At 39.0% G+C, this 72,089-nt stretch overlaps 1 protein-coding gene across 6 annotated transcripts; it reads right to left on the bottom strand.

Moving 5' to 3' along the window:
- Window positions 1-41,763: 41,763 nt before the first annotated feature.
- On the bottom strand, window positions 41,764-67,140 carry NEDD1 (NEDD1 gamma-tubulin ring complex targeting factor). Of its 6 annotated transcripts, none has more exons than XM_084506301.1 (15): window positions 66,936-67,140; window positions 66,168-66,311; window positions 64,311-64,401; window positions 62,647-62,763; window positions 61,268-61,408; window positions 55,932-56,161; window positions 54,758-54,959; window positions 53,633-53,819; window positions 50,632-50,763; window positions 50,415-50,462; window positions 49,663-49,886; window positions 47,364-47,520; window positions 46,922-47,078; window positions 44,771-44,837; window positions 41,764-44,063 (listed from the first exon to the last, which is right to left on the bottom strand). In XM_084506301.1, exons 2-15 carry the CDS (start codon window positions 66,254-66,256, stop codon window positions 43,959-43,961), a joined length of 1,947 nt encoding a protein of 648 aa, XP_084362427.1. In that variant the 5' UTR covers window positions 66,257-66,311; window positions 66,936-67,140; the 3' UTR covers window positions 41,764-43,958. The 6 variants fall into 6 exon arrangements, with proteins under 6 accessions (XP_084362427.1, XP_084362424.1, XP_084362425.1 ...); XM_084506298.1 differs by having other exon boundaries at window positions 64,311-64,405; window positions 66,936-67,134; XM_084506299.1 differs by lacking the exon at window positions 66,936-67,140 and adding an exon at window positions 66,664-66,855 and having other exon boundaries at window positions 64,311-64,405.
- Between the last annotated feature and the right edge of the window lie 4,949 nt (window positions 67,141-72,089).

Below are 72,089 nucleotides of genomic sequence, written 5' to 3'. Positions count from 1 at the left end.
GATTCCTTAAAAAAAAAAAAAAATTAAAAAAAATGCACCACTAACATTGTATACACTTTCTTATTTTATACAGTTTTCTGCAAGACTAGAGTGAAACGCTATATGACATACTGTGGGGAAAGGCCAAGAAAAGGACTCAGCAATTAAATTTCACAAATGAATGATATTTTTTACATTTCCTTACCATTAAGAAATCTTCTTGATTTAGGGTGTTTTTCTGTTCTGTTTTTCCCTGTTGGAGGTGTGGGGGGGAGGAAGAAGACATCAAGATATTGATAGTACTGATAGAACTTGGTAAAAAGATGAGTGAGAAATCCCAGAAATGATCTCTCATTAAAAGGCAGCACTGGGTATTACTAAGGAAAACTACTCTATAACATTTTTGGTGACTCATTTTTATTTTGCCTTTTAAAACAACAATAACAACAAAAAAAAGATTCTATAAAACCAGCACATCAAGGTGATCCAAAAAGGTCATTTAATCTACCCTTGTCCAAAGATAGGATCCATCTCTCTGGCTACACACAGAGTAAATTCTGCTACTAAGATTTCCAGCAGCAGAGGTCCTAGAGATGTCTCAGACTTTGGATGATGTTTCTTCACTTGTTTACTATCAGAAGAGTCCTTTCAAAACGTCTGACCTCAATCTCTCTTACTGCAGTTTAGCCCACTACTTCTCCCAGTCTACTAGATGGAGCAATTTTAATGTCAATTACATTTTGCATCTGCAATACCTTCTTACAGATTTAGCAGGTTCCCTGTCACATCCCTTTTTATCTCAGCTGAAAAAAACAAAAACAAAAACAAAAAAAAAAAAAAAAAAACCAAGAGCTGTCTCCTATTTGAATCTCTTCCATTATGTCATGTTTTCTAGCACTAATATTAACTTCCTGATTCTGCTGTTTATGCTATCTTTCTTGAATTCCAGTGCCTCAAGCTTGATACTTCAATCCAGCCAACATCCTTTTATGAATAATCTAATGCTGTTGATACAATTCTTTCGTATTTTATTTTTTACAGCAGAATAGCAATGATTCACATTTAGTGTGTTATCCAATACAGCTATCAAGCTTTTCTTCCGTTCTGTCTAAGCAGGTGTTCCTCCATCTTGTATTTTTGCAGTTAATTATTCCAAAGCGTATTGCACAGTGCAATAGTTCTTACTAAATTTAATCCAACTTTTTACAGACTATTTCTCCAGCATGTTCATCCTAATCCTGTCCTCCAAACAGCTTTTGCTGTTTATGCCTTGTTATCACCTGCAAAGGAAGCAAGTACTCTAAGCAGACCCAAACTAAACCCTCCAGAAATATCCTTATTCAACTGCAGATGCTTCACACAATTACCATTCAAAGTTTCCTAACTACCAGTTGATTCACCTTGCAGCTGTCTCATCTGCCATGTATTTCTTCTGCTGGTTAATTAATGCAATATCATCTACACTTCTCTGCCATCTACAAGGCCTTCAACTTTAAAAAAAAAAAAAAAAAAAAAAATAGAAAGCTTTGAGTTTCTCTCAAACAAGATGCTCAGATGCCCTAGATGTTATTTCTCACATTTTTTTTTATGGAATTGCCAGATCCAGAACTTTTCTTTAAGTTGTCTATAATTCACCAATTCTCCTTTCACATCCATACTTTTATCTTTTTCCATCTTCCTGAAAATTTACTCTTCCTCAATGTTTTCTCAAAAACAAATGTTTCACCCATTTCCTTATATGCTAAAGGGTGACATTCATCAGTATCATCCAATACAACAACATTTGTTCTTTTTCTCTTTCTACATGTCATTTACAGTAATTGTGCTCACAAAGTGCACCATTTGAAGGAAGATAACCATTAAATCCATTTTTTCCTCCTTTTAATCATTACTCATGGGACTCCATGATTGTCTTCTACTGCAATTTAGACATCAGAGCAAGGTTGTACAACTTTGATAAACCAGTGTCATTCCTATCAATAAGGCAATAAAAATATTCAAGCCTCTGAATCATCTCACCACATTTGTTATAGCATACAATTTTGACTACCTATTAAGGAATTCATTTTTTTATTTCTTACACATCTTGTATAGTACTTTGGAACTTTAAGATGAGCTGCAGACTGGTGCGTTTTCCTTCTCTCTCTCCTACAAGCCTATCCTATCAATCATGAACTACACCTCCACAATATCCTGAGGTCACCAATGATATATACTTCTCTAACATCATTATGCCTTTTTTACAACACTTCATTGCCTCTCAGATCAAGTTTTCCAGATGAGATAAAAGATAAATTTACAACCTAACAACCACTAATTCAAGGCTATCCATAATCAGTGTCATTCTTGCTCACCTATCAAACTAAATTTTAATGACAGCAACCCCAGAAACAAAAGGCAGCTGGACAATGCAAGTATGAACCTAGCTATTAGGAGACTAAGGAGAGTCCATCCACAGCATGACCTACTTCTGATAACTAAAGGAGGTTATCATCTCCAAGAATGGTCACAGGCACACCATAGCTACTGACACTTTTACTCAGCTTCAGCTCACCCACATACAAGAACCCCTCTTTTTCTTTAATGCTCCCAGTCAAACAAACTACATTTAGTGCACTCTCTCAAACATAAATGGACAGAAATATTTTTCACGTAAAGTATATATTGCCAATAGTCATTTTTCAAAGCATTCAGAGGTCTCCTAAACTCCAAATAGAATTCTAAAGTAAATCTCTCTCAAATCAAGAAAGGAAAAATATAGATTTGATTATATTATATAAGTCCTACAATTTTATATTACCTTGGAAAACCTAAAATATCTGTCTTCTATTATTGCTGTTAGAAGAGATACAAGGAAGGTAGAGCTTTGGGTTTTTAACCTTGATACTTCAAAGAGTTAGATTCCAAGGAACCTTGCTCAAATTGCTTTAAATCTGACTGAAAATAAATAAATAAATAAATAAATTTGCCAGCTCTAGACTTTACTACTGACTTCTAGAGACATCTAGACCTTGTTAGAGCTGTAGTTAATTCTGACTTGGCATTATTTTCCTACAATACTTCGCAAACTATATTTGCAGAATAAACTGCTAGCACTAGTAGCAGCCAATTCTTCTAAGATCTAAAACCGATGTATACACAGTGACAACAGGTATTTCTAATAGAAAAAACATATATACAGTCTAGAATTATCCACAAAAACTACTGTTTCATGTTAACTCCACCAAATACATAAAATGCCATCAGAACTAAGAACGGAAAAAAAAAGGTGCAATTCACAGCAAGCAGCGTAACTTCACTGTTGATACACTTTTCCATTCCCCAAATCCCACAGCAAGGTAAAAGGTGACCTTGTTCTGGATTTCTTTTTTTTTTTTTTTTTTTTTTGGTCACAGCCTTAGTATTACCTCAGCGTAGTTATTTTGCTGGGTCGATTGGAAAGAAATCTATTTATTTTTTTCATAAAAGATATTTGGCAAAGTCCAATATACAAAAAAAAATAAATTACAAATAAAAAGCTAAATTATACAAAATATTCTCTACTATCAGCAAGCCTCTTCCTTCTTGCTGTGTAGACTTTTATTAAAAAGTAATAGTAGTACTGGGTTAATGTGACTGTCAGGAGATACAAACCAAGTTATAAAAGAAAAAAGCTTTTTTTATTTTTCCAAAGATACAACTAGCTTAAAAGTAACAGAGGAATGACGAAAATTGCTGGGGGAAGCGGGGGGGGGGGGGGGGGGGGGGGGGGATATTACAAATATTTCTGGGAAAAAAAAAATATTCAAATTGTTGAATAGTTAATTGGATTGTCAGTGTTACAGTTAATAAAACAATCCTTACAGAGGAAATCTTTACGTCAGCTGTATATTTTGTGTATTTCCCCCTATTTAGACCAAGTTCATGAGCATGTAAATAAAACTTTTCTTTAGCATTCAATATGTTTCTGTTCTCATGCTGGAGCTATGCACTAGCACACAGCACTAACACAGACACACACCAATAACAAGAAATTGAACTGGATTAGTCAGAAGCCAAAAATATGCATAACAAACTGCCCCAAAATAGGCTTTGTCCTGCTGGAATTCTCCCGGAGTGTTATGACTTCAAATGCAACAGTTGCAGAGCTCCAGCTGGAGGATAACTTCTTAAAAAGTCGTTAGACATCAGAGAGTGAGTCATTCTTTAGTGAACATTAATGATAAAAAGTTTCAGTGCCATTAGTGAAGTCGAACGTTAAACTTCTTCTAAACCATTAAACAGATGTTCCAGCCTTTATGTTAGCATGACTTTTTTCCTAATTGCCTCAATTATGTCCTACCAGGAGCTTGTCGTTCCTGCAACTCTGCACAGGACTCAACCTTTAGCCAAACTTCAGCCTAAACTTTTCTCAGCTCCTTCCACCTCAGCAGTTCCTTTTGTCAATTCCCTACCTCTGTTGCTCTCTAACAGCTACACTGTTAATGAAGGAACATCACTGGAGGCAGCAGGGTCTTGCAAGAAGATGAGGAGGCAAGGCTACAGAAGCCATGGCGACAGGGGAAGGAATGGGTTGCTCTGGAGGGTCTGAGTACCAGAGCACAAAGTGGTGGGATGGGAAGAAACGCATTGTAGAAGGGACCTGATAGAACTCCACTTACCTTGCTTATAGAACTCCTTATAGAACTCCTTATAGAACTCCTTATAGAACTCCTTATAGAACTCCTTATAGAACTCCTTATAGAACTCCACTTACCTAGCCAACAAATATAGATATATATAGATATATAAAATATATGTATATGTATAATAAGTATAAAGACATATACATGTATATATATGTATAAAATATATGTATATATTTTATATATATATAATATTATAATATAATATAATTATAATTATATTATAATTATATATTGTATAATATATAGTATATATAATATTATTATATTGTATACATATATATATACACATATAATGCTCTAGGAAGGAATTATTCATCAGCACAGGTTAATGACTTGTCAGTTACTGAACAGGTCTTAGAAATGAACTGCAATTAAGTCTTTTCTTCCCTTTACCCTTAAAGACCATTTGCTGTGCATCTTCCTGCCCCTTAAGAGGCCCACAAGGCCGCAGGTGAAACTAGCAGAGCTCTTTATTTTTAGCAGACGTGACTGCAAATGGCTTCCAGCTGAAATGTTAGAAATGTTTCCAAGTAAAGTGACTTGATATGACTCATTTGCTAATGTCATAAGCCTGTGGCACAGAACATTTTAAAAAAGATAGTTTTGTCTAACTGCTTATTAAACAGAGTCAATTTTTATATTACAATGTTTTTGTTTTTCTTCTACATCTCAAATTATCTAATTTCTCAACAATTAAGCAGTTTGTTTTAATATGCTCCTGCTGATTTAAACAGGAAACAATACAAGTAAAAGGGTATAATCTTTATTAGGTCAATGATAGTTTCAGTAGGTTGCAGTAAATTAAAAATTTCATTATACACAATTAAGCAACTTCATTAATATAATTGCAATTTTCCTCACTCTTCTGGCTTAGTATATTTAGCATATGCAAATAATTACATTGAGATATACAAGCATGCATGCACATACATAGACTTTCCACTTACTATCCCTACATTGCTTGTAGGTAGAAATCAGTAAATGGCTTCTGAAAGCCAACTAAGAAACGAGAGATAAAAAACAGCTTTCCACCAATAAAAGCTGCCCATCATGAGCAATAGCTAAGAACTACCCTTATAGCTGTGTTAAGTACAACATATGGGCACATATAAGCACCATACTGGTTCATTACCTGTTCACTCACTTAAGGCAGAGCATATTTGTTTTCTAGCTACAGAGCCTGGACAAGGGTCATAACCTGGAACAAAAGCTTCAACACCACACAACAGTACAACATTGCTCAAGTAGTTGATAGAATGTTCCTCTCTTCTTTGAACCATGGAGTTTTACTTTGCCAAACATGGAGTGATGTTAGGAAACTGGCAAAATAAATAAATAATGTCCCAAAATGTTATGATTGTCTATCTTGCAGAAGGGAAGCAATTTTCAGCCAAGTAATTGGTACATTTTCTTAGTGTGTTATGTTTCTCAAAACATGTTACTGTAGGTGGAGATTAGCATCCCTTTTCTTCAAGAGGAAAATTACTTGTCTTCCATAGTGACTGGAGCTGTCATTCCAAGAGCTGACAAATGTTAACAGTCTCTGAAGATGTTCTTTACAAACATCTCAAAAATAAATAATATATTCAAATCAAGGATTCAGTGACCAAATGAAGGTTATAAATAGAAGGAAAATACCACAGTTCAAATATTAATATGCATCATATATCAATCCATTCCAACATACTAAAAACTATTATCACATTAACAATGGACACTGAACTTTGGCAGAGGAAGGACATAGAAATATTCCTTATCAACAAGAAGTTTTCTGTACTTCCCCTTTTGGGGATAAAATCAAAGTAGAAATGAAACTAGACAATTCGTTTCCAACCATTAAATCTATTAGCCTCTGCAGGCAAATTAACAAACTCTTATATCTGCATTTAGAAAACCGTACAGATCTTTTTCTGTACATTATATTTTTGCTGTTCTTTATCACATTCTCACAGTTCTTGAAAGTGTTTCCAGTTCTTGCAAATAACAAAGAATACTGCTGAACTGCATTATCCCACAGGCTGAAAGCAAATCCAAAAAGGCCAAACAAATCAGTTTGCTCAAATTAATTTTGTAAACCACGGTAACTGCAGTAACCTGTTCGAACTACAACGACAACAGCCCAAGACACCATCAATATGTGTAACACAACATTTAGAATTTCAACAATAAAATTATCCTTATTCAAAAACGTTACAGCACTACAACAACGCACAGAATATGAACATATACACAAACACTTTCCATTCTTCCTTTGGAAAAAAAAAAATATATATTAATTCACAAAACAAGGTGCTTTACTGCAATTTTGACAGAGAAATTCTTTCTTTTATCCTTTCCATAGTATTTCAGAGTATCTGCTATTAAATTCATAACTAACGCAAATGGTAAAGGGTCTCTCCTCCAGATGAGACTTTTGCTAAAACACAACTACCAACGTGTCACAAAACCTGTGTTAAAATTACAGTTATGCATTATATAGGATCATCTTCAGAAAACAATACTCAGCACCACCAAATAATATTAAAAAATAAAAATAAAAATCAGTCAATATAACTGCAATGTAAAACCCAAGAAAAAGCAGGAAAGAAGGGAACAGACTAGGAGATTCTCACTACATTTCTAAGAATTTTAATTTCTCACTCTCTCTTGAAAGTAAATGCTGACATAAACAAAGAACAACATTTTAATATTAAATAGACAAATAACAGAAACATGAATAAATCAGCCTTTCAACCATTTTAACCAAAGGACTATAATTAGCTCTTTCAAATGAACTAAGAAGCATATTACAGACTCGTCAATGCAATTAAAAAATCTCCTTCTTGGAAGAGATGAACCTTCTTTGTCCTGCTCAGAGTTTGAACCATACGTTATGTTCATCATTTGATGGGCTCTGCCTGACATGTAGCTCCACGTCTATAAACTCTAAACAAGCGGATTTAGGAGCAATTAGCAGAAAAACAAACTGTGGGAAAGAGGGGATGGAGGACTTAAAATATAGTGACTTCAGTCTTGTTACCAAGTTAGTATCTCAACAAAATAGAGGACAAAGTAAGAGTACTGAGGGTGAACAGAAAAGCAATGCTTTTCAGGGTCTAAGTATACCTGTTTTGTGTTAGTTAAAGAACAAGATAATAGCTTCAAATCAAGAGCTGCAGAATACATTTATTGGACATAAAACACAAATTCATGTTTCTTTTGCACTTGCTTATCTTCTCCATTAGGAAACTTGAATTTCCCCCACCCTATTCAGTGCCTTATTTCAGAATTTGCTTTCAGTTACTGTGGAGACAGATGTGAATCAGAGCTCCTCATGCCACAGGTGGAAGAGACTTAAGGCAGGCTTTTATGAGTGAGCTGCACCTGCACCACCTTGGAAGCACATCTCGTGTTTTACTTAGCCACAGAATAATTCAATGGGATCAGATTTTTTTTCCTAGCAAAAAAAGTAGGACATCAAAATTTTCTTCAGTTGATTGGATGAAACTAGAACAACCTAGGCCATTTAAGACTCTGAAAGGTTTAAATGAAAGACTAATTATCATTTACTTCAGTTCATTACATAAAAGTTCATGGAATGGAGAAAGGAAGGAAGCATAGATACCTTCTCAATCAATGAAAGGTCATTATTTTCAGAGGGAAAAGTAATTCATGAAAAGATTAATACATATTGTAGAGAGTAATTACTTAACATAATATTCAATATTATACATAGAATATATTCTGACATTATACGGGTACTGAAACCAGGGAAAATTCTGGCTGACTCTCTTAGAGACAAAATGTCACCTCCATACAGCCAAAAGTATTTGATATTTTATTTATTTATGAATTATTACTTTAACCAGGAGTGGGATTATTTGTTAGCTGAATGTGGTAGCATTACCCTGCTGGGCAGCTGTGCTCCCCCACAGCTATGCTCTCACTCCCCCTCCTGAAAGGAAAGGGGGAGAAAATACAATGGAAAGGGCTCAAGGGTTGAGTTACGGACAGGGAGATCACTCAACAACTAACATCATGGGCAAAACTGACACAGCATAGGCAGATTAATATATTTTTTTTGCCTATGACTAGCAGACTAGAACAGTGAGAAACCCCCTCTTCTAACCTCCCCCCTCTCCCCCAGCATTGCAAGGGAATGGGGGCTTCTAGCTAGCCCCCCCGCTACCAAGCCCTTACCACATAAACACAATACGCTGACTGAAGTCTGCATGATCGCATGCACTGATTTGGTGCAATGCTTGTTATTAATGACTCTTTTTTTGAGCATACAACTTGTTTGCAAATTGGAACAGCTTTTTGCCATTACTGGTGGTGAGGTGCCAATTTAATTTATATTGGAACAAGGAAGATGTGGGAGTAAGACAAAGTTAAAACTTTCTGATACTAAACAGCAGGTTGCCTGATGTCTTTAGCATTAGCATTTAAGTTCACTGCAGCTTAACTCATTTTATATCAGCTGGGATTTATGTCAAGCAGTAGGAAGGCAGGTCATCGTCTGGTTCTGTCTTAAAGAATTACCATCAAAAACACAGATTATTATAAGCAACTAATAAAAGCATAGTTAGGGGAATATTTCCAGAGCTATCAAAACCCGTAATGGTCACTGTGATGCTAGAAATATTTTCTAAATGCTTCTATCATCAAGGTATACCTTCTTGAAAATAAATATTTTCTTTTTCTCTCTTCTAATTGAACTGTACAATGCAGCACGATTTTATATACATACAAGCAGTATCAAGCCATGTGATTTGTTTTCTGTTAATACCATTCTGAAGTAAAATTTACAGTCCATTTATCTTTTTGTTCCCACCTTAGGCCAAGATGCTAAGAGTTATAAGAGGGCACCAACTGAAAATATTCACAAGGCCATTTTGTTAATTTAAGCAGAAGCTTTGTATGTACCATGTCCTCACATGGTGGTATTCAGAAGAAGGCACCATTTTTCATTCACAGTTTACCTCCCTAAAAACAGGCAATTCTGCTTTACGGAAACTGTAATTTATGTTTGAAAGACCAAGCCTGCTTCTTTCTTTGATACTATAAGCAACACAAAATACTATCTTACAACAAATTTTCACCACCATTTGATCAACTTGAGCAGTTTCTAGGATTTCTGGCCAGATCTCCCTTTCCATTTCATCTTCATTTTAGGGAGACTGGAAAGTTTCTTAAATGTTTAGTACAGGCAATAAATTTGAGCTCAATTTCACAATAACTAGTCTATGCCTTTATCCAAAGAACTTATGCCACATTTTAGATATTTCTACCTCACACAGGGTCCTAGAAACTAAAACCACATTCCTACTTCCTATCCAGGAATACAGGTTGGAACAAAGGTGGCAGAAAACATGCAGCCATTTCCTTGATAACCATTTTAAGTCTGGCTCCATGTGTGAGAAAGTCTGAGCACTAAGAATGTTCTCTGACATTTTAGACCAGACAGTCTAGCTTGCTGACAAATAAAACCTTTGTACTAAGGTATATTAAAAGTTTTTCAAACAATATCTTAAGTGTTTAAATGACAGAAGCATGAGATGAAAGATGACAACTCCCCAGACAACAACAACAAATATTTTTCTAACAGAATTAGGTTTAAAAAAAAATGCCTCAGCACGACAGAAGCAAGGATTTCATTCTTTACAAAATGGCAAAGTCCTATATGGAATTTCAATATATATAATCAGTATATCTACAGTTTATGCTCTGACAGTTTACATTACCGTAGCAACTCAGGAAATAATTAGGGTTCCTTCACTTAGCCAATTAAAAAACAATGCAGGATTTAAAGGACTAGCTAGCAAGTCAGGGGAGAAAGGCTGGAAACTTACTTGTTGCATATAAGACTTATACAAGCTTTCTTTAGAAACTACCGTAGGTCCTAGTCTTGCTTAGCAATTTTTGTATTATAGTATTTACATCCCTTACCTTTATTCAAAATGATCCCTGTTATGAGCTTTTCCTGGTTTTGAAAATGATAGCATTAGACTATTTCAAACGAGAAAAAAAAACACCTTGAGACTGAAACCTGGGTAATTTAAATCCTGAAGAAGAATATAACATTTTCTAACTGGGAAACAACAAAGAAAAATAAAGCTATTTCCTTTCAGAATACATACTTATTTAATAGGAACTCTTATGAAACACTGATTCATGTTTCACTGATTCATATGCAAAATAAATCAAGAAATAAATTTTAAAGTTAAAAATTTAACAGCATTGAAATATTTAAATATGTGATTAAAAAAAAAAAAAAAAAAAAAAAAAAAAAAGAGGACAATATCTCCAAATTTCTTCTTGGTTCAAATATATAGCAGTGAGCATACAAAAATTATGCAAAGCACAATTACTTAAAGCAAGGAATTTTCACTGTGTTTAGAGAACTTCTCTATTGGTAAATGTTTGGCATCACCAAGTCAAACAGAGCCTACGTCCAAAAAAAAATCCCTCCCTATTGTTCTTCTGCATTCTGTTCCTGTTACCTCGACCTAATATTTGTGACAAATTAACTCTGCCCTGCAGGCCAGTGAATTTCTATTAATGACTTCCTATGGAAGAAAGCAAAAAATCGCACAGTCAAGAACTCTACCCATCAGACAAAGCAAGCTGTCATTCTGCTTAACTTCTACAACAGATGTCCTCAGACCCACATGAGAGAAAAGAAACACCATTTGGCATTTAAACTTTAGGTGCCAGTGTGCATTAAAGCAGCAAACAAGCCTGGATTGATTACCCCGATTTTAAAAGGTCAAGAATCGCTAAGGTTTTTTTGTTTGTTTTAATGCATATTTAGTTGATTTACAAGGCAATTGTTTTAAATTGTAAATTATAACCCTGTATAATGGGTACTGCTTAATTAGATTTTAACTATACGCTAATCTGAAAGTGGGTTATTTTTTTTCATGCTTTCTCAAAGTCTGCTAATAAAGACTGCATATCCCATAAAATACTAAATTATATCAATATAACTAACATTTATAATAGAGTATATCCTTTTACTCTTGAATGGAGAGCTTCAACAAACTATGAACATTTTGAAACATTTAAATTTAATTTGAAAATGCCATTCCTGTTTCCTTCATATGACCTTATACCGACTATTTTCCAAATGGACATAGAGAAGGGAGAAATAGACACACAGAAAAACATAACTACAGTAAAATAAGCAGACAAACACAGAAAGACTTTGTCTGTGCTCTCTGTTTTCAATATGATTTTTTTTTAATCTAAAATCTAAGTCTAGCTTTGTCTTAAAATCAGCCTGAAGATCTTCTAGAATTAATCATAAAGTCTGATTCACCTTCATTTTACTCATGTTTTGCTCAAAGATTCGCACCAACCTATTGTTGTCTTTACTTTTTTAACAGCCTATTTCATTTTTAATCCTAATACATTTACCACAGTGATGACCAAGGAGGAACAGATAGCTTATCGGTATAATCATTGGAAAAATAACTGCAGCGTATTTTGTTTTATCAGTTACGATCTCAACTTTGAAAAATAAAACTATGTTTTCCAAAGCACTTCTCCTCAAAGAAAATAAGCACTCTTCAGGCAGTAATGTCAAATTTAAGTCACTAGCCTTATGCATAAATCCTTATGCAATAATCCTTTAACTAGGACACTTTTAGCATCATCAGCTGGTCAAGAGAAGTGATTCTGCCTTCCTCTCTACCCAGCATTGTTGAGGCTGCACCTGGAGCACTGTGTCTGGTTCTAGGTCCACCATTACAAGAGTCATGAACATACTGGAGAGAGTCCAAGAAAGGACCACCAAGGGACTGGAGCACCTCTCCTGTGACGAGAGGCTGGGAGATGGGGCTGTTCAGCCTCAGAGGAGGCTCAGGGAGATCTCATCAATGTCTATAAATATCTGAAGGGAGGGTGAAAAGAAGATGGAGCCAGGCGCTTGTCAGTGGTGCCCACTGCGAGGACAAGAGGCAATGGGCACAAACAAGAGTTTCTGTCTGAACATCACGAAAAACTTCTTTACTGTCATGGAGCACTGAAAAAGGTTGCCCAGAGAGGCTGTCGAGTCTCCCTCCTTGAAGATCTTCAAAAGCCACCTGGACGTGGTCCTTGGCAACCTGCTCTAGGGGACCCTGCTTGAGGCAGAGAGGTTGAATCAGATGACTGCCAGAGGTTCCTTCCAACCGCAGCCATTCTGTGGTTCTATGATTTGGTGATCCAAACCACCTTCACCCTCACTTACCTGGATCTGGGGTGGGAGTTCCCAAGGCCAGAAGACCATTCAGTCACAAGGGAGAAGACCATGGCTGCACACCAAGGGAACATGTTGTTCCAGCACCCAAACCCAGTGCAGGAATCAATTGATGTGCAGGCACCACAGAGAAGCTGTTTTGATTTCCTAGTTACCACCAACCTTTCCAATGTCTTGGTAATGGAAAGAAACATAAATGTGTGTTTCTATCTGTTCCTCCCCTTCCTGTATCTCAGTTTTCCATGTACAACCACCAAATTTCATCTTCAGAGTTTTAAGAGAAATATTATCACATGGATTAAGATAAATTTAAGGCAGTTTAGCCTTACTTAACTGATTCAAGAAGTCTTTATGTTAGAGCATGATTAGAAATTTCTTTACAGGTAAAGCTTTCCGTACAAAGATACATGAAACCTACCAGAAATTTCCAACACATCCAACACACTAAGTCAGGTACAACCACAGAACAAAGATGTAATCAGAAGCAGAAGTAATGCTGATACATCTACATCACACATCACCTCAGAAGTTCTCTTCTGGGGCAACATGCATCTGCAGTTACTTCTAGATCAAAAGTTCAGAAATGGATCAAGTAAAATGCTCAAATAATCACAACACATTCTAAAATCCGAGCAAAACCACACAGGATATCATCCTCAGCAATGCAATGAGATGCGTGAAACAAGTTAATCTTGATTTGCCAAAAGTGACAACTTGGAGCTCTTAGTCATCTCTACATTTAACCTGGTACTTCAAAAACTACTTTAGTGAATATAATATTTCCTCTTAATGTTGGACATCTGACTTCCATCTCACTACACAACTACTTAATTTTTGTCATAAGCAGCATTTTAGACAGTGTAATTCTGATTTGACTTAGGTTTTGTTGTTGCTTTTTTTTGTGCATTTGCCTTTCTTTTTTTTATTTTTTTAATTTGAAGGCACTTTATTCTACCATTACACAAGCAAATTGCTCCTTTTCATAGTGCACTGTCAACAATAATCCTGCATAATAAACTGGTGCTAAGATTTCACAATGAGATTTTCTGCTTGTGCCCAGAAACACATCTGCAAGAAAGTGTTTATTCAGAACTAAGTTTGTACATTAAAATAATAATGTTCGTATCCCCTCTTCCTCACAGATGATGATGATTACTGGTTCAAGATGAAACAGAGGCTGGTACTGAAAATACAGCTCTTAAATACTTCCTTTTATCTTTTCATCTGACTTTTACAAGCTTTCACAATTGAATTAAAGGTACTGGGGGGGGGGGGGGGAGAGAGAGAGGGGTGAAGAAAGAAAGAAAGAAAGAGAAAAAAAAGAGAGAAGAACATGATAAAAAAAAAAAAAAAAAAAACTTCAGACCATCTCCTCCCATCCTCCGGCTGGCTGGCTGGCTGAAAACCTGCCTACCTACTTCATGCATCAGACAGGCAGAGTGCTGGTGGAAGGGAATTTATAATGTCTTCTAATGTCCTTTTTAATGTCCTCTAATGAAAACAACTAGACTTTTCCAAGACTGAGGGAGTTAGACACACCTGTTCCCAAAGTAGCCACATGCTACACTGCTGGGCTTTTTGTGTGCCGTAGATGTGCATGTGGAGGAATTCATTTCAGCATGCCAAAAAAATTGTTTTTGAGGCCCATACCTTGCAGTGAAGCAGGTATGTGTTCATCTTTTAAGAATGAAACAATCTTGGAGACTAGGAGCATCATCCAGATACATTTTGGAAATAGTCATTTGCTAAATGTACATGCATGTCTTTAAACATAACCTTTGACACCACTGTTATATTAACAGTGACTGCCATCGGTTCATTAACTGCTTGTTAACTTAACAAGCAATAAACTGCTTACACTTTGACAAGATGAAGGAGTAAACAGAATTCCTACAAATATTTACCAGTGCCTCTCTGGCTAATTTCACAGAACCACTGATGCTGGAAGGGACTATGGAGGTCACACAGTCCAATAAACCTGCTCAAACTAGGGTCAACTACAGCATTTTGCTCAGGGCTGCCTCCAGTTGTGTTTTGAGCATCTCCAAGGATAGAGGTATCACAAGTTCTCTCAGCAGCCCCGACTGATGTTCAATTACCCTTGCAAAACAAATTTGTCTTGCATTCCAACAGAATTTCCCGTATTTTAGTTAGTGCCCATTGCTTCTCATGCTGCCATTGGGCCCCGCTGAGAAGAGCCTGGCTCCATCTTCTTTAATCCCCCCATCAGATATTTACACACATTTACACAAGAGCCCCCGAGCTTCTCTTCTCCAGGCTGAACAGTCCCAGCCTTTCTGTGCGTGTCAGATGTTGCAAGCCCTTCACCATCTTTGTAGCCCTTTCCAGGACTCAGTCCTGTATGTCCATGCCTCTGGTGCACTGGGGAGCCCCAGCCCTGTGGCTGCGCCTCAGCAGGGCTGAGCAGAGGGGAACCTGCCTCTAGGCCCTGCTCTCACCTTAGCAGGCATCAGCCCTGCCTGCTGCTCCTCCTGGTTTATACTTTAAACAATCCAAAATAATTCTTATTTTAGAATCCACAGCTTTAATCATTTTGAAGTCATAAGAAACAGAATTAAATTTCTCAAGACTCGCAGAGATTTTATTTAGCATTTGACACACTAACTCCATTATTCCAGCATCCCCAACGGAATAAGAGGTAAGATGACAGAGCACAATGAGTAAGCACGTCGCATTAACTAAATTCACTGCTGCACGTACCTTCCCCACGTGGCTGAGATGGTATAGCCAATCTAAAAGCAAGAGCAACGCTTTCTCATACTTCTGAACTACAGGGTTTGAGTTTATATGTCAAAATATTGTCATTTTATTAAGTTCACATTCCTTGTGAAAGCAAGAAGCACTTCAATCCGATTATCCTGAGGTATAAAACCTAATATTTAACAGAATCCTTGTGCTTGTTACCACAAAACCCATAAAGCAAAACACAATCAAAACTGTCCTTTCAATTGTCTGAACCTATCAAACTAATGCCAAAAGCAGTGCATCTTAACAAGTACATTTCTACAGTGTAAAAGAATTACAAAAGGAAAGAAATTCACAATTCACATACAACTATTATAACCCCCAGCCTTCTGTCATGCCAGTACAATAACATTAGATTCACCCTTTGAGACTTGCGTTAATAGCAAGTCTTTGTAATATCAAATCTACAGGACTCAGCTTTTGTATTTGTTTATAAATTACAATCCTAAAAAAAGATCCAGCTCATCTTAGATCACAGATCCTGTAAAAACTTCTGAGCAGGCACAGGAGTAAATATAAAGTTTGAAACTCTTTTTTGGTGATTCATTTGCACAAGATACATGGCAAAAACAATGGGACCTATACATTAGCGCAATGGAACTGTCTTCCTCTGCGTGGGCAGTATCTAGCATGCTGTCAAGGCTACTGAAATATGAACAGAAACAATAATACCAAAACAAGCTTTGAATGCAAGATGTTTGCACATAATTTAGAAAATAAATATCCTGCCTTTTTTTGGAAGCTGAATTCCAGTTTACAGATCACACAGTTCAATTCTTTGTACCAGAAACTTACGCAAGACCCTGCATTACAAAAGCAAATGACGTAAAGGGCATTTTTCAAGCCACCTGCAGACTTGCACCTTAACATAAATACAGGTTTAGTCTGCCTTTTTAAAAAAAAACAGTGTTCTAACTGCATGTAATTTTTCATTTCATGATTAATATTTTAGACCAAAACTGAAACAATAAACACAGGCATGAATGCATCCCATTTTTGTACCATGAGGCAAAATTGTTCTAAAGTAACGCGGTGCTGTGCATCAAAATCTTTCCCAGGTGTCCTCTCTAGCTTCAGAACTACATATAATAAATACCATAGCAATGGATATCTAGAGTATCCTCAGCTTAGGAAATACTGGAGTGCTATGCATTGCCATAGCCAGTTGATGGTACATAATCTAAATAAGCATTCTCATTAACTTCAAGTAGTTGCCCTTTTAAGCATCTTGATAACACTTAATTTGTCATCTGTAGCTACAGACGTGTACGTATATAGGTTTACAGCCACAGCAGTCAGTAAGTGCAAGTTCACTCTGTCCATGTTCTAGGAAGAAATTTCTTATAATGGTATAGTCAGTTTGCAGATAGCACCATACATACCACAATCCCATCATTTCTCTGGCTTAATTCTGTCTGCTATTGTGCACCAGGTCCTTCTGTGCTGAAAGACTTTAATATCTAAAAAATACCTATTCTGACCTGTTTAGGTATCCTACTCACCTTTTTGTTTTGTTTAGATTTTTCTAGATCTAATTATGAAATACTGGTCAGTCAAAAATCACATTTTTCTAGTAATTATTCATAAAGTTGAGATTTAAAGAACAAGCCACCTCCTTTACCACCTCCTGAAGTCCCAGAATTCTTGGAATTCAGGAAAGCATAGTATTTGCACCAGGAGAAATTATTTCAAGTTAAGGGAAAGATCTGTCAGTGAAGTTCAGCCAAAGCAGAAGGCATTTCCTGGGTCAGACCTACCAGAGTTTTTCCTTCTTCCCCTAAACCCAGTCCTCCCATTTCCAATTCTCAGGTCAATACCTTTATGGAACTGACCTATACCTCAGTTTAGCAACAAGCAGGAATTGTTTTGAAAAGGGACCAATTCCACAACAGTTATTAATTGATCCAAAATATTCATTCAGCAGCCTGCCACTAGCATAGCACACTACTACGTTAGTACACACACTGCTGCTATTCTTCCTTTGTGTTATAGGATCTTTAGATGGGAATTTGACTTCTCCCTACTTTGCAGAAAGAAGTAACACGAATGATGTCAAATCTCTTTTTGTTCAAATATAAAACTTGCTGCTAGAGACTAAACACTAAAGTTAGAAGGCACAGCCTTATTAAATATTAATACTGCGCTAGATTTTTATATTCCATTTCAATATATTTGTGGCCAATAACCATCCATTTTCTCTTACTTGCAGAAGCTGAGCAGGTGTGCAGGTAACTGGTTACCAAGACAACATGCTGGCGAGGGATTAGAGCAGACACTTGTATGTGTATAACTCTGAATAATGCAAACACTGTTAAGTGATACATTTTTCATTATCTGAACATCACATGATGTTTTATACCATTTAATATTTTTTGCCTGTTGAACATGCTTCTGTTAAGAACCCAATTCAAACCTCACAAGCAAATGTAATGATAGTTTCATTATAACAATGAAAATACCACTTTATGCATTTCTTCCCTGAGATAGGTAAGTAGTTCTCCAAACATCTGTTCAATTTCCTACATCTTACATTTAGAAAACCTAACCAGCAAGGAACAGACATTTATAAAAACAAAAGTAAGGTGAAGGAATGTATAATTTTATCAAATATATCCTCACTTCAGTAAGTCTGGGTATCTGGAAGAGATACATCTATGCAGCAATTCTCACCTACTTGCTCTAGAGTCAGATTCCAGTCCTTTAGCAATATATTTTCTTCTGTTAAACCATGCAAAGCACTGCAGAACATTTGATGGTGTTGTATAAATGAAGTATGAATTATGGTGTTAAGCAACAACCTGTTAATAAAAATCAACACAGGTGAATAGAAACCACATATTAAAAGCTTTTCTATTCTTAGAGATTATTTGAACTGCACCTATTCAAAACAAAACCTTTACATCAACTAGAATATATACCACCACAGGCTAATTTTAATGGTTTGTTTTTATTAACACATACTGCAAGAGGAAAGAAAACACATGGTTTTCCTCATACTTTTCTGAGCAATGCCACACAACCTACATCACAATATCTTTTCTACAAAAGCACACAACAATGAAAAATGGCCCTATTTTGATCCACTACAACTGAGACCAACAAACTCATGCAAGCTATGTTTTATAATTCAGCAAACTTCAACCTCCACTTCATTCATTACAATCATCCATGATACGAGGGACAGAAATACTGGTCTCCTCATATAGATGGAAAATGTTAAGTGTTACTGTCATTCTGTCCTTCTCAGAAACATGAAGGAGAAAGAGGCACAAGTACGTGGTCCTTCAAACAAGTATTTCTAGAACCGAAACTAGGAGCAAAAGGTTTAAGTGCCACTACTTTAAATTCATAGGTTTCAAAACGAGGAAGATAAAACCTGAGGTATTTTAATAGCTACACCTACACTTTTCAAAGGCAAAGGAGAACAGTAAACACAAGTTCATGTCATTTCATTCTTCTATACCATAACTGCTTCCTTCTATGAACAAAACACCTTCTCCCGCCCAAAATTGAAGCAACATATCTGACTCAACAAACAATTTCAGGTTTGTTTCAAAATCTTTGTCAAACATCCTAAAATGCTGAATGTTACCTAGGCTTTTTTCTCATTTCAAATTTTCAGCTGAACTCACAAGATGCAGAGGCACCTTGTGGATATTATGAGCATTTTTAGTAATTGAAATGCCTATCCTCTTATCAAACACCTAGTGGTAAAATAACTGACACGTCCTGGTGCCTGGAAGTCCTGCTAAAAGCAGAACTATCTTTGAAAAACCTGTATATGCAGCTAGTCAGGACAGAACCACAGGAGCTGCCTACTGACTACCCTCTGTGGTGCATAGATACTGGTATCAAAGTGGGCTTGAACTGACAAAGCTTGGGGAGGGAAGGGGGTTAAGTAAGCGTCAATATCTCTCTGAGGACTAGTTTTGACATGCCTGAGCTTCAAACACCTTACACAAGATCTTTACAGATTACAGATGCAAAACCTGGAAACACTTCAGCACAAGTGAATGCTTATTGGAGAAATCCCATTTGGTTCAATGAAGCAACCTGCGTGGCCAAAATGATGCTTATAATTAACTATTTCCAGGATTAAGGTTTTAAATTTTGCTGCAGACTGCTCAGAAAAGATGAGAGACTCAACCTGTCAACTGCTTAATTAGACTGAGTTGCAGTTCTCTGACTAGCTTCTTCCAAAGCAACAGCCATCTGTTTCGTGTTGCAAACATCCCTAATGTCTCATCCTGCTTTATACTGAAACTATGAGAAACAGCACTTAAAATCAAAGTCCAAATCATGCAAACAGACACTTGTACATTTAATGCCATCCATAAGCTCACTGACGGCAGTGCAATGTTAGAAAAGATATTTTTAACTACTAGAGGTCCTTTGTCACAAACCAACAAAATCTACCAATTACAAGCAAGACAGGCTGGACTCAGAGAAAATTCATTCAATTTATTGCCAAGAGAAGCAAACATTAAAGTAACACCTTCCCTGCCTCCTTCTCCAGTCCCCACTTCACTTCAGGCTCCTCTGCCCCACCAGGCCCGAGCACTGCAGGGGGAGCAGCGGAGCACTGCAGGCAGTATGGTGCAGTTCCTCCCCATGGCTCCTTCCCTCTCGCACTTTCTCTGCTCTGCCCATGGGCTGCAGGCCTTCAGAAACCATTTTGGCTCCAGCATGGGCTCCTCCATCAGCTGCAGGAAGTATCAGCTAGGTACCATGAAGCAGCTCCTCCTTCCCCAACCTCAGTTTTCCATGCTGTTTCTCACTCTTTCTCCTTCCTCCAGTCTGTCTGGCATTTTTTGATCTTTTTTAATGTGCTTTTACAGGAGAACTACACCTGTAGCTGAGGGCCCAGCCGTGCCCTGCAGTGGGACCACTGGAGCTGGCTGGATCCAGCTGTGCCCAACAATACCCAGCCTCTCCTCAAAGGCCACCACTGCAGCCCCCCACAATCAAACCCTTGCTGTGGACACTCACTGCAATGCTGAGCAGTATTCAAGTGCAAAAACACAGACTTTTGAAAAGAAAAGGAAAAAAATAAACAACAGGCTGAAAAGTATCCAGACTCTCAAATCTTGGGCAGAAGTTAAATGGTATGGGCATCACCCATGAGGAATTAGACCAGGAAAAGAAAGAAAAATGGCTCAAACAATAGCAACACAGAGCTTTGGGCATGTTAAGGAGCAGCAGAACAGAATCAGCTCTCTTAAATTAGTGCCAGAAATAAAACCCATGTTTTTAGCTCATAGGGATGGGCAGAGGGTGAACTTGCACTTGATGAACTTATAACCTGGTCACCTTTGCAATGTAACCGTAAATTTCTCAAGTGTTTGCAGCACTGAGACTGTAAAAGGCTAAGCAATGTTAACCTCAGTGGCAGCACAAACCAAAGTTTGTGCTGGAGAGATCACAAATGTCTGAATAATGATTCACTCTGCGCCACACAATATCCCTTTTCCCTCCAACCATTTCAGAACATTTGGTTGATGAGATTTTGCAATTCTTCACCTTTATTTTATTGTGCTTATGCCATGAACAATTGTACAGTTTTTAGGTTAGTGCACTTGCCTAGAAATTGTAATTTCAGTTCTCTCTGCTGTTGTCAAACTTTGGTCTATACGCTTTCTTCATTAAAAAACATGTTCTTGTATCATTATATGCTACATCTGCCTACAGCATATCCCTTGCTGAAGGGGGCTCTCTTGCATGCTTTCAAAAGACAATCTTTCAAAGACGTAACATAAACATGTCCCTATTCAATTTTAATTACAACAGAAAAAGATATTTCCCATGGTCTCTGGCAATCTAAACATTACAGAGCAGAGACTTAACTAAGAGCAAAGCAGATTTAAAAAAAAAAAAAAAAAAAAAAGTTTGCAAGTTTCAGTCTAAGCATACAAAAGATACCACCACATTGTAAAAAAAGTTATTTCCTTGAGGTTATGTTTATCTATTTAAGCAAAAATGTAATTCTACGTTTTTAATAATAAACCCAAATCATTGAAATTAAGAGATTCCATACACATATACCAATAACAGCCACCCTATTAGTCATTATCTCACACACACGGAACTGCTTATATAAACTGTGATGGCCTCCAGTAAACATAACTGGAAGCAAAATGAAATTCTCACACTAACATAAATACAGCTCGGCAACTTTTCATTCATAAATTATACCATTTATATATCAAAGTGATATTTTCAAACAAACAACATTATAATATCCTACATTACCATATTTTCTTAGTTGGTTTGTGGTGTTTGTTTGTTGTTTTTTTTTTTAATCAAAGTACTCCTGTAATTTAATCTTCTAATTTGTTAACATAGCCTAAAACTTCTAAATTGCAAAACACTAAGTTCTGCATCCTGCTGTTGATTCTTTTTTAATGAAAGAGAACAAACATTGCTGCCCATCCTTTCCAGCCTGTTAAATATCTTTTACACAATCAGCTTCTGAGTACTATTGAATCCTGCAGATAACTGTGGGATTTCTCAAGGGTTTTATCAAATCCAGGGCCACTCCAGAAACTGAGCCATAGTAGTGTTCACAAAACTGCTCCACCATTTCCCCCAACCAACAAGTAAAAAAAAAAAAAAAAAGGCACCTATACAGGCTTCAAAATCAAGTAGTTGTCATCCATTTCCATATTTTAAGTCTCTAGAATTGACAGCATTGCAGATGTCTCATATCCCTTTCTTCACAGCAAGTGATAGTTACAGGCACCTGTAAAAGAAACATTTCAGCTGAGAGCTCCTACAGGGAGATTTCTTCCTGGACATCCATTTCTGTCAATGCATACATGAAGAAGATGTGTGCTACAGCACTCTCGGTGGCAATTTCTCATCATGTTCTCCCTTACACGTCTGACTGAATCATCCAGGAGAACAGCTAATTGCTAAGCTGGGTGGCTGAGATTCAGTCCACGTGACACTGAGTAAACATTGACAGAATAAAAGAAAACAAACACAAAAATTTAGCAATGACTTCAATTCGTGTTTCGAGGGGTATGCTTCAAGTGTGTATTACATGCTGAGATCATGTTTTAATGATCAAATAGAAAACAAGTAGCTGTATTCTTTTTGCAATCACAAATCACCCATTCTTCATGCTCACATTTACCACAGATGCAAACCTTCCTGCCATCGCACAACAATCTTCAGATGTAGAGCAGAACAATGAGATATAAACCTAGTGCGAAACAGGAAGAGTCAGAGATCAAGGGTACTGTCAATGGGTACAGGGTACCTGCAAGAGCAGGGAGCTGGCTAGATTTGCTTTCTCAGACAACCCTGAAAATAAGAAAAAAGTAGATTGCATCTTACAGTCTAAAAATGAGAAATTCCATTAAGTTCTGCTGGCTCCCCATAAGTATGCAGCAGAATGCTTGAAGATTACCTTGCATTTGTATAACATGATCATGGTACAAACACACATAATCAAACTATTCCTTTCCTGAATCCTAAGAAAACAGACAGGTAAAAACATGCATCTTTAAGTTCTTGCTGTCAGAAACTTCTTCCATAAAAAATACTGAATGTCATCTCAAAAAAAAATAAAATGAAACCCCACATACGCTGAATCTTGGTAAGACAAAACAGCCATCTACTACAGATGCAGCTCCAGCTAATTCAACTTGCCTTTATGATACATCATGTGTTGTTTGATCTGGGAACAATGCTTTTCCCAGCCAGTTACTTTTGTAACTAAACTCCATTTTCTACAATAAAACTGAGGTTAAGATACATGAACCTTCATAAGGTATTCCGGAAAATGGTGTAACTTTCTATGCAAAACTGCAATACATGTGGAGGCAGTTCAGTTCACATGGACTAGCCTCCTGCCCTGATTTCATGCTGTCAGACCTGTACCAATGCTTGCAAAGACATGGGTGGATCTGCACTAAATTCTCCAGCACTCCACTCCAGGAAGAGCATGAAAATCTGGACTTGTTCCAACCAAAGAAGCTCCCCACAAGCTCAAGCAGCACTTCATAGACACAACTTGGCACCTCCAGGGCTCACAAGATCAGGCCACATCTGGAAACAGCAGCACCACTGAGGTGACTTGGGAACAGCACAGCTGAGTCTGAAGCACAGAGCCGAGGAGCTACCAAACCCCACCAGAATGGAGCAGTTCACAAAGCCAGCCCTCCCATCCTGCCTTGTAGTCTGGACAAATCACACACCGATAGTTGAAACCAAATTGTATTTCCATGCCAGGACAGGAGACCGTCACCTTCCTCCCGTGGCTCAGTGCTGCCTCCTCTTTTCCCAGCCTCCTCTCACAACAAGCAGTAGCTGCTCACATCTAGTTATTACCTTCTTCTGTCCCTCTCTGGAGGAGAAGAAAGACCAATTGGCATACCCTGCAGGATGCTGGCAACACCAAACCAGGCTGGAGAGCTGACTCATGACCAGGCAGGTACCATAAAGCCCTCAGCCTCTTCCTCAAGGCACAAGTTTTTTTTTTGCGTGTATGGCTCACAGCGAACGCATCCTACAGACAGCGACAGACACAGACCTACAGTAAAGCTACCAACTGCAGCATCCCACTTGCAATTGTTTCTGTGTCCTTTTAAGCAAGGCACCCTTTCTTAATTTCTGTGTTTCCACAGAAACACCACATGGAAACTAAAAACTGCTGCTTTGTTGCTTTAATTTGCTCACAGAAGGTAACAAAAGGTCCGTGAGTTGTCCACAAAGAATTAGACAGCTGCAGTTAGGAGTAATTCAGCTCTCGCTGTACAGCTAGGGCCTTGGCATAGAGCAATTAGAGCCAGCTAACATTTTTGAAAAGGCATGCTTCTTCTGCACCCACTCCAAGATCAGATCATTCTTTGCATATGAAGTTTCCTCAGAAAGAAAAACTGACATTAAAAGTCTGCAAAGCCTCTAATTGCTGGTCTTCTAAAAAAAAGTCTGGAAAGGTAGATCAATGCATTCACATTCTTCCACAGAAACACTCTAAAATTCTGGTTTTACTTTGTGATCTGCTCCAAAACAAGCTGCTTTGGAATATTTCTGAAATATTGGGCCTCTACCTCCATAGGTAACAAAAGGGCAACGCTTACAGAAGTACATAGCTTCAGGATAATGAAAAGCTCTGTCCATGGTCCACAGTACTTGTACAGAGGTGCATGCACTTTCTTTTTTATTTGCAAGACAGTCCACATCATCAGTCTGCTGTCCCACAATCACTTCCTTTACTGCCACGAACTCATTAAAAAAGTGGAGAGACTCCATGAAGTATGTGAAGTCAAGTCGAATTTCTTGAAGAAAGAAGCGCTAAAGCTGCTGAATACAAGGGAAGAAGGCTTCAGAAGAGAACTTTTCCATGGAAAAAGGTAACTGCTGATTTCATCCTGATGTCAAGATGAAACCTCACAAGCACCTATGTCCTCAGAGTTCAAGAGACATAGAGATGAAGGTAGTATTGCTGAAAATGAACCAGAAAGACTGAAGAAAGAATTCAGAGTATGAGACGGTCCTTTAGCCCTATGTTTAAAAAATAAAATAAAAATAATAAAAATAAAAATAAAAATAAAAATAAAAATAAATAAAAAGCATGAAGTATTTAACCACAGTAGGGTAGAATTCACATGAAATGTAGCTATACCTCCCAGAATAACTCAGTATTTACATTAATTAAAAAAAAAAAAACAAAAACAAAACTGATACTGAACAGTGGACCAGACATGTGACAGTTAATAAGAATGAGTTCTGAGACAGAAATTACTGAGATGGAAGTAAAATCCAAAAAGCTTATTGCTGTCAAGTCTAGGTAGCAGAATAATCTTAATCACAGAACACCAAAAGAACTGGTACATGAAATTGCAAGTCTGATAGCATGGATATTAAATAAATCCATCAAATGAGGGAGTACCACATGACTGAAGAAAACCAAATATGGTGCCTACACTTGAGAAGAAAGACGGAGGGAAGAAACTCATTTTGGTAGTATTGACCCATCAGTCATCTACAGATAACACACAAAACTTTCACACAAATCTTGAAGAAAACTGAAAAACAAAAGGAGATCAAATGAATTACAAAAGACAGATTATGTCTAAGAGTCCAAAATATTTCTTATCTATTTTATTCCCATGAAAAATGCTTTAAGTATAATCCATCTCAATTTTAATAAACCATTTGCCAAAAAACTACATATGCTACTCTGGAAAAAGTGGAAAAAGTCAGCAAAAGCATAGAAAGTATAAATCAGATAAACTACCTAAAGGGGAAACAAGAGTAAGCGGAAATTAACAGGCAGAAAGCTACCTACTGAAGACGTTGCTTCAAACTGGGCTTCAAGAACATGGAGTTGAGAATCATAAAGGACAAAGAGCATGACAATGTACATGAGACAAGGTTTAACTGCAGGAGATGCAGTGTCTCTAACAACTGCTACAGTGCAGGGTGTTTCCAAACTATCCGCACGGTACAGTCACAAGACCAGGAAAGTGTAGTCATGAGAATAAGCAAGATTTGGGGTAGGGAAGACAATCGAAAGGGCCCATACCCTAGGCTCCCCTTGCCCACTGAACCACTCTCTCCAAGGGCAAGTATCTTCTTCTGGACTTGATTCTTCAGTGACTTTCTGGACTGCAACAAACCCTAGAGTCCCTCTCAGGGACAGTCTCCATGCCCCCTGTAGGGTGTCCTCCTGTTTCAGCTCCTTACTGCCCGCTCACAGAGCAGCTTCTCTGCCTGGCCATGACCACAGCTCCCAGTGAAGGCGCATCCTGTCCCCTCTCTTCAGCAGGCTGGGATCCCTGTCCCTGCTTCTCAAAGCCACTGATGGAGGCAAGCAGATGAAAACCAAACACTATACATCACAGGCAGCGACAGGATGGCATCGGCAACATCATCCAGGCACGTGGCGTGCTTTAATTATGGACAGTGTGAATCATGATGGTCAACCCACTCAGACAACTGCAGGGAAACACTAAGATGCTCACATGACCGTGGGGGCTGTTTGGAAGTATAAAGCTAAAATAGGGATTCTTCAGCCTCCTCTACACCCTGGGTGCAGCTGGCAGTGCAGCTAGGCAAGCACAGCACAAACAGTAAATTCCACCCAAAAAACTACTTGGGTATTACACTGGTTGCCTTGCACTAATCTTTACACTGTGGTTACTGTGCTGCTAAAATCCTGCCAGCTAGCAAGCTCAGCGGTATGTCAGGTATGTCTACAGAGGCACGCTTGCAACAACTTCACTGTAAAACACGCTCAAGAGGTAAATGCTTTGTTTATTCATGTAAGAACACCAGGAGCTGTCTAAGCCAAAATGAGGGGAGAAAAGAGTCCTTTAAACTGGAGAACAAAGAGGAATACGTGAGCATTTGTTAATCATTGAATCACTGAGTGGTTTGGGTTGGAAGGGACCTTAAAGACCACCCAGTTCCAACCTGCTATGGGCAGGGACACCTTCCACTAGACCAGGCTGCCCAAAGCCCCATCCAGCCTGGCCTTGAGCACCTCCAGGGATGGGGCATCCACAGCTTCTCTGGGCAGCCTGTGCCAGGGCCTCACCACCCTCTGAGGAAAGAATTTCTTCCTTATACATTATTTAAATCCACCTTCCTTCCATGTAAAACCACTGGCCCTTGTCCTGTCACTAAAAAGGGCATGAATAAATATAAAATCAAAATTACAGGGGTTTAACTGCTAAAGAGTTTGGTTCTTGAGCAGCTTTCCAGTAAACGTTACCAGAGAAAATCATCTAACTGATGCTGGGGTGAAGCTAGGTTTGTTTTTGCAAGAAGCTTTACCTGCAAGGGAATATGTGGCACACCTATTGGTGTTAGCAGAAGACTGAACTCAGTGACAAGGCAGCCCTGCCCCAAAAATTCAAGACTAAACCACCACACCCTGTTCTCTTCTTTTCCCCCTCATTCACCTGTGTTGTTACTTGCTGTGCCTGCTTCAGTTCTGACGGCAAATCTCCAGGACCATGAATTTTTAGGCGTATGTATAGTTCCTAAGAAAAGTCCCGACAAAACCTTGAGGCTTTACCAAAGTAAGTCTGAAATGATGCTGCAGTAAATAAAGCAGTGGAGTTTAAGAGGTCGGCAGGATCCACATGTGAGATCAATGAAACTGTTGTCTCGTGGTAGTTCAACTGGAATTTCAACTGGCTGAGCTTTTGCATCACATAATTTGTATTTGTTGCCTTCTGTATGGAACAAGGAAAACTCACACTATAAAATCCATAAAATAAAATTTTAATCAAAACCCTTTGAAGAAATACAAGAAAAAAACCCTCAAGACTAATCTGTACCCTAAGCATTCTTGTTTTGGATTACTTTGATCCCAATTAAATCGTGTCTAAGGTGCACGTCTGCTAATAATAACGTTTTCCCAAAACTACAAGAACAGAGCAAGAAAATACATATAATCACAGCTCAAATAAGGTACACATGAGCATTTTACCAGACAAAAAGTATAAACACTCTCTCCACTTCAGTGCCAACAGACACTTATCTCTGCGTGAAGGAACTCAGAAGTGCAAATGCAGTAGCAGCACTCCTGTTATGCAGACAAGTAGAAATCGAAGTGCAAAACCTGGTACTCAGCCCCTGCTCCCAAGACAGAATTTAGGGTCTCCCAGGGATTCCTCTGTCACACTTGTGTAGCTCCTTGTGGAAACCAGAGAGGGATGAGGGTTGTGCATCTAAAAACCAGGAAATGCAGAAACCTCCCACGGCCAAAGCAAACACTAAGAAGCAGGGGCACTCAACCTCAAACCTTAGACTGCAATAACAGAAAGGCATCTGCTCAGGGGTCTTGGTTCTGGCCTCTCACCAGGGGAAATGATGGGAGAGGGAGACGAGCACCCACACAACACTACCCCAGTCCCCACCACCTCACCCCTCTCTATCCCACCTTCTAAGGCAGCCTGTCTGCATTTCACCAGCATTTAAGCAATGCTCCCTCAGCCATGCTGCAGGAGCAGCGGTAGTCACTTCAGAAGGAGAAGCTCCTGTTTGTGTTTCGGGGTGCAACTCAAAAGCAGTCTGCAGCAGGAAGGAACTGCTCCGGAAAGTCTGTCTGAGGTCTCAATAGCCCTGGGATGCAACTTTCTTGCTTGTTCAGCAAGGCTGGGACATCAGCTGTCTAATTGCACAGAGATGACAGGTAAGCTTTCAGAATTTCATTACTGGCACATACTTTTCAAAGACTTCCAAACTTGGCAAGAATTAAATAGATGCAGAAAAAAAAAAAAAAAAAAATCCTTTAAAAATGTGGACTCCTGCCAAATCTGCTCTGCAAAGCCCATGATGCTGTAGTTGAAGGGGTTTATGCAAGTAACAAAACAATACATTTTTTCCACCTTTTTTTTTTCTTAAAAAGAACCCTAAACATTTTGATGAGACAACAAACAACAAAAAAAAAAAGGCAGATAGCATGAAAAAAATCAATCCCAATGCTTACAGGTTTACTGGAGTTTAACGGGAAGAAGCTTACAGGCCTGATAGAAAACAAGCATTCTCATCTTACAGTTCAATAAGCCAAATGTTTTTGAAGCTTTGAGTCCCATATTGAACACTCACTCCAAAAAGTAGAGCAAAAACTATTTACTGTAGCAGTAATATCAGAGAGCATTTAGAATTCAGAAAACTTCCCAGACAGGGCTTCCTTTTTAATTTTGGAAACAGCTAGGTAAACTCAAGAAGGGTTGTCTGGTACAGATTATGTTGAGATGAAATTTTAGGCTAGAAAAAAAAAAAATATATATATATATATATATATATATATGATCAGCACCAAAAGCTACTTGCAACTTTACAGAAACCAGAAACAGGAGGCTTACAGAACAAAAATGCTAGCTCAATCAGCTCCAATGGGAGCTGCGGTCAGCAGAACCACTAAATCTTTTGTATTAAAAAGGAAGAAGAAAAAGGCACATAGACTAAGATGTAAACATATGGCTTAACATAAAATTGTGTTCAGAAAACTTACAGTATGGGCCGGGCTTGGTTCTCTCTGTGTGCTGCAGGCCACAGGAACAGGCTGAACATACTGCCCTAACCAAACCATGCCACTGCAAAGCCAGCACATATTGGACGGACCAAGGCAAGATGATTTCTGCTTCTACTAAAGTTCAGTTTATGAGGAGACACATTTCTCCTGTTTGACCATGGCTGGGCAGTGTAACAGTAAAAGTGATGGCAAGCCAGCCTATGCTGGTGCTTCCACTTTTGAGAGCAAGGCTGGAGGTGAGGCAGCACTAGAGAGAACATCTTAAGGAGCCCTAATGATGATTGCAACATCTGCAGCTCACAGAAGAGGGAATCCAGGAAGTCTGTAGTGCACGTGGTGCCTGCGCAGCATGAAGAGCCTACACATGATCTACCAAGTTAGCCAAAAACCTGGCATCCCCCCGTACTAACATCAGATGACGGTAACCAGGCTGCACAGCCTGGCAGTTTGTGCTTCTCTAAGAAATTCTTAGTCTGGCAAGAGTTTCAACCATCCATGGCACCGGGTTCAAAGTGCATGTGGGGGAAGAGCCAGGCATACTGCACAGCAGTCTCAGGGCTGTGTGGGGAAACTGCAAATAATGCTGGGGAACTTGAGGAAAATGGGAGGCACAAGGACACAGACAGCTGGGCAGTGGGGATGATGGATATCAACTCGGGTTGACAGCTAAAGAGAGAGCAATGCTATAGGAAACCAGGCTTTGTTGGCTCAGGTATTCACAATTTATGTGTTTTGTTTGTTTGTTTGTTTGTTTTGGTTTGGTTTTCGTTTTTGTTTTTTTTATTGTGGTTATGTCCCATCCAATCCTAAATCACTGAGATGAGGGGCACAGAAAGAGGGAAGGAAAAGGCATAACACATCACAGCATCCCACTCTGAAATCCTCCACTTCCAGCCCCTGCTGCTTATGCACACAGCCTTCCCACCTTCACTCGTCTCCAGGATGCAGTTTTATATGGCTGTGAGAAAAACAAAGCTTCTGGAGCACACAGGTGGGACTCTCACATCCAATAACTTCTCCAATATTACTGTAAATCCCTTGCTATTCTCTCTAGAGGCACCTTACCCTACTTATTATTTCATTTCATGTTTGTTCCATTGTAATAGTTTCATTTTATTTAATTTCATGCGGTTTGGAAGAACAGCGTCAAGCAATTAATATGAGGCACATATAACACTCAGAAAAATGCTACAGAAGGCTCCCATGTTCTCTACATTGTTGGAATTAATTCATGTTTCATAGATACAGGCCTACAACACCTCTTTCCCTCTGCACTTCACTCCTATTTGCAGATATTATAGCTAAGTTATATAATTGAATCAATATTCATCAGTAAAACATCTAATTACCCACCAGTTTTACACTCCTAATGCCTCTCATGATAGAGTCAGCCCAGTGATGACTTGAGTCCCGAGGCAGGAGGCTTTGAGCAACAGGAATGCAACAACTGATCCTGGCAGGTTTCAGAGCACATGCAACCGTGCACTACATTTTTGTTCACTGTGGAAATTGCTAGAGAAATCACTCTTGGAGTGCACAACCTCACCAAAACAAGCTCTAATTTGAAAACAGAACACATTTCCTGGTCTCACAGTTGAGAAATCACTGATACGAACCAAATGAAATCCAGGGCAATATCATCCTCCTTACTCTGGAGACAGTCTGAACAAATCTGAAAAGTGAAGAACTGAGCAGTTCATCTAATCAAGTTGATTCAGAGACCTAAACAAGGAGGTGGGGAGGTCTTAATCAATTTTGTGTCCCTGATGATGTTCTTAGGAACATCCAGTTTAAATTTTCAATTTAAATTCCAACATGCTGAAGTGCTGACTGTCCTTTACTAAGCTATAAAGAGTCCAGATTCTTTCCAGCTCCTCTTACAAAATTCAGCTACGTCGTTAAGCAGTGTCAATATAAAAGCACAGCATCTTGGATACAGAATATGCAGAAAGACTATATGAAATGCAGCACAGTTCATAAAATAAGTTTCAGGCATCTGTTTACAGCCTGCAGTCTTCTAATTATGTATCTTGTTTTTCAATTAGAAGCTGCTACATGGCTTCTGTTGCAAAATGAGACCGGGATATATCTTGTACCTTCTATTGCATCTTTGCAACCCAATCTTACTTGCTCCAAAAACATTACTATGAGAGTCTGCACAGAAAGCTCTACTGCAAGTCTAAGATGTCCAGCAACCTTACTGCACAGTAAAATCTCAACTCTGTGCTCTGAAGTCTGATGTGTTTATTCACTCAGTCCTTACAGAAGTACAGACAGAACATACATGAGAGGTTTAATTTCTGAAGCCTCTAATAAATACAGTCATCCATAACTCCAAATCACAAGGGGCACCACATGCACCACACTATTTCAGTACCAATTAGCACACTGTTTAAAAATGAACTCCCCAAACCACCAGTGCACTCTATGAGGGATATAAGTTTTCCTATTGTTCTAATGCACACAGAACAGGAAATCTAGAGAATAAATCCTGCACTAGTATAGCTCCATCTACTTCAGGTGGGCTCTCAGCCTTGGTGGTTTTCATTGTTTCCACTGTTGTTGCAGCATGCGAGTCTTTGTAAAAGCACTGTCTAGAAATCAAATCAGTTTCCTGAATATTTTTGTTATCACGCTCATTCTCAGAGTATGAAGCCCTTATGCTTTGTACCAGTTAGTTACCTCTCTTCCCTAATTTCAGGGTAACCAGCTCGTCACATTATGCAGCCTTAAAACTTTCAAATTTATTTACTAGTTGCTTATTTTGTGCAGCTAAAGGAAGCTGGAAGTTCATTATTCTGCCTTTCCTCAGCCACGTTTATTTTCAGTTATAACCACAGATTCATCTCTGCTTGCTTTCATAATACATTTCAAACCAAATAACCACCAACCTTCACATATGGTCTTAAGCATACATTTGACTTTGTTTTTGTTTTCCTCTACTTCAACACCTCCTCAGATTACTCAGCTTAATTCTCTCATACTAAACACCCATTAGCATTCACTCTTGTTTTATTTACTACCTCCTCCTGGGTTTCACCCACTTCAGATCTCCCTTATGGTTCTTCAGACCTGAAGCTTTATAGCAACCAAGCACATGCTGCTTATTTTCTTGTATTACAAATGCATGCTACAAGCATCAGAGTGACTCACAAATCCAAAGAAGCATTAAAATGGTACCTGCATTAATTGTAAGTTATTTCTGACAGCCCTGGAGAGCCTTAGCATTAAGAAATGGTCTCTTGAAACCATTTTAAGCTTGTTCCAACATTGCATGGCAACAAAAAGCCAAAATGAGAGTAAATAAGTAAAAGGGCACCCACTAGAAATACATGTTAATAAAAGCTGCACAGAAGTTAAAGAAGATGGCATTCTTTATTCTGTTTTAACAAAAATGGATAGTCAGTGAAAGTACCATAAACTGAGAAAATGCTGTTTTGTTTAAAAATAAAATAAAATCACTGAACTCCAAATTCAGTCACAAACACTGTATTCCTACAGATCACTGTTGAGTAAAAACAAACTCATTTACACTGAATGTGAAACATTCCCCATGACAGTGTTGTTAAGTAGAAGATATATTAAATATATATATATAAAGCTCGTATTTGTCCAACAGAGACAAGGAAAACCTTCCTTTGGGGCTGGTTATCCAGTAATTACTCACAACAGCATGTCTCATGCCTTCCTGAGGCACCAGCATCTAGCTAACATCAGAAACTGTGTATTAATCCAAACTACAGTGCTGAAGCCAGGCGTCAACCCTAACAATTCGGAAACACTGAGCAAAGCAGCAGTACCTCTTTCTCCAGCTGAAAAACCTTGCTTTTATGAACATTTGCGACACTGGTTCTTTACTGCTTTATTTCAGCCTATTAGTCAGAAATGTACAGCTTTCCTCCAAGTAAACAGAAGAGCACTCTGCTAGATTTTCTAGGAATAAACATGGAAGCTCAACATCAGTGCAGTGATAGAGGAAGAATAAATAAAGGCCATCACAAAGTAGCTAGAATGAAGAAAAATGGTTTAAAAATATTCACAATACCTTATCAACAAATATCTGCATTTACTGCTTTAAACAGTATTAGAAATATGTTAACACTGAAACATTGTTTTTGCTTCATATCATATCAAATGTGAGCATTTCTTCTTTCTGTTTGAAGTGGCAATGGCCATCACCACTAATAAACAAATGAAAGATTATTGGTATTTCATACCATGTAGGGAAGAACCCTAAAAAGGGAGAACAAGGTCCTTCAGCCACATGACAGTGACCCCCTCATGACTTCACAGGCACCCTGCTCCTTCCTCATCCTCACCCCTTTAAGTATGTTGTTAAACAGCAGTGCCAGGGACAGGCTGCAAACCTGCAACCAACCACAACATGACTGCAAGGAGAGGATGAATACATACTACCTGACTTCAAGCACCTGAATTATCTACCTGAACTTTCAGCAATGCTCCCATTGGAAAGAAACATTCCCCCAGGGCATTACGGTCCCATATGCCCCCACAGAAGCGATGGCTCTTCACTGGCTGGAGAGGGGGCCCAGAAGGGCTAGCCAGCCAAGAGCAGTATCCAGCACGAGATACAGGTCTCCCCAGGCATCAAGGACAGTGCTCAAGCTAACTGCTCCAGGAAGGTAGCCAAATAGGCTCATACGCTACACTCATTCGTCAGTGTTTGTGATCCTCCCTCGCCCAGGGCATGTTAGAAAATTTGCATTACTGTATCTCTGACCAGCAAACCCTTCTGTACACAGATGGAGGACATACACCCACACGTTTCTTCTGGACTCTTCCACAGCATGTTACAAGTACCAATAATTCTTACACTTTTCCTTGTCTCACACCTGTGATGCTAGCACAGTCACAACTTCTCAAAACTTCTCCTGCCCAGACAGCTGTTGCAAGAAAACAACCCAAGGCTCATCTGTGAAGATCATCTTGAATGTGTTACCCAGGTAGGCTGCTCCCTCCTGCACATCTTGGCTCTTCACCGAGCACAACATTTAGGTATCCATACCACCAACTTAGATATTTTTCCCTCTATGACCACAGCTCCCGTCAGATTTGCATACCACCAAAACTAGGAGACTGCTTGGGGAGAAATCAGTCCTCCTGCAGCACCCACAAAGCCACGCAATCCACTTCTGCTAGCGCTATAAATGACCACAGCACCCACTGCCTGCAGAACCCAACACCACCCTCCTCACCTTTCCTGTGCTAAACCTATCTCACACATAAACACAGCCTTGGAAGAAAACTCTTGCCGAGCTGAAACTGCTACAAAACAAGAAAAAGGTGAGGCAGCTCTGTGAATGTGCTCAGCTGTGCTCTAATAAGCACTGAAGCCTAACAGATTTGAAAACAGCAAGAGAGAGGATTTAAAAATCCACTGCTCCCTTCACTTGTTTCCTCTCCTAGTGACCACAGGCAAATAGGAAATTTTGTTATTGTTGAAAGATATAAACAAGGTAAAAATAGCTCAGAATCCAATAGATATTTCAAACTGTGGCCACACATAACAATTCAGATTGCAATTTCTCACCCTGAATAATTAGCTTTAAGGTCATCTGGCCTTATGCTGGGTATCAGCTCTGTAGGAATCTTTTTCCTACCACATTGGCAACTCCTTTAACCCATAGAGAACAGCCCGACCTGAATTCCTGTATGAATCTATGCTAACGCTCCAAGCCTGTGAGGTACTCAAATACCCCACGGCACCTAACTGCTGAAGCTGCCACCCCGCCAGCCCCATAAGCACCCAAAGGGCCCCCGATCTCTGCTGCAAGGTGCATGAAGAACTACAGAAATCCTGTCGGCACAGATCAGCAATATTCCTGCCTTCTGCCCAAGCTCTGGAAGGCACAAAATAGACCCCGTGTCTGTGCTCATGCACAGGACCAGGTCCAGCAGTGAGCAGCGTGCGTATTTGCCCCACAAGGGTGGCAACTGAGAGAGCATGGACACTGTGAGCCAGACGTCTTGTGATGCTGGGAAATGGTGTTTCCAAACCCCATCAAAACCCAAATCATAGGGAACAAGGAGATGAGATTCCTCCAGGACTTTCCAGGCCTGTAAGGGACAGGACTAAACACCCAGAGGCTTTCTTCCCCGAGAGCGGGCTCCTACATGCGCCAATGCCGCCCAGAGGCACGTCCAGTACTCCCCCCAGTTAATTCCCATAGCCACAGCACTCGCACGGGCAGCTGCAGGGAATGGCTCTCCCACCCTGTGACTGCTTTTTAGGGCAGAAGGGCAGGTTCTCTGCCCCAGATGTTACTCACTAAACCGTTTAAGCTACTTCAGCTTTTCACTGCTCCTTTGCTCAGCTTTAGGAAGTATACTATTTTCACAGGGGAAAGAAAGGAGACAAGGCAAAAGAGATCATCCAGTAGCATCCTATTTATTCTTTCACTTGTTTTCCACCCCTACAAAATACCATACGTCCTGGTGAATATGTCACGTTAATTATCAAAAATACGCATCAATTATCAGTAACAACAACAACAAAAAAAACCCACGTTAATAAAGCACTTGGGAACACGACTGGAAACACATTTAATGCCACGGGGATGCTTCCACATTGTCTTCAGGATGAATTATTTCACATCTCCTGAGCGTTTAAGCGCTGGAACGAAGAAAGGCTTCGTGCAACAGCACCGCACCACAACGCGCCTGGCCGCGGCGGGGGCGCTCGGCGGGGCCCAGGCGGGGCAGCCCTGCCCCCTGCTGCCCACAGCCGGCATCGCCCGCCGCGGGCCTCAGGCGGCCGGGACACGGGGGGGCTTTTACCCGCGTGGGGGGGCGACAGCGCGCAAAAGCCTGGCGCTGGGTACCCAGGGGGTGGCCTGGGCTGGCCGCACGCACCGTCCCCTTCTGGGGGGGGGTCCCTTTGCAAGGCCGGCCGCAAAGCCCCTGCGGGCGGGGTCGCAGCCGGAGGCGGCCGCCGGGAGCCGCCATTTCGCGGCGCCCCCTGCGGCCCCGGCCCCGCATGGCGGAAGGGGCGAGGCCGGACCCTCCTGGCTCATCCCGAGCTCCAGACTGAAGCTCTGTGATCCCGTTTGTGTTCACCATGCAGCCCCGCAGATACTCGTTTGTTTATTCTCAAAGCCCTTAGAGAAGCCCTCTGAAGTTTGATGACATAAAGTACCGCGCCCTTGGGGAATTAATTTGGCCCCTGATGCTGGAATAGTGGCAGGAGAAGCTGGCTGTGCTGCCTGCTCCTCCGGAGCTTACCATGGCATTATCAGGGAAACCCAATAGGTGGCTGAGATAAGTGTATGGATAGAAAAGTTTGTTGATGCTTAGCCTTGGTGTGATGGAGTGGATGCTCATTGAAAGAAGCATTTCAAGGACCTGGAGGGCTCCTGTTACCGATTCCTCGGTGCTCTGACTCAGTGTGTGGCAAGCGCTGTAAATCCTTTAAGAGTTGTTTTCGTTCCTAGATGCACTTAACACACAGCAACAGTGGCAAGAAACGTCCCTGTCTTTTCTTCTGCAGCTGGAGCGAGCTGCTATTAGCCAAGCCTTGTGGTCCCTAGCATAGGTTGATACCCAGCAATTTACTAGGAAGAGAGAAGGCCAGAAAAGCAGCTTCAGTGTAGAAAAATATGAAATAGCTGATCTGCTGTGTAACAGAGACATTAGACGCATTTATTTTTAAGCACGTTGGTTGAAAGGAGCTGTTGCACTAGTAGTTAGGGTTTTCTGCTCAATTGCAGATCAACTTCAAGGTCTTCATCTTCAAAGCAGATTAGCAGGTGAACCAGGTCAATTGTTCAGTCGTTGCCAGGTCTCTCACTCCTTCTCTTCCCTTGCTAAGGATGCTACCTATGGTCAGCAAGGACAGTCAGGTTTCTGGAAGCTGGCTTTGGCTGGTGAAAACAACAAGGCAAGGAAGTACAAGGCAGTAATCTGGAAGGTGGGCTCTCCCCTGAAGTACAAAGCTTTGTATCCAGAGAGGATGCTGATAAACCAGCTGTCAATGTCATATCAACACTTCGGCATTCAGAAAGGCAAACTTCCATGGTCCCATTCAATACTCTGCCTAGTAACTCTGGTACTATGAATGAAGAGACTAAACCGATGGGAACAGACAAAAGTCATGAGCAGAGCAAATCATCAGTGCAGTCTAAAGACTAGACTTAAAATATTTTGTTTTCTTTATCTTGTACTGAGCGTGGGCTTTTGACATAGATAATTATTAGGTGATGAAGAGATTTTTGTCATTTCTGCAAGTATAAAGGCCTTGGTCATTGTTGGGAATGAAATAATGAGGAGCTACCAATTCCCTTGCTCAGTGTGAGGCAACTATTCCCATGAAGTTTGCTGCACAACTGACACTTTCTTAAATAAGGCAGGAACACAAGTCAACTGCCTTAAGAAGTGAAATAATGCATACACTACATGTGTGAACTTGGCATAAAACACCTGAGAGGTCAGCATCGGTTCTGTACTTTCAGCTAACTACATGAAATGTAACTACATTTCAACTTCACAAAGATAAGGATGAAAATAGAAGGTAGAACAATGCTTATCTCGTTTGGACAAGATAAGCATTGCTCGTACTCACTTGTGGTTTTTATACTTAAATTCCAGTATTTCTGAAATGCATGGAGTAGCTTTCAAAACATCGGTACCACTACCCCCTGCATTGTATTTACAGGTGGAGATACCTGACAGCCACACCAATGCCATCAAAGCTGTTTGCCTAATAACACGGGTAGAAAGGAACCTTTAAACAGACCAAAACTGAGCGAAATAAATAGCAAAATAAAAATGGCATTGGCAATTACAAAAATCGTAGTAGTTGTAGTATCACTGTAGGAGAACACTTGTCTATCACATTTGGATTTTCTGTCACTTCAGAATAACACAGGGCAATTCGAATACATGTCACTGAAGTGCTGATAGCTCCCTGCATCATCTCCTGTTGTTCTTGTCTTTTTTGTCTTTTCCCTGAAGCATCAAAGTTACTATGGAAACAAGCAGAGTCGCTTCTGTGCGAGCCCCACCCGTGTGTGCCCTGCAAAGTGAGCTTCGATTGCCGGTGTGAGCTGAATTCACCCGAGGAGCATCCACCACAGGAGGCAGGCAGCCAGCGGGGACAGGCGCCTCGAGGCTTGCCGTGCACCACCCTGGAGTGTGGGGCCAGGAGTGGGGCGAAGCGGCCTTGAGGAGAAGGAGGCCTGTGGTTGTTCATCACGGCTGGGAGGCAAAGGGCCAACCGCTTTCCTGCAGCCTGAGACACTAATAAGACCTTAGACTCAGGACAAATACTTTGGACTCGGCCCAGTGATGTTCCTTTCCCACTTTGTGGGGGAGAGGGGGGAGCATGAGCAAGACTTATGCAATATCAGGAATTTAAACTTGAGTGGGTGTCAGTAAGTAGCAGACAAAGTACTCTGACACGTAGGTCACACATGCAGGTAGACTTGGCTAAAAATTCTGCCCTGATTCTGACTGATAAAGTTCAGAGATGAGAACTGGAAAAGCATAAACCCAAAACTGCTGTTGAGTATAGAAGCTATGAAATTAGGGGGACAATTCAGTGTACGTTGGGTCTTGGTTTCTTTCTGCTCCTATGGTTTTGCTCCAGTAAAACAGTAGTAGCATAGATAGGATCCATGAAGAACATCAATAGTTAGTTAATGTACTTAGCCCATATTTTTCAAAGAATGCTTGTTTTTGCTTGCCTTATATTTGACTGGCCAGTCTCAGACCTTATGAAAACATGAAGAACTTCCCAGGAAACACAGCTCACCCTGTCTTCATACTTACAAAAAATATAAAAAAATCTCTCCCGCTGGAAAGTCATTCTGTTAAACAGTGCCATGGTAATGCAGTTGTTGTCTATACAGAACACATTTATTTATAGTGCTAATTTTTAAAAAATGAATTCTGAAACATTTCTGCCCTGTATTAGCTAATATACATTTTTATTACCTGTAAAGGCACTCATATGTAAATAACTTGTATAGGAAATTGTGTTTTTTTCTAGCATGTCCTTTTCTCTGAATAATTTCTTTCCTCATCCATTACTCAAGGGAGAAGTAGGGATGAAAAAAAAATCAGAATTATCATTCTTGCAAAATAATAGGCTTTTTAATAAAAAAAAAAAAAAAAAAAGTCTCTCAGTAATTTCTATACAGAAAATATTGTAGTCTAAGAAAAGGGATGGGAACCATTGTAACTTTCCATTAAATCCGCCTCAGTATTTTTAAGTAGAACGAAAGGACAAATGAATGAATTAAAGAGACATAGAGCCCAAAGCTCAACCATTCCTGCTGCACTTCCAACCTATTAGAGAGCAAAGAACAATATTCTGCTGATATGATTTGTCCACACGAAGGGATGACACTTTCTGCTTTAATTTAAATGTGAGTATTTAAAGTACCAATGAGGCTAACCAAATAAATAGCATCAGTCCGTGCTTCTGTTCCCTCTGCTTTAGCCAGCAGTTAACAAAATTCAGATGAAGTGAGAATAACCTGGAAATCTCTGCAGGTTGAATGGAAGTTTGTAAGCTTACTCTGATATCTGAAGTGCCTTCTGGATCAAAATAAATAAATAAATAAATGTGTATTGTTGTTCCCTCCCCTTCATTTCATACAAATGCTCTTGAAAATCAGCGCTTCCTTCAGCCCACTTTATTATATGCATTGCCCCAGAAAAGCTCCTGGCAGTTTATTTTGAAAATGCTATGTACAAATCCTAATCATAGGCTCGGTTTCTCCAAGAAGAAATAAAAACATCTCATACAAGCCTGTAACTTCAGTAAAAGTGACGACTTCACAGGAAGTGTTATTGGCAACTGATACAGGCACAATACCATAACTGATCAGTCTCCATCCTGATTGATTCTCATGGCTCCTAGTCCCACAGCTGTGGGCCTGCCAAAACAAACTAAACAGGATGTGTTTCCAGTGATTTCTGAAATCTTTACTGAGTACAGTTCCACTGTTACATTTCTTTACAACTGTGCTAACGTGAAGTGTCAGAATACAGTTGTTATCTGTACTTTCTTGTCTACAGAGAGACATTCAGACTGATAGCTAATTTTACAGTTTATCTTAAATAGCTCAGAATCTTATTTCTTGTCATTCCAGCCTGGTATCTGATCTTTGCCAATGCTTAGCACAGGATGCTTAAGAAAGAGTGGAAGAACAAACTGTGGAAAGATTCTCAGATAATTTATTAATCAGCATATCCCAGATGCACTGCAACAGGTAAAAAAAAAAAAAAAAAAAAAAAAAAAAAAAAAAAACAGCCATATTGAGTCAGATCAGAGGTGCAGCAGCTCAACGCTCACCTGTAATGGTCACACAAGCACAAGCACAGTGGCAGAGCAAGCAAATAGTACCGCACCTCTTAAGCACCCCACAATATGAAAGCCGTTGTCTTTATATCCAAATCACCCTTTACAGCTTTTCCTCTTAAGTTTTAGTATCCATGGTACGGGTTTGGGGATACAGCTTGTAAAGCATTTTCTTCCTCTCTTGGTCCTTGTGTAAAAGGGGTATTGAGCAGCTTGCACAATTGTTACTGTGCTGGTGGTGGTGAAGAGCTGTTTGTGCATCAGGCAATGTGGGGCGGTTGCCAGAAACTAAGTGATGCTCTGGCATTTTGATTCATTCTCATAAAACTGTCACTGTGGGTTTTCAGAGCCTAAATACCTTGAAACTACAAATGCAATTCACAGCAGCAACAAAAAGCAACTGGTAAGCACGAGAGAGAAGGATATTAAAAAAAAAATCCATATGTTAAATGTTATGATGATGTAGGATCTAAGATCAGCAACTCACGTTTAGGTGACGAGATTATTCCTCTACCCTAAACATCCGCTTGAACATTAGTTTTAGCTGTGAACATGATCCCTCTGTCACCATTGTAATAGCTTCCAAGTTGGAAGGAGGAATAGTACATCTGTTCTTTACTCCATGAGGTAATCTGAACACTTTTGTGAAAAGGACTTGATGGTCTAGGCGAAACCATAGAGGCAGCAGAGGTTACAGAAGAATTTTAGGTAGATCTTTACACATTCTTTGGGGCAGGTGTTTGCCTGCTATGAAGTAACATTATTACAGCATAAGTTTATTATCCTTAAAAAGTAGGTTGCCACACTGTTTTGTTCAAAAAAGTTAAAATAAGCTTTATTTTAACATACAAATCCAAGTCATTTACAAGGCAAAACATTCCCCTACTGTGGTAGCATACTGCATCTCATCACAGCATGTGCAGCTAGCAATCCTGAGATATGAAGGGGAAAAAGAAAAAGCCCTAAAATATTTTAAAGGCCAAAATGTATCTTTTCAGCCACTGTTGCTATAATTGCCTCTGTTTGAGAGCTAAGAAAAACATAATACAGTTCAGAATCAAGAAAACAAGTTATCTACATGCCAAATACCTCAAGATAATTTTCTAATTCCCTGCTGTCATCCAGGTATACAAGCAAGTGCACTTGGGGAACAAATGAAGAGATTCAACTGTGCAAGGTTAGTTTGTTAACACTGCAAAACATGTTGAAGAGCTGGAAGATTTTTGATCATTTCAACTACTATTATCTTTATGAACTGTGGTTAATGTTAGTTAAAATTGTCCTATAATTTTACTAATTTTCTACATTGTGTTAAATTACAAAATAAAACTGACTCTGCTTCCTTTCACCATGAAGTTATGATACAGAAATGCTGCTACTGCTTTTCATAAGCTTTTAAAACTGCAGACATTTAAAGGTCCTGTCCATAATATTGAAGACAACTTGAGACAACTTGAACAGCCTCATTTTCATACAAGGTTATATTTGTCAATAACATTAAAATGTAACTTAAAATAAAAGGTAAAGACAGTGAAAGGGTATAGACAGTTTCTCAGTTTTACATTTAAAAATAAGTTACACTATATATTATGGCTTTCTTATTTCAAGGAAGAGTGCCATCTCAAGTTTAAGCACTTGATGTTTTAACTAATTAACTCACCACATACTCAGACTTTCCTTGTTTGAGTTTTAGTGATTGCAGGAAAAGAAACCACCAAATATCAGTGAGAAAATTATGATGCCTCCAGAAAAATTTTAATATCAAGAAGCACTTGTAGAAGAGATCTTTCAGAGAAATTTCTAATTTAAATTAAAACTGAAAAAATTAATTTTAAAATGAAACTAAGTTGAAGTTTTAATTGATTTTAATCTCTCGGTATAAATAAAGAGCAAGACAAATCTCCATGAACTTCAGCAGTCACGACTTCATACTGAGCTTCATTTCAAAACATTTAAACACAAATGCGATAGCATTATATTACTGAGGTAATGATTTCTCTTCAATACTATTTGTTATGTTAATCGTACAGCTAAGACACTAGTTACATTTGGTATGCAGCTTATCTCAAAAAGGCTGCAATAATGCTAAAAAATAGTATCAGGCCAAACAGCAACGCAATTGCTCAATATTAAGTTTGGGCCAGAATTAATAGAACAGAAGTGGGGGGGGAAGGGTAGAAAGGTGCTTTAACCACAGACTGAAAGACTTCGTTTACTCAATGCTATGTTGTTAATGTCTGAGTGTACGTCCTTTTTGAAATCTAAGGTTGCACTCAAACTGGACAAGCTATGACAATATTCCGACGTGTAAATAAAATAGAATTCTATCTACATAGCTGAAGTTTTAACAAAAAATGTCATTATGCAGTTGAAGTAGTGTTTGCAACAAGTTCATGGCAGACAAGCACAGATTTCAGAGTTATAAATGTAATAAACGAGGTGATGGGCACTGAATTTTTAAATATTTTCAAACTTAGTTTTTACTCAGGATAGTAGAGTCACCAGTTGAATAAGATTAACTAAATACTGTAGGCTCCATGTCATGCAGAAGATAAGCTTTCTCTCCCTTTCTCTCCAAGAAAAGTATCTGAAAGGCAAGCTGAAGTGATTGTTTTTGACAGTAGTAAAATAAAGAAGAAAATAGAAAAGTAGCTATTATCAAAAAATCTTATACAAAATGCATCTGTCCTGTTTTGGTTTTGATTATAAAAAGGCACTTCACATATTGCTAGAACTCTGATAACGTAGTTATCCTTTCAGCTTTTCTGTTAGAAGGATGTATTTCAAGATGGTTAGCATGACTATGTAAACATTCTTTATATGGTGTTTATCTGTTACAAGTTATAATTACTTATAGTATTTTACACCATTTATTTAGAAAAGATTTATGTTCAAGATAATAGCAGGTCTTCATACAATACTTCAGTGATGATGGATGATCTGTCATAAGCAACACACCACAAGTAGTGAGTTCACGCAAACAAAATTAGCAGTGTGAATCGTTCAGAAGTGAGTCCTCAGTCTTTTGTTTTCCTCGCGTAGTCTCTCAATTTCAGCTACTAAGCTTTCATTTACAGAATATCGTTCAAGTAAGGCATGCATTTCATTCTAGAGAAAAGAAAAAAAAGACCCAATAAGCAGCTACAAAGTTGTGAGTTTGTTTTTGTTGTTGTTGTTTTTCCAGCTTAATCCTATCCATTTTCATATCCCTTTTGAAAATTAAACAACCGAGATAATATTGTTTTTAAATTTCTGGTAAGAAGAGTAGTATTTTTTTTTGACATACACAGTATTTTGATCATTAATACATTAGTGAATATTTTATCAAAGGATATTTTGCACTCCTTCAGGATGAAATATCTACTAATGCAGGTTCCATTAAAATGTTCAGTACCAAGACAAGGTCTTTTTTTTAATGCAGATCAAAAGAACAGTTTCATAAAATGGTGAAGTTAAAGAACACAGAACAGTGCAGCACGTATGTTGTACCCTTAAGTGAAGCCGTCTTAACTTCCTCTACCCCATCCTTACCCCAGCTCTTGGTCCTTTCCAAAGGACAACTAAATTTGTTTCCCTTTTGTCATTTCGTAACTCCTGAAATATGAAATTCATGATACCCACCCAATATGTATGTTTACTTCTTAAGGACAAAATAGTTTAACAGATTCCAACTCATGATGTTCTCGCCCTCCTTCACATCCCATCCTCCCATTCTTGTTCCTAATAAGTAAAATTGATGTCCAGTTTTGACATAATAGTTTACATGTTTTGATGTTACTAAAAATGGAAACTGTTCATATGCTTTTGATACATACCAACTGCACATGGAACTGTTTGATCATCTCCACTTGCAAATTCACAATATCTCGGTGGCATGCTTCTCTGGGGGAAGAATTGCAAAAGGGCAATGCTCAGTTTTACTTAGGAAGCGTAAATTATCTCCAATCCCAAGTACCCAAAACTCTATACTTCTACACCCTCATGACATCCTGAAGTATCACACTAAAAACTGCTGAACCATGAAACACCGGTTAAAGTCCCAATAAAAGTCTTACAGAAAATGAGTTTTAAATGTGTTTTTTTTTTTTCTACATACAGAACAATTCAGGATTTTTTCTATTTAGAAACATCCCTTTTCGAGCCCAAGTATCCATTTCCTGATTCTCTTTCTGAAATTCCATGAAAACCAGTGTTATTTTCTTCATAAAACTTAGAGTTCCTTATCTAGGTCTTCTGCCAGCTACAGCGTTACAAGTGCTGAGTGCTATGACAAGTATTCTTTGTTAACAGGATGCAGCAATTTTGTATATCACAAGGAAACTACTGTAAAATAACAAAAATGTTTTGAGTAATGAGAATTAGAAAGCTATTACAAAAATAGTGTGATAAAAGAGAAAAATGCTTCCAGTGCAGCAGAAAGGAAGATTTACATGATATGCTGACCTGGATCAGCAGTGCTACCACGAATTACTTATTCTGTTTATTATGGCTGGTCTGTCATTTCCCCCCGAAAAAGGCAGTACTAAGAGCTGTATCACTCACCTGTTCACAATTAACATTCTACCATAACTGCTAATTTCTAACAGCTTTGAGAAAATGACAGATTGAGTCTAGATCTTCGCATTCCACCACCCCTAGAACTTTGAAGTATTCACAAACAACCACACACACAACTCAAAATGAATGAAAATAAAACAGAGAAGTAGGAATACTAGACAAGTTTGCCCAGATTTATAACAGATGACGGCCAACAAGCAGTGGTTCGTTAACAGCCCTCTTTATAAAAAGCTGGTGCAAATCCACCTAGTCCCAGAGACCAGTCTGACTATTACCAGAAACACAAGAAGCTGGTTTTTGACAGAGGAATTAATGAAGCATCATGTTCTAGGGATCTGTGCCCTTTGCAGACTAATCTGCGTTACATTTCCTATGATACTCTCATAGGCAAGAAGGCAGCCTACTGCACTAACTCTGAGCTACGTGATTATCCATTAGCCAGGCTTCTACTAGACTGAATTTGAGTTCTGCTGCCTTATCCCTCAGAGACTAGTTCAAATCTTTCTGCTCTGTCTAGTCCTCAGTTTCAAGGAAAACACAGACCTCAAAAATAATAAAGCTTTTGCTCCTGACAGATTTGGTTGCATTTGGCTAGTAGGTTCAAAAACTGAGGAGAGACTGACAAAACATGGAATTCCCAGAACATCAATGGTAAGTCTGATCTCCAGGCATGCCTAAAACTGCAAATACCAGAAGACATTTTCAAAAGGAGGCAGTGAGAAAATAACAGGTTTACACTTTTGACAAAGTCCTACATTTTTTTAGCCCACTATACTCAGGGGAATCAGCAGAAGTCTTTAGGGTAACACTACTTCACATTAAATCCTTAACTTCTGTTAATTTGACTTCATAAAGAGAAGTGAATGGAATTTTAGTTAAGTAAGTATGCACAAATACCAGTTATCTGACACCAAGCATCACTTACAGCACAAATATTATTTTACGCGAAGCTTTGCCAACAGAAATACGAAGTGTTTTGCTTTATACATACAAAGCAAACAACAGTCAAAGCCAACACAAGTGAATTGTCCAGATCAAACTCTCCATAGTAGTAACTTTAAGAGAAGTTTCTCTGGGATAACGGGGGAGGGAAAGAAATCAGCACGAGTTTGCATGAAAGCAGTAAGGACTTCATTATGCACACACATTTACTGTCTGAAAAGTATTCAAACACTCACTCTGGAAATATGTTAGCGAAGTCATGCACATAAAAAAACCCTCAGAGACATCAATCTAATTAGCCACTAGAGCTGTTCAAAAATAAAGCCTCATACCTAGATTTCCAAGATTAAGGTTGTTAATGGTGTCATTTCCTAATGCGAGTAGGAAATAAGCTAAAGCAGATGTTAAAACATCTTATGAAGGAAACATGTCATTGAAAACAAAATGTGCTATATAAATATCAGTACCTGAAGTCATCCATTGTTTCTTGTATCATATTCTGAATGAAGTTTATTTGGATGGATGTCAGAGGTGCATTTAGTCTGCTACTCCCAATTGTTTCTGCTATTTTTTCTGACAATGAGCTGGCAACTCCAGCAGTGACGGGTGATGTTATCTTTGGACCTTTAAAATTAACAATAAATAAAATTTTAGAAAGTCATTATAGTGGAGTACAAGAACGTTTCATCTTGAGGCTTGTTGATGCTTTGTCTCTAATACTACCAAGGGGGGGGAAAAAGGTTTAGAACAAGTCTTTGTGGGCAAACAGAGATGTTCTAAGGGAGCTAACTGAATTTACAAGCAAATCCAGACTGATACATTCTGTTTTAACATGTGGTCCATTTTACCAGGTTTTGCATCAGTTCACAGTCAACCACATCTAAAACTGGGCCAAAATGATCAACTTACTTGTTAAGGTAGTACCATTTACTGGTAGATCATAGGCAAGATGGGCCTGAGTATTCTTCACAAGTCGCTCACTTGTTTCAGGAGTCTTTGAAGCAGTGGATGGAGGCGGAGGACTTAGAGTTCCAGATTCTGCACTTGCTGAGTTCAACTTGGAAAGCTGACAATCAAAATCAAAACCACAACCTTACTTATTATAATTATTTAATTGCACTCAAAAACTAGATTTTCAGTATTTCTTTCAAATACTTTTGGTTTTAGGAACCTCCTGATAAATGTTTTCCTCCTCTAGCAAGGCTTCTTAAAAATTGATGGCTTAAATACCCCAAAATTGCCTCAAGTGCAGATACACAGGAAGGAGGAAAAAAAAATAATTTTAAATCTTAATTTTCACATCAAACATCTTGTGCTAAATTTGTAACTACCATTCCTAGCAAACTCAAGACTTCTCAAAGGCAATACAGAAGGAACCACGGTCTCAACAGAAGAATATCAAAAGTATCTCAAAAGGCAAGAATTTTGACAGGGAATAACTAGGGAAAGAAGCAGCCAGAATTGACCTACTAAATGACAAAGAATCATACTGGTGTAACCAGGCTCTTCGTATAAGCACCAGGTGATAAGACAAGGGGAAATGGCCTCAAGTTTCATCAGGTGAGGTTTAGTTTTATATATTTGGAGAAATTTCTTTACTGAAAGGGTGATGCGGCATTGGAATAGGCTGCCCAGGGACGTGATTGAGTCACTATCTCTGGAGGTCTTCAGAAATGTGTAGATGTAGAACTTAATAGTATGGTTTAGTGATGGACTTAGTACTAGGTTAAAGGTTGGACTAGATGATCTCAGAGGTCTTTTCCAGCCTGAATAATTCTATGCTTCTCTGAAACCAACTAATGATCATTCCTGATTTTCTATAACAATCAACATATTCCTCAAGCTAGCCCACGAGCTTTTGTAATATGAGCTTATTTAAGCATAGAATCATATAATGGTTTGGGTTGGAAGGGACATTAAAGACCATCTAAATGCAAATCCCTTGCCATGTGCAGGGACACCTCCCACCAGACCAGGTAGCCCAAAGCCCCATCCAGCCTGGCCTTGAACACTTCCAAGGATGGGCATCCACAGCTTCTCTGGACAGCCTGTGCCAGTGCCTCACCACCCTCTTGAGTGAAGAATTTCTACCTTATACCTAATCTTTTAGCTGAAAGCCATTACTCCTTGCCCTATCACTATACTCCCTGACAAAGAGTACCTCCCCAGCTTTCCTGTGGGCCCCCTTTAGGTACTGAAAGGCTGCAATGAGCACTCCCCAGAGCCTTCTCTTCTCCAGGCTGAACAACCCCAATTCCCTCAGTGTGTCCCATAGGAGAGGTGCTCCAGCTCCTTGGTCATCGTTGTGATCATCAGACTTGTTCTGGGCTTGTTCTAGTAATTCCATGTCCTTCTTGTGCTGGGGGCCCCAAAGCTGAACGCAGCACTTCAAGTGGGGTCTCACAAGAGCAGAGCAGAGGGGGACAGTCACCTCCCACACCCTGCTGCCCACACTTGTTTTGATGCAGCCCAGGATACAGCTGGCTTTCTGGGCTGCAAGCACACATTGCCAGCTCATGCTGAGCTTCTCATCAACCAGCACCCCCCAGCTCCTTCTCCTCAGGGCTGTTTTCAACCCATTCTCCATCAGCCTGTATTTGTGCTTGGGATTGCCCCTGTCCAGACGCAGAACCTTACACTTGGCCTTCTTGAACCTCATGATGTTCGCACAGGCCCACCTCTCAAGCCTGTCCATGGCCCCTCTGTCCCTCTGGATGGCATCCCTCCCCTCCAGAGTGTCAACTGCACCACACAGCTTGGTGTCATTGGCAAATTTGCTGAGGGTGCACTCAATCCCACTGTGCATGTTGACAACTAAGTTGTTAAACAGTGCCAATCCCATGATCCCTGAGGAACACTGCTTGTTACTGATCTCTACTTGGACACCGAGCCACTGATCACAAATCTGCATGTGACCATCCAGCCAATTCCTTACCCACCAAGTGGTCCATCCATCAAATCCATGTCTCTCCAATTTAGAGACAAGGAAGGATATCATGGGGAACAGTGTCAAGAAACACGTACCAGTTTTGCACTGCTACAGACCAACATACTACAAACTGAGTATTTTACAGATTGTGCCAACAGTATGAAGAGAGCTGCAAAATAAGTTTAGCTGGGACACTTTTAAGAATTTTTTCCTTCAGGTAGTTCTATTCTCAGATTCTAAAAAGAGTACTCATAACAAGTATTAATTAGTAAAGTATACCTGTTTTAAGGTTTCTTTAGATTCTTGTTTTCCAAGATTTGTTTTCTTGGGGTCGGTCTCTGGATGTTCTTCTTCTTCCTTAATTGGAGATCCCACAAGTGCATGTAGTGGGCTAGACCGTATCCCTTGTGCATTACTGCCTACAGGGTTTCTTTTGATTGGAAAGGCAGTGGTGAGCTGTGGGAGAAAATCCAAACCTGAAAGGTAGGACTGAAAATCCAGACCTAAAATTAAAAGGAAAGGATAAAGCATGTAGGTTAAAAAATATATATAAATAAAAAAGACCAAATAAGCCACAACCACACAAACTTGTGGTTTGTGTGGTTGTGGCTTATATAAAAGCCACAACCACACAAAGAAATAACAAAAAAATCCCAAACATCCACACAAAACAAATAAAGTAGTCACCCAAAAACACATCGCACAAAAACTGAATCCCCAAATCCAACTTATGCTGTCACTGTCCTTATGAAAGTAATAAAATATGAAAAGCCTCTACACATCACTTTAAGTCTCCAAAAGGGAAAACAAAATCACTTTAAGACCATACTCTTGGATTTCCTGTTACCACATGTTGCCTTAGCTCCTCAGCAAGTTAGACATTTTCCAGGTAAGTTCATGAAGTTCATTTGTTCCAGCATCTGCTTGCATCATTTCTTTGCCCTCAACAGTATGACAAAATTAGCATGGAATAACTAGCATAGACTTCCAGTGACTACTGACAAAGAAAAATATACTAAAAGTATGTTTACCATCTCCTTTTCCTGGAGGATCTTCATTTGCTTTACCCGCGATAACATCTACAAAATAGCAGAATAGACAAATTGTTTATTAAATGAATATTGATGATCGTTGCATCCAGTTAATAATTAAAGACAAACTGAAAAACCAAATAGGCACACACAAACGACAAAACATAATTCTATGCAGATGAATTATACTTTACAAATGTCAGTATTAGCAACTTACCATCTCTGACGGGAGAAAACACATCTCCTAAACTATTTCGACCCAAGTCATCAAAATTATTTAAGTCTGCACTTTTCCCATGATCTGTTTCTTTAGATGGAATCACATCCAAGCTGCAGCTACGGGGAAAGCCTTCAAAAGGACAATAACATTGTTAACCATTTACACATTCCAAAAACAATGTATGTTATTTCTAAATAAACTGATAGCAAGCCTGATGCCTGGTAAGTCCAGCAAGTATGTTACAACTATCTCAGCTACCGACAGATTCTAATTAGAGGGTCAACTTGATCTTCTTAAGAGGTGTTATCACAGGTGATCATAACTAAAAGTTAAGATACTTATTAACAAAAATACAGGTGGATTTTTTTCTCCTCTTTTTGAAAAGGAAGGAGAAGTTGTAAAACTCATGCACTCATTTTTAGATCAATTTGCTGCATTAATGATGTAGATTTATAAAGTAACAGATGAGATAACTAGCAAATACACCATTTGCTAAGAAGGTGACCACATTCAGATTAACATTTAAACTGATTCTGGAAGAAAATAAACCTGCTTCAGTCCAGCCATTAAGCATTTTAAGAGAAATTCTATGAAACCCCTATTTTGAAGCTTACCTAATGTTAGGATATTCTCTGCTTATTTCTAATATTGTACTTCTAACACTATGAAATCAGAGAGGAATTACAGTTACACAAAAAAGGATTTGTCTCTGTATCTTCCCTACTCCATGCCCAAGACTTATTCCTGTCCCAGTCCAGCAGGAACAAAACATCCATCTTTCAGATGAATGGTAGCACGCACAGTTGTCTGCAGAACAGAAGCAAATCTTCAAACACACGCATGCAGTGATTATTCAAACTACAGTTTCTAGATTGGAAACACATGGAGAAGCGAACTGAACTGCCAACAACCACCTACATAACTTTCAAAGTTTATGCTTTAAAAACTGGAGCAGGAATACAAGCAAGGTGCTACTCTGCCCTCGCTAAACTCCTTCCTCTAGAAATACCCAGATTTTGCTCATCTAAGTTGAAACGTATGTGAAAAGCATTAGTGCCACTCAATACAGAAATAAGCTTCCTATAAATCACCTACTACATAAAGCTTTTGTAACCTTCTTTAGTTAAAAAAATCACTTAAAACCTATAAACACTTCTCTATATGAGTTCAAGTGAAAATGATCTAAATATAACTTTGTGGATGACTACACTCAATCATGTCCAAGTATTTACATAAACTGGGACTTGAGTCAGGTTTAAAATATCACTTTAATATATTATTATAACACATTTTCCACTATGTGCCAGTTGTGAGGCATGCATAGAATTGTGCTTACTAGTTAAGTAAATTACTCAGTTCTGAGTCAGACTACAAATGCAGTATCAACCTGTGTCAGAACCTTCAGAATGCCTACACAGAAAAAACACAATATAAAAACAGGACAAAACATCTTTTGCCCTTTTTTTTTTAAAAAAAAAAAAAAAAGTCACTAATCTAAATGCAGGAGTTATCTAACCCGCAGGGTGACTATTAAATAGAAGTTTATGGGAAGCCTGCTGGAAGTACATACAAATGGCTCATCACATCTTGAATTTATTTATAGTTTTAGACTCTAAAATATCTATGACAAAAATCTCCAGTCCATTTACAAGATGTATGAACAGGTGTTTTTTTGTCCTAAATATGCTATTAGATGACTTTACTGAATACTCCTCATTTCTCCAAGGTTAAAACCGATCTTCAGGGCTTAGAAAATTTTCCACAGAACAAATGCAGTTTGTGGCCTCTCATCTATTCCCATTTTTAAGTTTAAAGACTGTATCTTCTTTGGTATACCAGGCCCTTTACTTCCCAACCGAACTTTCAGCTTCACAGAAAATATTTATTTCATAAACCTTTATCTTCTTAAAACATTTACTTATTATGAATGGTCCTACTTAACAGTTAACAACCATTACATGTTCAAATAAATATAGTAATTGATACGGCTTTTTTTTTCTTTTTTTTTTTTTTTTTTTTTTTTAACTTAAATACGATTTCCACACTATGCAGTAATGTTGATTAGCAACACTTGGAGCACATAGGAAGCATCCTACTTCACCTCACACTTCATTGCATACCCAAGGGAGGTCATTAATACATGTCCTTATGGACTGCAGTGGCTTATTGCCTCATTAGTGTTGCTACGTGTATTTCTCTTTATTTAAAAATGGAGGGAATAGTGCTGTTGCTTTAAAATGGCTTGGTGAGTTCAAGAATCAAACTGACAGAGTTACTGATTTGACTGCATTTTCAGAATTCTTGAATTCACAAAAATTTTTACAGCACATTACATGCAGTGGCAGAATTTTAGAATCATACGTAGAATTCTTACAAAAAAAATGTTAATTTCAGAAGCATAAACACCAAGTACAGTTATACAATTAATCACACTTGCAACTATATTTGACATCTTTCCTACCATGTAACATAATGCCTCATACAAAAAAAAAAAAAAAAATACAGTGCAGCTCTCAGGTTTTTGGTTTTGTTTTGTCTTTTCCTGTTTATGTGTCTAGGTTGTTGTCAGGTCTGTTACTCCTGTTTACTGATAGAATTACAAACCATTAGCTCTGCATTCCATACAGACATTACATCAGGAAGTACATTACGTACATAAGGATAATCTACAAGAAATTAAAGACAGAGAGCCCCACAACGTCACCACGAAGCTTTTTCCTTTAACATTTAAGTATGTATATGAAGTCTAAAATTCTGGACTTGAAGCAAGAGTTTCTAAAGCTTGCAGTAGGACCAAGTTCACTTCCCACAATCTCATAGCCTGTCTCATGTTGTGGGGGAGGCAGAAGGTGCAGGTGTGCATACACACACATACTTTGAAACAAATGCCTTTCCCTCAGAGTAATTTTTATGTTGTAATGGTCAAGTCATTAAATTTTCCTTACATCTTCAGAATTATGCCAAGTAGTAATTTATAGGAGTAGGAACAAGGCACTACCTGTTTTCTCCTGAAGAAACTCTCCTCCCTTATTCTCATTTGGCGCTGTCAGAGGAGGTGAAACCGTTGCTGATGTCTGAGAAGCTAAATTTTTGATGCCAATATTTTGAATTGCTCCAAGATTTGCTCCAGCTTTGACTTCTGTTCTTTTGGATACAGGTTTATTTGAAGAACCCTTAAGGTTAGACTAAAAAAAAAATTATATATTTTTACTTTCAACTGAAAGAGTAAGTGAATATTCTTTTTGTTTTGAAACACTAAAGTTCAAATTATTGCAGTCTGCCTAGGAGATATGCCTTTACAAATCTAAAAAAAAAAAAAAAAAAAAAAAAAAAGAACTATATCTTAATGCAATTTCAAATAACATGGGAAAATTCTGTATTATCATATGAATATTGTATGACCTTGCAAGAGAACAGAACTGAAGGTAATGACAGAATGAACTGACACTGGCTAATTTTGAACCTAGGCCTACACAGAGGAAAAATAAGAGATTACGTTATTAGGGAGTACAAGTTTTAATGGAATAACCAACCACCAGCAGCAAGTGTGCTGGAAGAACAACAAACTCTTGGAACAGTAAAGAATCCACTTCAAAAGGTTCTCCCCCATCTCCACTGGGTGAGGGTATGTGGGTTTTTTGGACCAAGTAGAGCCTAATTAGATCTTGGAAGAACCTCTTTAGCCTTCTATTTAATCAAATCCTCCACAGATGAAATACCTCAAGATGGGCTGCTGCGTGTCTTCCCCATAAGCAAAAGGGCCATTACAAATCTTGCTGCTGCTGCCTGGAAATGAATTTAAGATGCCACAAACTGGTCTGCTGTGGCAACATTCACACCAGGAAGTTTAATCTTAAAGTTTCACTCATTTCTACATTGAAGCTAAGGAGGAAGAAGAAAAAAAAAAAAAAAAAAAGGAAACCTTCACATAAACACCCCTTTGCTCACTTGAGACTGAGCAGTTAATAAAGTTTATATCTCTGTGTTCATATGAGTCAGCTTTGCTGGCATCTATAATGCTTGGAAATTTATTAATATTTCTCAGATTCTTAAACTTATATTTGCTTTTATTAATCTAAATATTGAGCAATAAAATGGAAAGGTTTTGTACATTTTGTTTTACCTTGGAAAAAGTGCTACTGAACTGAAGACGTATGCATTTCACACTGCCTTTGTGAGCAATAACTGTTTTCACTGGTGATGTCAATTTTCTTAAGTCATACTGGCAGATTTTTCCCCGGGAGCATCCTACAGCCAAAGTAGTACCATCAGGCATGAAGTCTACTGTTGTCAGAGGAAAATCTGCTGCTATAGTTGTCAGTAATCTTCAAACAGGAGAAAGAATAGGAGAAAGAAACTTTTAGAAGCTCATCAAAATATTAATTTTTATCGTTAGACTTATCAAAACAAAGTAATTGTGAACTAGCTTTAATATTTCAGCTACAGGTCAATAGTTCCACTTCTCCAGTGCCAATTCCAGTAAAATACCTTAAGGAACAGTGGATTAGACATGCTAAGTATTGATGTTTAACAAATTAAAATTGCATCTGCTCCAGAAAATTTCATCAGGACAGGATCAAACTGCCTTCATAAACAGCTCTTCTGACACCTAGATTAGTTGCTGCTGGAAACGATGACTGCAGTGAACATATGGCTTATATCCTTTAGTTTCCCAAGCCTATCGCTTCTAGCCCTCCCACAAATCTAGGAAGAATTCGGGTCCTAGTTTGCATCCTTCTACTAAATCCTCCAAACTAGAGAAAGATTCCTGCTTTACTCAGCTAGAGTAAAAGCAGACTAAAGCACCCCAAGCTAAGATCAAAGTCCCACAAAAACACTTACCATCCCACCCTCTTACTACACAACCCATCACCTGCTTTTCATCCAGTACCCTGTCCATATTTAAGGCTCACCATCTCATCAACTTTGTGCCCTTCACCACAGCAATGTCTTGTATCTTGAACTAGAAAAGCAGGCAAGCTAAACTTAGGTTGCTGCAGGTTCTCATAGGGCCATACTGGCCATCAGAGAAGCTATCCCATCAACAAGAAAGCCAATAAGCAAGCACTTGTGAGCAATCACTTGTGCAGTACCTGAATTAATTTCCATTTTAAGTTTTAAAAAAAGCAAACAGGACTTTCGGACAATTTCTCCAGCCAGCAGCAATATGCCAACCACTTAAACCTCTTTGAATATGGTCTGAATTAAATATTTCATGTCATAATTGGATGTGCTTTTTTCAGCTCGTAAACCCAAGTGAAACCTCTATAAAATCAAAAGGTCTTTAACATACTCACTTTTTACTTGAAGTATCATAGAGAATAATTCTTTTATCCAAACCTACAGTTACAAGCAGCAACTCGTTGACTGGAGAAAAGCAGATTTCTGAAGCTGGTGCTTTATGAGTATTTTCAAAGTTATGATACGGGTTCTGACTATTTACATCCCACAGAGTTACATTTCCACTGTCAGAAACACTGCCCAACAAGGATTTCTTAAAGGATGAGTACTTCAAGTGTCGAATAGGCTGTAAATAAACAAATAGACAGACACAAATAAGTTGTAACACCACTATAAGACATCACTAAATATTTTATACACACACTAGGAATACAGATGTTAAGTTAAACTATTTTACAAAGTTCACTTTACATTTCAATGCAATTTTTACTGCCTGGGGGCAGCATGTGCCCTGATAAAAAAAAAAAAACACTCACATGCTGCATCTAAAAATGAAAGAAGCAAAAAGCTACATTGTTTCACTTATTCACGTACTACCAAGAGTATTAAACTTAATTCTCCTCCACTGATTTTTGAAAATCCTTGGGTACAAGCCAATTTGGTAAGACACAGAGACTACAGCTACTCAGGTATGAAGGTGCTGCAGAAGAGAGACTTTACCCCTGTGAGCTAGGACCACAGAACAGGGTAACATGCCTGACTTAATCACATGCAGATCCTACCACAGGACTACATCATACAGGAACTGAAACTGCATTTCAGAAGCAGGTAAATAGTTTGTTTTCCACCATATTCCTTCACAGGATGCCTCAGAACCTCACCGCTCTAGTACGAAATTACAATACTCAATCTCCAGATTAGTTTTATTTATTTTCACTAATTCACCTATTTGCAATAATTCACTCCTGTGACAGTAATACCCTTACACTTCAAATCGTTCCCTTAACTCCCCAGTCACCATCACAGCCTCCTTGGCACTCTCCCTGTTTCAATCTCTCTTGAACATGGACAATCAAAATCTTGTATGATTGTCAAAATGTTTTGTTACTGCTTTTAAAAATGTGGTAACACTTTCTCTCTGTACTGTAAATACTCTTCCTGACATATCCTAGATGGCATTTTCTCTTTTGTGATACAATCTATTTTGGTTGCTCATTGCCATTTTATGATCAAAAAGCCCAAGCCCTTCCTTCCTTTGGGAACTTTCAGATCACGGTGCAAAGCCAAAAGTCTCTGTTGTGACCTCAGTCTAGCACCTTGATTTCTGTACTGGTGTATTGTTCTCATGTCTATTATTGAATCCTTTTTGGAGTTTGTCACAATCCTCTCTCTTACAGGCAGTAACTTCCAACTTCATCTCATCACAGTTCTACATCTCACATTATAACCACTACTGAAAGCATTAAACAAGGTTAGCTACTGATAACCAAATCAAGTATTGTTCTTTCAATATTACTTACTGTTTTCTTCCCAACAGAAAATGTCTTACCCATCCTTCATTCTTCTTTTAACCTCCCTCCTCTCTAATATTTTCACAAGGCACTGATTAAAGCACATCACTCAAGTCCAGATACATATTTTGTCTGAAAATGTTCTAAAAAAACCCCAGTATACTGTTCTGGCATAATCCACGCCACAATGTACAGTACTAGACTTTATCCTCTAACTTCATTTTACTGGAGTTATTTCTTGGATCATTTGCCTCAAACATAATTTCTAGCACTTGCATTGCATGTCTCACTGGAAGCTCAGCTGCTCCACAGAGAAGTGGTACCCTCAACCGCATATTCAAATAAAACAGAAGACGTCTGTATATAGTGAACACGGACCACCACCAGGCATGGTGGAGACATTTTTATCAACATATTTCAGTTTATCTCCACAGAGTAAAAGAAATATGAATAGATTCAGGAATAACACCTCCAGTTACATACACGATCAATGTAGGAAACATTCCCATCCCTCACAGCTCTCCAATTTATTCACTCTTCCTTACTGCCCTAGCAGCTGCTCACATTCCATTTTCTTCTTCTTCTGCCCTCCTGCCCACCAGTATTACTCTGAGCCCTCCTCATATTTGCCTCGTTATCCTTTCAAGTCTTCCATTTTCTTTTCTCGTTTTTCCTTCTCATCTCATAGGCCCGAGGAGAATTCTTTTCTTTCATACACAGGCCTTCCCCATATGAGCTCTGCTCCACACTTCTCACTGAAGTCACAGGATTTCCTCAGAGCAGCTTCAGTTTAACTTTAGTTTGTTGATGAAGGACGTGCGAGGTGTGGGGAGAACCATGTTTTGAAACTGATCTCTCAAAACCAGTAGAAAAGGAGCAGATATGAAGAAAGTTTCACCACTTCTCTGTAAGCACAACTCCTGGTGATTCCTGGGAATTCTGCACACACAGAACTAGCAAAAACATTTTTAGCACAAGGTACTGAACTGGCAAAGAAAACATGAAACCCTTTTCAAAACATTTTACTGGTCAACGTAGCACAACAAACCACGTGCATCTTTGTGCCCTAGCTGTGACTGAAGTAGATTTTCTGTAGAAAATAGAAAGTACATTTGATCTCTAAGCTTCATAGTAAAGCAGCCAAACCAGGAACAGTGTACTTCAGAAAACGGTTAGCCCATTGCTGAGGACTGATTGCACTCAGGGCTTTCCCCTGTTGGAAAACAAATTAATAGCCCAAAACTAAACCAGAAGTAGTCTAGTGTTATCAACTGTCATCTAAAGATAATACAGATTCTTTATCTCCTTTACCTTAGTGAGCCTTCTAAGAGAGAAAGCAGACGTAAACCCAACTGATAGCTTTAAAAGCTGAAGACTATTTCACTATATGGGGTGACCAGAGCTCATCACACATCTTTACAAATCAGCCAGCTGTTCAAACAGCTAAAATAAATCCTGTTGCTAGGAGAACAGCACCAGGCAGTGAAGACTTGGACAATCATTATGTTTCAAAACAAACTTCAATTCAACCTCACAACAGCAAGCAGATAAGAATCTGGTAGTCTTAATGAATACCAACAGCAAAGACAAATTATGGGATCGGCAAACAGCTCCCTGCAAGGACTCGACTCTAATAAAGCACAAAGATGTTTCTAAATCAAAATCAATTAATAGAATGTAGGCCAATACTCCTATGAAAGGAAAATTGTTTAAAGTCACAGAAAGCACTGCAACCTTGGGCTATTCGACTACTTGTAGAGTCTATACAATTACAGAAATTAACTGGCAAGGAAACTACATTCCATCATGCAGAATCAAACAGAGGCAAGCTGGATTTTATAAGGTTAGCTTGACCTCGCATTCCCTGATTGTAGAAGAGTTACTAAGGAGTGGTGACCCTCACTAAGCCGGACAGCCAGTGCCAAGATCAAGCAGAACAATACACCGTGTATCTATTCAAGCCTACTCGTAGAAAACTGGGCCCCTAAACCATAAATCAAGAAAAGGCTTGTTCAATCTCTTTAAGAGAATTACACAAGTCTTCATATATTTGCTTCGTTGCAATTAATCCAGCAATTCTCTACAAGTACCAATTAACCCTCCTCCACCCACCCCCCCCAACAAAAATAAAGCTATTTTTGCACAAAAGAACAAAGATCATTCTTAGAACATAAGCTAGGCTGATAAACTGGGGCATCCAAGTAGTCATCATGTTAAAATGGAATTGAGTTCTAATTTTGTAAATTAAGACTGCAATCAAATAACTGCACCCTTTTAGAAAGCGTTTGATGCCCCTTTAGAAAGTGAATAGTAGCTCTGTGCTTGCAATTACTTTGATTTAACACTTCAAAGATCTTTAGCCATCTTAAAGGTCACTCAGCTTTGCAGTAGGCCTCTTGATTTCATCTGCCAAAACAGCTATTCACTGCATCACTTATTCCTAATCACTTTTTGGTGGAAAGAGTTGAATCTATCAAACAGGTTGACGTTAATCATCTTCACAATAATTTTCTTCTTAATTTTCCAACTAACTAGCAGAAGAGTCCCCCCTCTGGATATTCTCCTCAACCTTTTAATCCATCCATGGATATTCCTGTAGCTCATCTCACATCCATGTTTCTCACAACATCATAACAATCAAACCAGATGAACTGACTATATAGACGGATTTTTAAGACTAAACCAAGCATGAAGTACAATTTTGCTTCAATATAAGTATGAGACTATGGTGATGGATCAAAGATACTGCAGCACCTGAAAGCAGAGACAGTTTGAATTTAATGGATTTTCTCCAACAGAAACACCACAATCCCTGTGATGCTGTAAAGTCATAAGACATTCTTCATCAAGCTATATTGGTCATGCTATACAGCAGAAAAATTTAACTTCCCACTCCATCGTCCATCTAGGACTGAGAAGGCTGTAGCAGTAACAACAAACTATGGCGTAACTTCAGCATTCCCTGCAACACTAAAGGTCAGCTTCAGTACCAGGGCAATGATTCTCCATCCCCTAAGCAGCTCCTACTTCTATGAAAATGACCCCCAAAAAATTTAAAAAGTGCCCAAAGCACAAACTCTTCACTTTTCCTAAGACAACATTCACACTAAGAACTCACTTTGGGACTTCCGGTCGGACATCACATCTCCTTTGCTACTGCAGAAGCCTTTTTATCAAGGGAATTCCCCTAATGATACCTACTAATTCTGCAGTATTTTTTTTTTGAGTCTGCAAAAAAAAGACTTGGATTTGAAACCCATACCAAGGCCCTTAAGTAGTACATATTTTTGTGTTTCTCTTTTGGGCATTTTGCTGCACACTAGTTACTCTTACCTCTTACCTTACCTTAATACCTCAGTAGGTAATATAAAAGTCTCATTGCTTTTACTCTTTGAGCAGCTGTACAATTTTAATCTCTAAATTAAATAAATTATTTCTAAACATAGGCTGAGATTCTCCCCTATTGTACAGATAGCTCTGCTCAGCTGTAAATCTGATTAACCTGGATAAATCAGAACCCAGGCTACGCAGTCTTTGCTGTTTGCAACAACAAGCTAATGCATTGAAATCCTGCTTTGGTTTGTAAAGCTGACTATTTTTTGTTTAGGGTTCTGATGCACAGAAGTTTGTTCTTGAGGCAGCAAAGACCACAAAATAAAGTTTGCAGTAAACTGTATAGAAGTAAAGGTATATCATACATTTGTGTTTCCATGTTACCTATTATTTAAGGCTAGAATACACACCAAGGTCTGCTCTTTAGACATTCCAGAGCACCCTAAAAAAAGTTAAAAGGAAAAAGATAACTAAGCTTGAAAAAATAAAAACACACATTCTGGCAAATCATTTCAAACGCAGAAGACTCTTGATATATACTTTCAATTTCTAAACACTAAATGTGAATTAAAGCTTCCCACTCAAAAGTAAGCTAATACAGAGCCTACCTGACGGTTACCATAACCAAAGGGAGTACTTGATAAATTGGTGGTAACACTGTGCAGAATAATTTCACCACTCAAAGATCCAGAAGCGATGTAACAGTCGTTCCAATTATATGTAACACATGTAACTTCATCTTTATGATCCTGTGCAGAAGGGATGGAGGGAGAGTGTTAAAGACATATAGCAAAACCATAATCCTGCTTATCTCATGCTGCTTTTGGGACTGATGGCTTTTTACCTGGCCATCTATAACATTGAAATATATATGTATATATGTGTGTGTGTGTGTGTGTATGTGTGTGTGTGTGTGTGTGTGTGTGTGTGTATATATATATTTTTTTTTAAGACTTACAGTGGAATATCCCAGAAAACAGTAGCAGAACATACTAAAGATCAACCATGATATCTTAACCAGTTTGAAAGTTTCCAGAAGACTGTTTTAATAAATTAGTGAAGACAATATTGTTATTACGTACAGTATTTCAATGAGACAGCCAGAGATAACTACCACAGGTGTCAATGTTATTTTAAAAGTAAAATAAAACTGGTTTCAGAAACCAGTGATGATTTTAAGAGACTTTCTATTAATATGAGTTACTAGTGCCAACTTCCCCTCCTGTCACCTGTAGTATTAACACACACACACACACTTAACCAGGTAGCTTTTCATTATAGTCATTTGCAGCAAGGATATTGTGTTTACTGAAAACGCAGGGGAAGACAAAAAAGCATTTCTATCCCAAGAAGTATAAAAAAATATATAAAGTATCATATTAGTTAGTCAGTACTTTTGTTTGAAACTGTAACTTAAAGAATGAGGCCTATGCTGTAGCATCTTCAACAGATATCCTAACCAAGGGCAAATCATCTATTTAAGGGATCATGGAAATATATTAGACCATTGTAAGTTTTATGCATCATGACAAGATTTTAGGGAATTTGTCTAGAACAGCTAGAAAGAGATGACCACATCCCAAATTTGCATTTAAATTCTTCAGAAGTCTGGCATAACATTAGTTCTATTAAAAAAGCATCATCTTAGTTGAAATATCAGAAACAGTCATTATCTGAAATACAGCCTTGGAAAAACACCAGAGAATATCAAAACAAATTCTCAAAATACAAAACCTGTTCTGAAAATTTAAACATTCATTATTATAGACTTGTATCCCTGGAGTCATCAAGTTCAGCGTGCTTATTAAATTCAATTTGCTATTCACAGTCCATGAAGAACACAAAGTTAAGTGAAACACACACGTGTGCTAGCTCCTATCTGTGAACTTGATCCTGTGGATATCTGACTTAGAAAAAGCATGTTATTACAATTTGCAACAAAACCTGGAAGTCAAGAAAGGAACAGTTCTTCCCCAGCCATGCTTACCTTAAGGCAACGGTGAACCCTTCTGGATTTGAGATCCCAGATATTAACAGTGTTATCGAGGCCTCCACTTGCAATATACAAAGAACTAGAATTTAAGCTCACACACGTCTGTTTTGCCTATTTTTAGGAAAAAAAATAAAATCAAGAAGTATGTTAAAGACAATTAAGAGATTTCTTCAAGTCTACTTAGAAGCACACTGATAGTGTTTTTGCAGATGTGGAAAGTGTTAATGCAAATAGTGCCACAGTCTGATCAAACTATGGGTACACTAGGCATTTCCCAAGAAGATACATTTAATACCCAGTTCAGTCTGGACATATGTTTAATATATTTTAAGGTTTAAATTTACTAATTAATAAACTCTCAAATGCTCACATCTTCCTATCCTAATTTTACATTCTTTGAGCATGCTTTTCCTCAATATGCATTTTCCCTTTAAATTTTAGCACTCTCAAGTGCAATCATTGGCTTCTATTTGGGAACAGACTGAAAAAGAAAATGCCACGTTTAGGAAAAAAAATCTTTAGAAGAATACTAAAAAGTTGTCTAAGTCACGTACTTCACATTCCCTAAACATTACAAAGAATATTAAAGTAGCAAACCTCATAATTCCACAAAGTGCTTCTTTTTAAAATAATCACTGAAGTACCAGCTTTTGAAAAAAAATGTCAATCTTAATGATAGACCTACATTGAGGACAAATTATTCAGTTCCATCATGTTGAAAATTCACTTTTAAGTTCCTGAGATTTGAAGTAAGAGAAAAAACAAGTCCATCTAATTATTGATACGGTAAAATTGGGAACGATTGAATTAGGTTTACATCAGATTTGGTAGAATCTCTGTGACAAACTCTCCACCCCTGGAAGTGTTTACTTCTTCAAACCTCGAAGCCCAGTTTGAACACCTTTTCAGAACATTTCCAGGCAAAATTAGCATTAAAATAGCTATCCAGGGAGAATAATTAGAACTGTTTAGAACACTAATGAGTCATTCAAATAGCCATGTCAATAAACTCTTCTAAAGCTATGTCCAGCTTTCTCAAGAGTTTGTAGTGCCACATTTACATTCAACAGGAAAAAAATAAATGCCTAGAACTGAAGCTTACCTATTTCACAGAACTATTTCAGAACCTAGGGCACCTTTACTCTTATAACAACCTTTATATATATATATATATACTCATGTTTTTCAATGTGCAATTCACAGACATGCATAATGCTGACAAATGAAGTTTGAAAATGAAGATCAAACTTTCAGCTCTGTACTACTGCCCATGTTTAATGGATCAAGGTTGAACCCCTGACTGCCTGGTGCTGTCACGCGGGGGTTCAACAGGCAAATTCCCTTAGCAGAAATCCACCAGTATCAGACGCTGATGTGTATATACACTGTATGTGTTAGTATTTTTTCCACTGGTACAACTATTTTAGAAGCACTGTCTTCCTCCACTCCTTACATGCATTGTAACTATGCATTTGTAACATACATATGTAACTATGCATTGTAACATGCATTGACGTGTTTTTCATATGTCAGAACCTTTAACTACATAGAAAAAAAAAATGATACCCAACATGCAGAAGTGATAAGATATAAACAGTACACAAGACGGAGTCTGTCAAAAAATAATAAAAAAAAAGAACACAATTAGTCATACTTACTCCTTCAGCTATCTCAAAAAGTGGAGCAGGTTTACTTTTACAGCTTGAAACAACTATTTTATCACCAACAGCAGAAGCAGTGACCAGGAAGCTATCTTAGTCACAAGTTATGGACTGTAACTGTATTGTAGTCGTGATTAATACAAGCAACAGGAAGTTTCCCTTAATGAACTGAAAACATGTTGGTTAAACAGCACCGTACCTCGAAGGGACCTAGAAATAGAAACGTAAGCTATTTTACAAGATTTCCTTAAGAAGCTCTTGCAGCAACTACAGCCCTTACTTTCCAGTACAAAGCCGTGCAATTTCTTTCCGAGGAGAAATATCTCCAGTTTATCCAGTATACATTCTTGTTACCCGACCACCCCCTAAGAGCTTCATTTATCACTAGAGTTCAAAGGAACGCCTGTTGCTATTTACACAATGAATTTAAAGAAATGTCCTGTTCATAGCAAACTTTAATTAAACTAGTTCACCATATTGTTCCTGGAGTACAATGAACGTATTTCCTAACTTGTCCCCCCCCTCTGTAAGGCAAGGAAAGGGTGAATGCAAGTTAGTATTTGCTGTTTCTTTCATCATTTCAAGATATTTTAGCTTAGGCAGATCCAAACCCAACACTTCACACCTAGCAAGTGGGTTAAGCACTCCAAAACATATAAGATACTTGTTTTAGTTTGGAGGGCGGAAGTAATGAGGGGACTTGGAAGAAAAAAGAATGACAATGCAGGCTGTCCATAGCTCAAGTTTACTAATAACAGATACGTGACATATATATACACACACATATATACACATCTAAATACATACACATACATGTGTATACACACACACATACATTTAAAAAATAAAAAAATAAATAAAAGACCCTGTCATTCTCCTCCTCACTATGCTTCAGTTTCTTTGCAAGTAAAAAAAAAAAAAAAAAGAAAAAAAAGAAAAAAAAAATCTGTTGATCTGTTTTCCTCACATATCCACATATTCTCAGACTTAGAGGACTGATGAATTCAGAACTTTCAGGACATCACGTTTCCGTGCCAGCACACTGTCCTTCTTTCACATCAAGATCTGACATTGCTGCCCTTTCCTGTGACAGGCATACAGCTGTTTGCTCAACAGTGCACTACTTTCAATACATTTCTCACATGCTCACATCCCAGCTGGCTCTTCATATCATCATCCTATTCTAGGCCTCCAAGACAGGTGTAAGGTCTGCATGGGACAGTTACATCTTCATGTGTACCATACTGATTCAACACACTCATGCTTTCTCTGTAAACGCTATAAACAGCACGCAGAAAACCACTGCCTACAGAGCAAGAGGTAAGAATACTTGAGCAAAGACTACTTCTACTATTAGAATCAATGGGAAGCTGTTCAAAGAGAAGAAAAAAAACAAAGCCAAACAAAACAAAAGCCCTCTCAACTCATTTCCATTACAACATTATATTTTTCCTCTCTACACTATGCATAGAATTTTACTAAATCAGCAACTGGGTGGGTTTTCTTCATCCTTGTCAGTAAATTAAGCACTGCCTTGAAAGTGAAAACTGTAATCAACTGCTAAAGAAACAATAAGTTTTACAGTTGGTAGCCAATTCGAGCGTATCATAATCATTAAAAATGTGTTAACCCCCTAAAGGAAGAAAAACTTCTTCAGAAGCATTTAGCAGCATGAGTTTATTTTGTAAATCACTTCAACACAGAGAACCACAAAATTTTCTTCACAGGATATACCAATCATTTTATACAACAGTTCACATCAAGGCTGTCATTTACAGACACTTTAACCAAAACAAAATGCAGTGCAATTTGGCAGAACACCCACTGAGCTGTGGCTGAAACCGTAAAGGATACTATTGCTGGCCCAACAGAGTGAGCTGACTAGATGCGGGGACGTATGCGGGTTGAACTGCTCCACCACGGTTAGAGAGGAGGAATCCCATATTTTAACGTCATCTCCAGCTGAAGCAAAACGTACACCTTCTGGCATGGCTGCACCTATTTTTGGAAAAATAAGTCAGTTAATGAAAACATGTGTAAGTAAATACATAAAACAGGTCACTTTACAAGTCGAGAAGAATCTCACATGTATCATTTAGCGCTGCTTTCTTGGTAGCAAGGACATTTACTTGGAGAGTTACACTGTTAGCTAGTTACAGTTACACCATTGAACTGAGTACAGGGCTAGAAGCAGCAGACGCCCCACGTTTTATTACTGAAATCTCTGCAGGAAACACGTTTTCCTTCTCACAAAGGAAACGCCGGCTTCTCAGGGCTATCAACACAGACAAAACCCTTGCAGATTAGCGCAGAGCCCGCCGGCCTGCAACCTGCGCCTCCCCTGGCGCACCTGGCGGCCCCGCGTCCCGCCGGCAGATGGGGGTAGATCCGCTGGAAGCGGCCCGCGAGGCTCCCCTCGCCCTCCCAGGGGAGGCGGCCGAGAAGGCTCCAGCCCCGAGCCCGGGCAGCGGGACAGCGGCTCCAGGGCCAGCCCCTCCTCAGCCCTGCCGCCCGCCCCGCGCCTCGCAGCCGTTACCCGGAGCCGGGGGGCGCCGCCCCGCAGCCGCCTCCTCACGGGCCCCGCTCCCGGCCCCAGCCCCGCAGGGCCCCGGCCCCGCGCACCTGGCCCCGGGCCCTCCCCGCCCGGCGCCCGCCCTGGGATCGGGCCCGGCCCGGCCCGCGATTGGCCGAGGCGCTCCTGCTGCCAGTTCCCTCCGGGGTCCGGCGCTCGCTGCCGGCCAATCAGCGGCGCCCCGCCGCGCCGCGCGCGCGATCTCCCCGGCGGGGCCCCGACTTTCCGCGCCGCGACCAACTTCGCGGCCCGTCCCAACGGCCCCCGCGGCGCCTACGGTGGCCCGGATGGGGCAAGGGGCTGAGGGGCGGGGCGGGCGCGTCCTGGTGCCGCCGCCGCTGGGGCTGGGGGGGGCTGGATAAGAAGCACGAGCTTTGCGTAAACTGCGCACTGTGGTGTATATATACACTATAGAGTAAACTGTACTATAACAAGTTAAAGCTTTGAGTAAACTATATGCTATAGTATATATATACACTGTAGAGTAAACTGTGCACTGTAAGAAGTATAAGCTTTGAGTAAACTATACACTATAGTATATATATATACACTATACTATAAACTGTATAAGCTTTGAGTAGAGAATTAGTTAGCAAAAGGTTGCAGTTAAAAACGGCAGTCATGAAAAAGTCATGAATAAACGTTAGTCATGAAAGCTGGCAGAACTGAGTGGTTCTGTGGAGACAGGGTTTCAGATGGATCCTTACCCTGTACATGGTGCTCGGGGTTGGTGGAGCCGAAACGCCCCATTCATTTTCCTCTGCTGGCAGAGCTGTGATTCACCAAGCTCTCCTCACTTCCAATCTGCATAAATGAACTCGGAATCAGTGGAGAAAACATGTCACTGTTAAACAAAATACCCCTATTACTCCTCTACAGCAATTATACCGTTATTGCATCTATTTGTCCTCATTAACCAATAATGAATCATAGGTTATATCGTCTGTCCTCGGCTCAAATATCTGAATGTTAGGGATCTATAGCATTCCTGTGTGGCTTCTACCCACACCCTACTTTATTGTCTTAATTTGTTTTTAAGCCAACCGTGCTTCAGTTCTAAAGGCATTACTCATTATTCACCTCTGTATCTCCAGCACTTGGAAGCGATGAGCCGCAGAGAGGGGGATAAGACCAGTGCTGTAAAGGTGGGGAAAAAACAACCTGGATATCTTCACGGTGATGGTTGTTCTTTAAAGCAGTTTTGAAATAGTTGGTATTGTTCCACTTGGTAGTGGAATCATAGGATGTTAGGATATTGTACATTGTACGATGATAAAATGTATACAATAATTCCACAGGATAAACAGAATCTTTGAGGTTTAACAAGAGCAAGTGTAGAGTCCTGCACCTGGGAAGGAACAACTGCACGTATCAGTACAGGCGGGGGGATGACCTGCTGGAGAGGAGCTCTGTGGAAAAGGACCTGGGGATCCTGGTGGACGACAGGTTGACCATGAGCCAGCAGCGTGTCCTTGTGGCCAAGAGGGCCAATGAGATCCTGGCATGCATTAAAAGGAGCATGGGCAGCAGGTCAAGGGAGGTGATCCTCCCCCTCTACTCCACCCTGGCAGGACTCACCTGGAGTGCTGTGTCCAGTTCTGGGCTCCCCAGTACAAAAAAGGCAGGGATCTCTTGGAAAGAGTCCAGCGGAGGGCCACAAAGATGATATGGGGCATGGAGCATCTCCCCTATGAGGAAAGCCTGAGAGACCTGGGTCTGTTCAGCCTTGAGAAGAGAAGACTAAGAGGGGATCTTATCAATGCTTATAAATACCTGAAATGTATTTATACATTTATAAATGTATAAATGTATTCATACATTTGACAGAGGGATTTGGCCAACCTCTTTTCAGTGGTTTGTGGGGACAGGACAAGGGGCAATGACCACAAAATGGATCACAGGAAGTTCCGCACCAACTTGCAAAGGAACTTCTTCATGGTTAGGGTGACGGAGCACTGGAGCAGGCTGCCCAGGGAGGTTGTGGAGTCTCCTTCTCTGGAGATATTCAAGGCCCATCTGGACACCTACCTGGGCAACCTGCTCTAGGGAACCCGCTTCGGCAGGGGGGTTGGACCCAATGGTCTCTTGAGGTCCCTTCCAACCCCTAAAATTCTGTGATTCCATGATCTTGATTTTCAACTCTGTACCTGAGCCATGTTCTAACTCTAAGATGCAAGTCACCAGGGAGCAAGGCGTCAGGTATGAAGCATGGTCCTCATTCTGCTCCAGTGCTGCAGAACAACTTTTAGAGTTGCCAGACGCTTGCAGTTCTCCCATTTGGAAAACCCACAGTAAAGGCTCCTGTGCTGACACCCTCTGGACCTCCGTGAAGAGAACACGACTGCCAAGAAGCAGAGAGTTTTGTCTATGAAATTTTGATTTTTTAATGGCTGCTGAAATGTCCTATTGAGTTTCTGGAATTCTGTCTAGGAGCTAAACCAGCCCTGACAGTTCACTGACTTTTAGAGCTTTGCCTTCCACACAGCTGTACTGAGAACAGCGCAGTCAGACTGTAGAACCTGATTCATCATCTTGCCATGATTTCTTACGTAGTATATTCTGTTTTCCAATATGTGACAGTGAGATTTTTGCTGTAATTCACTTCAACATATACTTTTTTTTTCTTTGCACAGTAAGTAGAATCCTAAATCATGCTGGCATGGGAGACAAATGAGAATAATTCTAATTATCTCTGGTGTTTCAAAGTGGAAAATTAAATTTCACTGGTAAATATTTCACTTCAGCGCTTGCCTCTGGACCCTTTCACCCCCTCTATTTTAAAGATTAACCCATGCTTCATATTTTTATTTCTCTCATTTGATGATATACTCAGTATCTTTAACACAATGAAAATCTTTGGCAAACATAAATGGAAGCCTTTGCTGGCTTAATTAGTTCAGCATATTAGCCTGTAATTCCAACAATTAATTCTAGTTCCATCATTATTCTTTTATAAAATCTTTCTTCTTGGATTTGACTGAGAATGGATTTGGAAACAAATGATTATCCCTTTTACATTGTGTCTCAATTTAATAACAACTTAAATTCACTGCCTCTTTCATTCAAGGATCTGAAAATATTTTCCAGATGTCGATGCAAAAAAACTACAAAATACACACTGATGAGGGGATTACTGTTATCTTCTTATAAAGAAACTGAGGCATAGTGAGGCTAATTACTAGGATTATTTTGTTGGACTGATGTCTTCCAAAAACTGGATAAATACTGACGCCAAACAAAAAAATGAGAATGAGTTGGAGCTGTAGTGGAATTTAAAAATCGGTCACATGCAATTGAATAAATCTGTGTGAAATTACTAATTTCCACACCATAAAATTAATTTAAGCAGAAATAATTCCAAGTTGCTAAATATTTGTAGATGTGAGATAAATCCCATGAATGCCTCGAATACACAGACAGTAATATAACTTAAAACTATATCGAAACAGTATTTGAAAAATGAGATGGTCTTAAAAAGGGTCTTAAAAAACAAACAAACAAACAAAAAACAATTTTCAGAACTGTCAGTGTTAAGCTCACTGTTCAGTTTCAATCTGAGGCCCAACACAGTCTTGGTGATGTAGTTAATAACTGCAGAAGTTATTTTTGTTCTCTAGTTGCTTACTTCATTCACTTCACGGAACAGAAAATACCAAAGGAATGGGTTAAAAAAAAAGAAAAAAGAAGAAAAAAAAACCTGTTCCTTTTACTTTTCTTCACGTACATCATCCAGGGGACGCACTGAAGACAAAATACCATTCGTTTTGGAATCATTTCAACTTGTTCTCCCTCTCCCCTTCCCTTGCCCCACAACTTACCAGATAGGGAAACACTATCAATTCCATCTACAGAAGTGGAATGGAGAAATATTTCAATTACAACGTGAAAAGAATCCATGAACAGGGCAGCCGTTCAAAGCTGTCAAGGCGGTCAGTGGCCCTTCAGCTGTGCTGCATGGGGCAAATCACGGAGCAGACCTCCAGAGGGCCCTCCCTGGCACTTCAGGCTGTGAAAATAGAGTACCTTTGCCCTCCTCCTTTATACTTTTGGAGACAGTGAAGTAGAGGAGTATTCTGTAGAAATTTGATTGAGCATGATGCTGACATAAATTTTTCCTAGTCTTACATATCCAAAACTTCAGTCTGCAAAAACAACCCAAACTACTATGATACATAATAACCAAAGCATTTTACTTTTCAACCAGTTTTATGCTTCTGTGTAATTACTGGAGACATGTTTAAATATGAACTTCCTTCCTTACAAGCAGATTTTAACTAAAGAGTTTAATTTTGTGCTAAAATAAAAATGTTTTCCCTGATATTTCATTTTGAAACCTGCACTGAATGCTTAATCCTGTGTTTCTGAGAGTAGACTCTGCTGCTATGGATACAGTGAGGTCAACTTTTCAGCCCTATTATTTTACTGCGCAGTGTTAAAGGAGATGGCAGGAAAACTTTTATTCTTTTTTTTTCCCCAGCAAAAGTATCTTAGAAAGTGTAATGTATTTTAAATGCGTTTCATCAATATTAACATAAGAATTATAACAAGGTTTGGACTGGCAGCACTGAAGAAACACCTTGCCTATACCAGAACTTCGCTTCCATTTTCACTTGGTGCTTTAAGAATGCGTTACAAATATTCATTAAGCTACACAAAAGTCCTGTGATAATCCTCAAGGTGATTCCAAAAGAAAAAGAAAGGTTTTATGCTTTTTATGCAGCACAAGAGGAGACTGAATAGCTTTTCTGTAAGAGCTGCAAATTTCTACTTTTTCCTTGAGAAGGAAAAATGAGTAATGTCAATTTTTATCTTTCCTGTTTTTTTGAAGACCTCCAGAACTATAAATTCTTTTAATTGAAAGCCTAATGCTACCAAATAGCTCCTCCAAATTGCCTGTTAGGCAGCTGAGTTAAATAACCATTGTAGCTCAGTTTTAAAATTGTCTCACAAAAATGCCTTCCCTATCAATTACTCAGTTTTTACTTTCTTTTATCGTGGTATCATAGTCCTTCTAATTTTTCTACTATCTACAGCATTACAGAAAAGGCTGGACAAAATAAAAAATAGCACAACTTTTTAAAAGGCACACAGCACAAATATATCCACTCTTCTCTCTTTTATAAGAAAAAAGAAAAACAGTAGAAAACATAACTCCATTTTTTTCTCGTTACTGATCCCATTTAAGATATTCACTGTGCTGAATC

This window comes from Aythya ferina (genome assembly GCF_964211825.1).
Source record: "Aythya ferina genome assembly, chromosome: 1".
NCBI lineage: Eukaryota > Metazoa > Chordata > Aves > Anseriformes > Anatidae > Aythya > Aythya ferina.
This window is presented reverse-complemented; position numbering and strand designations above follow the sequence as displayed.

Coding starts and splice junctions, on each gene's coding strand:
- NEDD1 (XM_084506298.1), bottom strand. CDS start 66,303: ATGCCAGAAGGTGTACGTTTTGCTTCAGCTGGAGATGACGTTAAAATA. Junction 61,409..62,646: donor GGGTTCACCGTTGCCTTAAG/GTAAGCATGGCT, acceptor CCTTCTGCACAG/GATCATAAAGATGAAGTTAC. Junction 56,162..61,267: donor TTGGTTATGGTAACCGTCAG/GTAGGCTCTGTA, acceptor GTTTATTTACAG/CCTATTCGACACTTGAAGTA.